This window comes from Nannobrachium achirus (assembly GCF_963921795.1).
Source record: "Nannobrachium achirus genome assembly, chromosome: 15".
Lineage (NCBI taxonomy): Eukaryota > Metazoa > Chordata > Actinopteri > Myctophiformes > Myctophidae > Nannobrachium > Nannobrachium achirus.
In genome coordinates, this window is record NC_137822.1 from 8,346,371 (window position 1) to 8,407,318 (window position 60,948).

The 60,948-nt window shown below is 42.2% G+C and overlaps 2 protein-coding genes across 2 annotated transcripts; both read left to right on the forward strand.

Annotated features, from left to right (window-relative positions):
* The first annotated feature begins 18,085 nt into the window (after positions 1-18,085).
* On the forward strand, positions 18,086-31,685 carry LOC308299523 (uncharacterized protein). Its single transcript, XM_080743313.1, has 13 exons — positions 18,086-18,179; positions 18,274-18,364; positions 19,369-19,505; positions 20,095-20,167; positions 20,524-20,654; positions 25,133-25,196; positions 25,623-25,762; positions 26,865-27,881; positions 28,297-28,539; positions 28,673-28,775; positions 29,893-30,060; positions 30,852-30,956; positions 31,239-31,685. Exons 1-13 carry the CDS (start codon positions 18,101-18,103, stop codon positions 31,366-31,368), a joined length of 2,481 nt encoding a protein of 826 aa, XP_080599439.1. The 5' UTR covers positions 18,086-18,100; the 3' UTR covers positions 31,369-31,685.
* A 1,507-nt stretch (positions 31,686-33,192) lies between these two features.
* LOC308299556 (uncharacterized protein) lies at positions 33,193-60,637 on the forward strand. The gene is made up of 16 exons (XM_080743353.1): positions 33,193-33,290; positions 35,121-36,208; positions 49,826-49,964; positions 50,851-50,998; positions 51,093-51,183; positions 52,188-52,324; positions 52,914-52,986; positions 53,343-53,473; positions 54,087-54,150; positions 54,577-54,716; positions 55,819-56,835; positions 57,251-57,493; positions 57,625-57,727; positions 58,845-59,012; positions 59,804-59,908; positions 60,191-60,637. Exons 2-16 carry the CDS (start codon positions 35,124-35,126, stop codon positions 60,318-60,320), a joined length of 3,774 nt encoding a protein of 1,257 aa, XP_080599479.1. The 5' UTR covers positions 33,193-33,290; positions 35,121-35,123; the 3' UTR covers positions 60,321-60,637.
* The last annotated feature ends 311 nt before the right edge of the window (positions 60,638-60,948 follow it).

The window sequence follows — 60,948 nt, forward strand, 5'->3', positions numbered from 1 at the left end:
TCAATACTGCAACGTAGAAACACTCTGTTACAAGCAGAAGTCCGGAATTAAAAATGTACTTGAGTATTAAAAAGTACTAAAGTATTGGCAGAATGTCTCATTTGAAGTTTTAAAATGTAAAAAACATCTTTTGAAAATAGCAGATCTACAAGCTCACAATGCGTCGCAACCTATGGTCGCAACCCATTTTGAGCCTGTAGATTGGCTATTTGCAAATGTCCAAAATGTATTGAAGTGGTTGATGTATGTTTCGTAATAATAATCAAAAGTAACTTAAGTTCTCAAATAAATATAGTGGAGTAAAAGTACAATATTTGGATCTGAGATGTATTAGAAGTGAAAGTATTGGAAATTGGAAATATTCAAGTAAAGTGCAAGTACCTCAAATGTACTGTACAGAGTACAAAGTACTGTAAAATGTACTTAGCTACTTTACACCACTGGTTTCTGTTCATACCTGGGCTTAGGGTGGCCAAAGGTCACAAACATCTGGAAGAGAGAAGTGCAGAATAATACATGTGGGTTTACCTTTAGACTACTGTATGTGGATTTACCTTTAGACTACTGTATGTGGATTTACCTGTTGCATGAAGACTCTTACCTGTTCTGGTCGTGTGAACCTATAGGAACACTGCACCTGCTGCTGATTTTAATCTTGCCTCATGGGTGGCACGTTTATGTACACATATCTGCACCTGATGCTATTGTTTTAAACACCATGTACGCCAGGGTTCCCCAATAGGCGGCCCTATGGGCTGGCTACTGTCTGGCCCACACCAACCCCAGTAATAATGGTGGTATAAGAGCAGCAACAACACTAGTATATTGTCGTTGTCGGGTGGAAATCTCGTATCTCCAAATTTGTACGTTCTTTCGCATACAAGTCGCACAAAAGTAGTGAAAACAGCAGATCTACAAGCACACAACGCCTCGCGTAGATCGGCTGTTTTCACTAGTTTAAATAATTTTTAAAATGATAAATGCAAAACAAACGGTTTTGGACATACAAGATTTTCACCCGACAACGACGATATCTGAACTGTCGCAGTCGCTGGAGTAGCGGGAACGCCGCCGTTGCCCCATGCAATGCTGTGGCCCTCGGCTTGGTACCCTAGACATAATTCGGCCCTTGGGGAAAACTAATCGGGGAACCCTGATTTACACAGTTCCTGATACTACAAATGCTATGATGGAGTGTGCATGAAAAAAAAATGATTTCACCTGATGATGTGAATCATGATGAAGTTGTAATCCTGTAATGTAACAATAAATTCTGATTCAGAGCAGAATGAATAGATGAGGAAATACCCTTTTGCATGATTTTGAAACGAAAATGTTATACACTATAATTTGTTTTTTCATTCAAATTTGGCCGGGTTATTTAATAACACATTATTGTGACGAACTGAGAATACTTATTATTACGGCAAGTTCACAGGGACTTTAAGTCACGGTTAAAGAAACATAAAAAGGCATACATATATGTGGTGGATATACACACACAGGACAATTATTGATTATTACAGTTATAATTCACAGCAATCTCACCCATGTTTACCTTAGTTTGTTCCATTCCTTTAATGCATACAAGCTACCTTAAAGAAGTAATGAACACCCCCGAGGTGTTGACGTGTGCGACAGGTCTGTTATTGTTTTTTCTGTGAAATAAACGTGTGCCACTTAATGGCTCTTCAAAGAGAAATACATCTCCTTTGTTTCTCCTCCTGCACTCCTAATAATGACTTCATAATATCATTAGTATCATCAGTATGAAGTTGTCTGCGCCACGCTGTCGCCTGGCGGAGAACAAACAAATGGTGGTACATCAAATTCTGCAGGGATTTGATGCACCACCAAAACATTGCAGGTCAAAATATTTCATGGGACTCTGATGTTTTGCAATCGATATATACAGTATATTATGTATCTATCTCATATGTCAATAATAAGAAATATTTATGAAACATATGCTTAGTAACTGCTTATATCATTTAGACATGTTTTACAGTCTAATAGTGGTTGTGAAGAGCACATTCTTTAACTAGAAAAAGTGCAAAGATCCAGCCCATGTGAAGGTTCTGCTTGATCAAGCTGATGGTGCCGGAGATTAGCTGTTCACAGACAGATGGACGGGCGGTCGGACAGGGTGCAAAACATAGTCTCGGCCATGCCTTTCGGCCTGGCGTAGGCAATGAATATTATTTTATGGAGGACTTGTAAGACTTTACAGAAGCAACTCAGCTGATTTATTCTTAGCACTGCTCAAACTATGGTTGGTTGGTCCAACACATACACTATGTCTCAAACATGATATCTTGAAAACTTCTGGCAGAATTGCCATGGAATTTGCTGGGCAATTTCATGCTTCCCAGATGATGACCCAATGGACTTTCTTCTAGCCCCACCAGTTGGCTGAAATTCTGTTTGCTTAAAACCAACCTTTGGTCCAGTTGGGTTTAGCTAGCGAGGGTTTTAGACATTTGTTTTATTTACATATTCAGTATCTCAAATGAAACTATACTTAAACTGCATCAAAGGAAATTAATATGGGTACAGATCTGTTTCTAGTATCAGCCCGTTTCAGAGACAATCTACAATGACTCACCATGTGGCTTCTGCTTCCAAAGGTCAACAAACCACACCACACTTGTACTGTATACAACATTTCATAAACAGGCCTCTCTAAATAAATAAAATATCAGTCAGGATAAACAGCGCGTGCTTATTTTCTGTAGCAGTAGCACAGGGATTAATGATTCCACACCAGTGCGGGCCACAGACATCTGAATACATTTACATGAATTTGATTCATGTGTCAATAACATCAACATACCGGTATGCCTATTCCATGTATATATTTTGGGCTCATGAAAGCTGCACGGTCTCATCACAAAATATCCACCGACTCGAGGAAAGGTATGTATTTATGGTCTCTCCAATCTACTGTGTTGTTTAAAATTATACATGTGATGTGCACATATTAAAAGCATATAGTTCTTTGACTGGGACCATAAGACTGGGCTTATTTATAAATCTCCAATTGTGTTCGTAGGATTTTCTTTGTTATATAAGTGAAAAATTAGAGTTAAAAAATCTAAAGATGTAAATGTGCTTATTGCTCTTTTCTAGCACTTCTTTTCGTCTCATGTTCATCAAATCAACATCCTGAGTTTCGTCATCATCATCATCATCATCATCATTATCATCATCATCCTTTCATCTGGGTTTGCCAATCTTGATCCATCGGCCTCTTATGTCTCCAAATATGACCACAAACTCTACCGTAACAAAATGGTGCACGGGCATGGAAGGCTCCATCACCTGGTCATTTTTCAGCGCAGTCATTTGCCTCTTTGGCTTTCCCGCCTGTGTCGCCGTCATCTGGGAGCAATTTAAGAGACACAGGAACGGAGCCCCCTTTACCCCCGTCGACGTCTTCATGCTGAACATCACTCTCATGGACCTTGTCTACTTTGTGTTTCTTCCACCTGGCATCGTCAATTTTCTCATGGAGTACAACGTGGCATTTGAGGACTTAATGAATTTTCTTTTTGCACTGATGCTCAGCGCGCGTCCTCTGCTCATGGCCTGCATTTGCCTCGACTGCTACGTGGCTGTGGTTCATCCGCTCGTCTACCGGGCCAGGAAGAGTCTGATTCCCCGGGTCGTGGCAGCTTCTGTTGTCTGGGTCACCTCGGTGACTTATGGGGTTGTATACATGCTTTACCTCCATTATGCGTACATCGGTCCTATTTCATCATGGCCATATGTCATTGCTCTCCCCACTATTGCTTTTTGTGACTGCTCCATCCTCTGGGCTCTGAGGAGATCTGACCCAGGTGGAAGAGAGCTAAATCCCCAGAAGAAGAGGGCTCATCAGATCATTGTCAACAGCCTGATCATGACAGTCATAGTCTACCTTCCCCCGATGATAGTACATCTTTTGGAGCTGCTATTCCAACTGTCAGCGCATGTGTTCAGGTGCCAAGTGGTGCTTCCAGTGGCGGTTCTTCCAGCTTTAGGCGGTGCAGTCTTGCCTATTCTCCACCTGGAAAATCTAGGCGAACTGGACAATTTAAAAGTTCAGATGAGGTCATGGCTGGTGAAATGTGCATGTATGAAGGCTTCATCTGCTGTAAATCATTCAGAATGAAACAAATAGTGGTACATCAGACTCTGGAACACATTGTACAATGTCCATGGTCAAGATGTTTCATGGGAGTCAGATGTGTTATAATAAGGATGTATTTATCTGTAGTATATGTTAAAGGACATCTTCACCCATTTTCATCCTATAGTCATATAATTGGTCCTTAATAAGGCTCATTATAATATATATATATACATATATATATATATATACAGTTCAGTTCTGACACTGACATCATCGATGGGAAGCTAATAGAAACGTCAGGCTTTCTATTCCTGAAAATGTCTCACGTTAGTAAAATTTAAAATATATATTTTTTAAAATCATGGAAAAATAAAAAATAAATTTGCCACTGGTAGGCGGGTTGTGTAGACCATACATGGGCAACTGGCGGCCCGGGGGCCACATGCGGCCCCCACCTTCACTTAATGCGGCCCGCAGGTTAATATCGGAATACTGATATTATTGATTTCAGCTGTTACAATTCCAAACATGCAAACATGACCCGCTTTAATTACTTCAGTCTATATTCGTAGTTGAATAACTAATTTAGTATAGTAGTATTAAAATGTATTTTTTATGTCCAATGTATTTGTATTTATGTTCATTAAGTTAACATAAGTATAACTAAATGCATTGGAAAATGCATCGGAAAATGTTACATTTAGGATTCCAATTAAAAAATAACAAAAGATAATTGGCTGACATTCTGTTTGCTTAAAACCAACCTTTGGGCCAGTTGGGTTTAGCTAGCGAGGGTTTTAGACATTTGTTTTATTTACATATTCAGTATCTCAAATGAAACTATACTTAAACTGCATCAAAGGAAATTAATATGGGTACAGATCTGTTTCTAGTATCAGCCCGTTTCAGAGTCAATCTATTTTCAATGACTCACTACGAAACCAGAGGTACAGACATAGGACTGATTGACTGCCTTTTTAAAATAAATAAAAAGGCTAAAAGTGAAAAGTCTCACCGTGTGGCTTCTGCTTCCAAAGGTCAACAAACCACACCACACGTACTGTATACAACATTTCATAAACAGGCCTCTCTAAATAAATAAAATATCAGTCAGGATAAACAGCGCATGCTTATTTTCTGTAGCAGTAGCACAGGGATTAGTGATTCCACACCAGTGCGGGCCACAGACATCTGAATACATTTACATGAATTTGACTCATGTGTCAATAACGTCAACATGCCTATTCCATGTATATATTTTGTGCTCATGAAAGCTGCACGGTCCCATCACAAAATATCCACCGACTAGGAAAGGTATGTATTTATGGTCTCTCTAATCTACTGTGTTGTTTAAAATTATACATGTGCACATATTAAAAGCATATAGTTCTTAGACTGGGACCATAAGACTGGGCTTATTTAAATATCTCCAATGTGTTCATAGGATTTTCTTTGTTATATAAGTGAAAAATTTGAGTTAAATTAAAATACGTAAATGTGCTTATTGCTCTTTTCTAGCAATTCTTTTTGTCTCATGTTCATCAACATCCTGAGTTCGTCATCATCATCATCATCCTCATCATCATCCTCTCATCTGGGTTTGGCAATGTTGTTCCATCGGCATCTTCTGTCTCCAAATATGACCTCAAACTCCACCGTAACAAAATGGTGCACGGGCATCATGGAAGGCTCCATCACCTGGTCATTTTTCAGTGCAGTCATTTGCCTTTTTGGCTTCCCCGCCTGTGTCGCCGTCATTTGGGAGCAATTTAAGAGACACAGGAACGGAGCCCCCTTTACCCCCGTCGACGTCTTCATGCTAAACATCACTCTCATAGACCTCATCTACTTTGTGTTTCTTCCACCTGCCATCGTCAATTTTTTCATGGAGTACAACGTGGAATTTGAGGACTTTATGACTTTTCTTTTTGAACTGATGCTCAGCGTGTGTCCTCTGCTCATGGCCTGCATTTGCCTCGACTGCTACGTAGCTGTGGTTCATCCGCTCGTCTACCGGGCCAGGAAGAGTCTGATTCCCCGGGTTGTGGCAGCTTCTGTTGTCTGGGTCACCTCGGTGACTTATGGGGTTGTATACATGCTTTACCTCCATTATGTGTTCATCGGTCCTTTTTCATCATGGCCATATGTCATTGCTCTCCCCACTATTGCTTTTTGTGACTGCTCCATCCTCTGGGCTCTGAGGAGATCTGGCCCAGGTGGAAGAGAGCTAAATCCCCAGAAGAAGAGGGCTCATCAGATCATTGTCAACAGCCTGATCATGACAGTCATAGTCTACCTTCCCCCGATGGTGGTACAGCTTTTGGGACCGCTATTCCCACTGTCAGCGCATGTGTTCACGTGCCAAGTGGTGCTTCCAGTGGCGGTTCTTCCAGCTTTAGGCGGTGCAGTCTTGCCTATTCTCCACCTGGAGAATCTAGGCAAACTGGACAATTTAAAAGTTCAGATGAGGTCATGGCTGGTGAAATGTGCATGTATGAAGGCTTCATCTGCTGTAAATCATTCAGAATGAAACAAATAGTGGTACATCAGACTCTGGAACACATTGTCCATGGTCAAGATGTTTCATGGGAGTCAGATGTGTTATAATAAGGATGTATTTATCTGTAGTATATGTTAAAGGACATCTTCACCCATTTTCAACTTATAGTCATTTAATTGGTCTGTACTAAGGCTCATTATAATATATAAATAATATATATATTGTCTACTCGTCTGTGTCTCAGAGGAGGGCTGTGGACAGTTCAGTTCAGAAAGCCGCCTGACATCATCGATGGGAAGCTAATAGAAACGTCAGGCTTAACTATTCCTGAAAATGTCTCACGTTAGTAAAATTAAAAATATATATTTTTTTAAATCATGGAAAAATACAAAATAAACATGCCACTGGTAGGCGGGTTGTGTAGACACAGACCGTAGAACACATTGTACCATCTTATCATGAGCATTAGTAAGGACCGATTCGTCGAGTCGTCCTTTAAGGGCCATTCCCACTGGGCCAGATAACAGATAAAAAATCTCTTTCTCCAGATATTTTTTCATTCAAAGTGGATGGTAGATACAGATAAAAAAAATATTTGCCACAGATAAAGGTATCTGTGGCAAATATCTGTGGTAGATATTTTTTTTATCTGTATCTACCATCCACTTTGAATGGAAAAATATCTGGAGAAATTGATTTTTTTATCTGTTATCTGGCCCAGTGGGAATGGGCCTTTAAGCTCATTTTGTATAAATCTATGTTTATGAAATGTTACATTTGTCTTTTTATGGATAGCTTGATAAGCCTGCTTTATATTTTGCACGTGCCCAAACTCTGTCACCCTGCGCTTTCCAGGAAATAGGCACAGTCGAAAGGCACACACTTTAACCCTGGTGTCTCTATTTTGGGCATGTCACTGATTTTGTGTTCATGTGTAATTTGTGTTTTGCTATGTGATTTTGTTGTATTTTATGTTGTAATCCTTGCTTGGGCTCCCCAATAAAAATACAATAAAATCACAAATAGTTTTTTGTATTGTATGAATACTTTATTAGTCAGGAATGTAAACAGCAAGAAGGTAAGACATTTATGGTACCGATAACACTAACAGTCCTGGGGACTTTTTTGTTTGTTTCCGTTGTGTCCTACATGAATTCAATTCACCAAACCAAGGAAAAGATTTAACCTGGTTAAAGGATAAATAAAATATAATACAATTTGTCCAATAGCATTTGATTGTTTAGCATTGATGTAGAACCTCTGTGCTTCTCGAATCCCTCTAGATTTCTGCTATGCATGTCTGTGGTTGTTCTTTGGTGACAATGAAAACAATTGATAGTTTATTGTGATATTGCTATAGGGGTTATAAACCTATATCTGAGTTTATAATTATTTTCAGAATATTTGAATAAAAAGTGTTTTCTGATTGTGCCTGTCACTGAAGCATACAAATGCAGGCAGTGAAGAGGTCTATAAAATTGAAGGTCTCTCTCTCTCTCTCTCACACACACACACACACACACACACACCAGGGGCGCAGGAGGCATTTTAAAAGTGAAGGGGACACATCTGGGAGGTATGTGCGCGCGCGAAATTTTTTGGGGTATCCCCCCCACTTTTGGTGATATCCCCCCCACTTTTGGTGATATCCCCCCCACTTTTGCCCCGAGGAGGGGGGGACATATCCCCTCCACTTGAGCTGTTACTGTATCCCCCCCACAGTAACAAGAGGAAACGTAACTCAAAATGTGTTGACAAACGAAATTGCATTTCCATTATGCATCTGTTCAAAGGTACTTACATTGTTGCTTGATTTAAAGAACGACGTTATCGTTTTTTGGTTTTTTGACTGAGAATGATGTGAGACTAGCCTACACACACCAGCAGCAGGTCCAGCACCTGCAATGACGGTCTCCTTCTGCCACTGCCTGCCTGCTTGTCACTATCGCGTTGCATTAATTAAACTCATTCAGAACAGCTGAGCTGAGCTGACTGCACTGCACTGGTGGGACTGTGCCTCTAGAGGGCAGTAATACGCCTTGAAATGGCCTACTGTACATGTGTGTGTCCGAAAAAAACATATTTAGACTTAAAAGCTGTCAACATGCCATGTATAGCCTATAGCAGGGGTCTTCAACAGGGGGTCCGCGACCCCTAGGGGGTCCGCGGAGGTACTGCAGGGGGTCCGCGAAATTATTGCTTAAAAAAAAAAAAAAAAAAGATTTCAAAAAATGTTTTTTCACATTTATGTTAAAAAATAAATCATGATTCTATCCATTTTGAATAGCTTGAATACATGATTGCTATGCAATTGACAGATTGTTGATATTATTGACATTGGTTCTCAGTTAATAAGTAGTATGTTTAGAAATGGTAGTGGTACGGCCCACCCTGCTCGCTGTAACTTGTACATGTTTAAAATAAAAAATATGTCGTAGCCCCGACCCCCCCACCCTACGAGGTGGTAGGGGGTCCCTGCTCCATCTCCCCATCAGTTTGGGGGTCCCCGGCCTGAAAACGTTGAAGACCCCTGGCCTATAGTGCTTCGAGAGCTTTTTTTCTTTTCTTATTTGGCTAAATTGGCATGACGCATCGCGATCAGCGATCACGCATCTATATGAAGCAAAGCAAAACTGCAGATTGATTCCTCATAGATCGGGCAATTATGAAGCGATTTTAAAAATTTAAAGAGCTCCTGAACACTGGAGGGGATATCCCCCCCACCCAAAATAAGTGGAGGTGTTAATCCCCCCCGTCCCCCCCTACCCCCTGCGCGCATGACACACACACACACACACACACACACACACACACACACACACACACACACACACACACACACACACACACACACACACACACAAAGGACCCTCTTTGCATAATCAGTTCAAACCGTGTAGGCTACTGTGGTAGTTTGTCACTTCCAGCAGCACATATTTAAATCTGCTTGAGCGGTTGCTGCCATGCATTGAATTACATGATATTGTTGTTGTTGTTTAGGTTTCTTTGCTATGGACATTTGCAAGGTTTCTTTGCCATTTACAAAACTGCCAGTGACACGAACTGTGCTTTTCTCTGCAAACTGCTACTAAAGTATTCAAGCAATCAATCTCATCTATAAATATCTCAGATAAAAAATGTTTGTTAATTAAAATGCCAAATATTGTAAACGTTTATGTGCTGAGAAACACAAGATAGTCTACTGTATTTGCATTCTAAACAAAGATAATCTGTATCAAGACAAAGGTGTTCTTCCTTTGGCTCCAGAAACTTTTTGTCTTTGTTTAATTGAACACAATTTTGGGACATCATTGATTTGTTCAATGCTCTTTCTCTGCTTTCTGCATAGCATAATTGTGCTAACATATTGTGTTTTCCATATTCTGCCAGCTAGTGGAAGCATGTAGGCCTATATGTTGAACAGAAGAGTCGCCAGAATGAAGCCACAGCATGTCATTTTGTCCCATCGAAACGGGACAAAATACTAACACTTTATAGGCAAGAAAAAAAGAACGCAAAGAGCTTTCTATAAGACTTTTGAATAAATTGTTTTCTGACATATACAAAGGTGAATTATTGACACAAAGTAGCATGAGATCTGAAGCTATCATAGAACATACCATTCTAATATAGAATGAAAAAAAAAAAAGGGTAATAAAAGAAAAACATTTTCTCCCTTCCGTATTCCCAATTTAGTGTTTAAGCCAATTCCCCAAGCCCTATTACTCTACGTTAGATCTATCCCTGCTAATCCCCATAGTAGTCATTGGGAGGGTGAAGTGAAATGTATAAGTTAATCAAATATCAAATGTGTGGCTCCTCTGTTGTGTACAGATGCTTTCTTGACCGACAGATGATCATCATGGCTTAAAATCCGAGCTGGGTAGTGCCCATTGGGAGCTAGGGGGGGTTGGTTATGGTGGGGGGTTGGGGGCCCCTAAAAAAATGTCGTCCCGGGGCCCTCACAGGGGTTCATCCGTCCCTGTGCATGTCACTATCAGTTTTGCCTATTGCAGAGAAGAAACCATGCAAATGTCCATAGCTAAAACAAACGATGAAAAAACAAAACAATACCATGTAATTCAATACCATGTCATTCAATAGCAGCAACCACTCAGAAGCAGATTAAATACGTGCATCTGGAAGTGACAAACCTATAATGTACAGTACATGGTTTGAACTTTAAACTGATTATGCAGTGCTTTATTTTTAATTGTCCCTTCTTTGACGTTTCAGATCAAAAGTGCTGGTTTATTTTTGGAACATTACACATGCTTGTGAGGATTTCTAGATTTTATAAAAATGCGCACACGTGTGTGTGTGTGTGTGTGTGTGTGTGTGTGTGTGTGTGTGTGTGTGTGTGTGTGTGTGTGTGCGTGTGTGTGTGTCCATGTGGGGTGTGTGTATGACTACAGCTCAAATAATGAGTGAAAATACATACTGTAAGAGTCAGTTCTCAATTATTTAGCAGCCAGCTCCTCGACTCTGCAGTGCAGGCTTGCAGGCTAGCAGCATTTTACACTTAATTTTTATTCATATCTCCAGATTCCACCTTGTTTAGGCTACAGGAACAGAGTTAAGTTCAATCACAACTGAACTATTGGTTTGCTTGCCTCAATTCTCAAACCACTGTGTTCTCCTTATTTAGTAGACCTACAGTAGATCAAATGATCAATGTAGGCCGACTGTAATCATGTAGGCTATCTTTTTGCTGCAGGCTATCTATCTAAATCTAGTCTTCCCTATCATCACTGAAATTTGTATTTGAGAGACCTGTCAGACCAGTCACTGGTGCCAGCTTTACCAGGTAGACTGATTAGTCGATTGATTGATTGATTGGTTGATTGATTGATTGATTGACAGAGAACTTTATTAGAAGTTTGCATATAAGGTACAGTTTCATGACAGTAGCCTACAGTTCACTGGTCCAAGGTCAACTAAAAGGATACATCCAAAAAAGTCTAGGCTTATGACTGGAAAAACAAGAATTGACACAGTCAATATATAAGCTGGTCAGATGAAAAAAAAAATGTTTTTTGAAAAAAAAAAAATGTTTTTTGAAAAAAAAAAAGTTTTGGAAAAAATGTTTTTTGGAAAAAAAAAGTTTTGAAAAAACTCGGGCGTGCTCAAACAACAGTAATAACTGCGTATTACCTTACTGTACTTTACTGTACTGTATACTGTACCTCACTGTACTGTACTGTACATATTCTGTGTTCTATATCTATGAAGTCTGTGTTCTAGATCTATGAATTTTGTCACTCCCCCCCCCCCCCCGTGTATGTGTGTGTGTGTGTGTGTGTGTGTGTGTGTGTGTGTGTGTGTGTGTGTGTGTGTGTGACTTTTACTTATAACTGAGTATCTACAGTGCAGTATTGATACTTTTAAGATACTTTAAAAAAAACAAGTGTAAAACATTTGAGTACTTTTTCCAACAGCTACTTTCCCCCATAGCCTGGAGGACTCCTGCTAAGTTTGCAGTTGCCATATAGCCTATTACTCTATAAATCTATCTGTGATGTCTGATTTTACTAAAACTAGCATGCTTATTAGGCAGTAGTGGGAAAAGTACTCGCATTCTTTACTTAAGTATCATGCAATACTGCAATGTCAGTGGAAGTCTTGTATTCAAAATGTAGGATACTTGAGTACAAGTATAAAAAGTATTTGTATTAAAATGTACCAAAAGCAGAAAGTACGCATTATGCAGAACTTAATGTAACCAAGGTGTTCAAATAAGTGTATTGATTGTAGGCATTTTCCAAAATCTTGTGGTATTTCACTGCTACATATCGTTCTAAATATATGCTTTCTTGTCATTTAGTACAATGAATGTGTTACCGTGTCTCTAGAAATGTGCTCATTATTTGTGAAGATACTAACTGTAATTCTCAAAGACTCGCATTGGTTCATTCAGCACATCGTTTTTGCTCTGTTTCATTTGATATTAAAATGCAACTCGAATTAATCTACTGTGTGGACACTGATCAGATGACAGGAAGAAGCAGCTCATCAATGAATGTACTTTGTGTTGCTTTTGTAAATTGTGTAGGGTACGATATTTTCATGACTTCACACCAAAGCCCATATCATGGTCATAGAGTTAAATCATTGACAACTTGCATACTCGTTCAGTTCATATGTTAATGCAGATGGTATGCAGATGGTGTGACACATCACCTACTACAGCCTACAACGATGCCCAGGGCAACACTGCATATTGTCTATAAATGGCTCGCAGTTTAAATAACGTACGGTTTATTTGGACAATCATCTGTAACAGATGAAGTATAATTAAATACGACGTGATTAACGTTTGTTTGACATCCTCATCACAATTACATTGGATGCATCGCGTTGATTAAAGTGAATGGCTGCTATAGTTTTGCTAGTTTTCATCACCTAATCACCTTCCTTTCATAACCTAATCTCTACGTTTAGAATTGAAAGAAGAAAAATAATGTTAATGTTAGTATGAAGCTAATTATAAAGCTTAAATGGATGATGATGTCAACAATGACTTGTGAAAATCAAAGAATGATAGCCGATCTACAAGCAATCATACAAACATTTTGTACTTTGATGCCAATACTTTTGTACTTTTACTCAAGTATAGACCTCTCTTTTCTTCTGTTTCATTTATCACAAGCAGGCTGGCCACAGGCACCGCCTCAGTGTGAAGGAATGGTGCTCCCTGCTGGACAAAATATTTCATTACAGCAGTACAGGTCTGGAGGGCCTGGCCAATGGATCATGAGCTCGGTGACCATGTGACATGGACAGCCAATCGGCAAATAGGTCCCCTAGGTCCCCTGAATGTCTCAGGACAATGTCATCTGTTTAAAGAGCTGGTCCTGCTGACCAGCTAAAAACACAACCTCATATAACATTGTCTTTATACAATGTGAAAGCGTATATGCTATCACTCCTCCTGCTGCCTGGTTACATTTATTACATCCCATCATTCTCATCAATGGAATTTGAAAAGGTCAGACAGAGACAGATGAACAAACTACTTGAGGGGGGATCTAAACATTGTGGGCAAAAAAAAGAAAGAAAAAAGAAGAAGAAGGGGGGGGAAAGGAAAGGGAAAAAGGGAATTATGCATAGGCCTATGTTTTAAAAAATGGTCGGAAATAATGTAAACAAAGTATTTGAATAGAAGGCGGGATGCCTTGTTTATCGCCCCCCAGGATTGGTTGGAGAAGAGAAGCACTTGTTTTTGTTAGTTCAACAAGGCAGGCGCAAATACCGCGCGGTAGCGGCATAGGTATGTGGCACCTCTAGTCTACACTGCGAAACAAAACGAGCGCTCCCTCCCCATCTCAGCCAATCACAGGTCGAGGCGGGATGGTGTGCGGATAAAAACAGGAAACGTTCGGTTGTTGTTTGGTACCCTATTTATTATAACTCTATGTTTGGTACGGCGGTAGTTCTTCAGAGGAGAAAAATAGTAAATTGTGTCAGCTAGTAGAATTAAACAGCGAAAATGGATTTTGACGAAGACGACACTCCTCGTTATCTGTTAAGAGGAATCTTGGACAATGAGCCTATCAGGTCCCCTGTCAAACGAAGGTAATAGTCTGTTCAGACATTATGCCTTCTTGTTTTCAAATAACTACTACCGTTACCGTGCAGTGTAGCCACTCTGAGTGTAGCCCTGAATACATGACTATCATATACATGTTGAAAGTCCAATATCTTAACCATCACTCCAAAGGGACATCCCTTTGGTCCGGGGGAGATACTAGACTTTTGAGGCTTCAAGGCTGGGGCTGCGACTCTCTCCGTCACACATGTATATAGTCATGTATTCAGGGCTACCGTGCAGTGCAGGGTTTGTGCCATTCAAAAAGGTTCCTCACATTGTTTAAACTGTATAATAAGTTGATGTTGCTTTATTTGCAAATCCCCATTTCTTTAGAACTGTAAAAGTTGTCTAAATGGCATAAATTATGTAGGATTATCTTATTTGACGTTTAGATGGCATTATTTTCATGTGGGTGTTATAAAGTGATTTGTATTATGTAATAACGTGTTGAATAGCTGGATAATATGTAATAATTGCAGTGTTTGTTTGGTTACAACTGGTAAAAGAAAACAAAGCATATCCCCCACCCACCCTATGTTCCCCAGGTTCTATGTTCCCCACAGGTTAAAATGCACCAGGTTAGCAATAGCATTCACCAGCGTTAGTTTTACTGAGGTTATGGTTAGGTTTAGGGTTAGGTTTAGGCATAGTTTTACTGAGGTTAGGGTTAGATTTAAGGTTAGGCTTAGGTGGTAAATGTGGAACATAGAACCTGGGGAACATAGAACCTTTGGAACATAACCTTTGGACCTGACCTTTGGTCAGGTCCCCCTGACCTTTCCAGATGGTCCCCAGCTAAATGATGGAGTTAGTACCCAAATGGACCCTTATTAGATCTTTAACTCTTGAAAGTGGTAAAATGAAACCAAATGGAACCTTACATGTTCATTTGGTTTCATTTTACATTCTCAAGAGTTAAGCATTACTCAATATACAAGAAGTCTACACACAATTAGAGAATATGAAGAATTATCATTTTGATCAACGTTTGCCTGTTATCTCCCCTATGATACCAACATCAATACAGCATGGAATTGTGGGGGAATAATCTTTTCAAAATATTATAAGTCTAGGGTCGTAGAGGCTAAATCAAACAGTGGTCCACTGCTCAAATACCTTGATGTGAAAACTGTTGAACATGGTTTTTACTCTTTAGTAAACCTAAACAGAATACATTTTCAGAGATGGGGATACATTTTATTCAATCAGGAGAGAGAACTCTCAGGATAAAGTTGAAGGAGAAAAGGAAATTGGGTTAAATATTCTGGAAAAGTTTGGGAAATGAATTGGTAAAAATGTGTGGGAACCCTGTATGTAGCCCTGACATATTGTGTTTCTTATGCCACACAGAAGTAGCAAACGGCATCTTGGCTTACTGTTAATTGTTCAAAATATGACCTATTCTTTTCCGTAGCACTTCTGCTGAAGCACAGCGCTCCCGCGTCAGTCCGCGGCAAAGCCCCAGGTTGAGGAGTGACTCCGGTGGTTCCCAGAGTTCCCGCAGCAGTCCACGGCATAGCGGCAGGTAGGGATGGGACCACAAGCCATATTATCATTTAACCCATTTAGGCCTAACATTATTTAACGCTTTAACGCTTTAACTATTGAAAAATAGCAGATATACAAGCTCACAAGCTTGTAGATCTGCTATTTTTGAAAAAGTCGTGAAAATATTTGCAAATCTTTGATTATATGTATTTTTTAAGCGAACATTTGTAACTCAAATTTTGCTTCTGGGGGGTCCCTGGAACTAAAATATTTTGAGATGGGGGTCCGTGGCCAAATACATATAATTTTTGGGGGTCCTTCACATGAAAAGGTTTGAGCACCACTGACATAGTAGTCTCTCAAGAACAGACTAACTGAGCTCCAGTTAAGTGAAAAGGACCTTTTCTTTGACGATGGCTGGCCAGATTGCTGACACAGAAACATAGGTTTTTCAAAAAACCTTAGAAGGATTCAAAAGACACGTATAGAATCTAATTTTCAAAATGTTTCAAAAAAAGCAGATCTACAAGCTCGCAGTGCTGTGAGCTTGTGCTATTTTTCAATAGTTAAAGCATTCAATAATTCTAGGCCTAAATTTTAATTATCATGATAAAAACACTTGCGATATTCGTTCCGTTCGAGTTTTAATTTATCGTGAAATCGTCCTCCGTCATGCACTGGGATCAATTTACCTTTTATTTGTCGAGCTGCATATCCGGTACCATTTAAAACACTCTATTGCAGGGGTCTTCAACGCTTTCAGGCCAAGGACCCCTTAGTTGAGAGAGAGATGAAGCAGGGACCCCCACAACCTGTTCAGAGATTCCATATAGTTTCATTGTTTGACAGCACGATCATCAGTGTATTTTGGATTCATGTCAATTTGTGTTTTCAGATATTTAACCACTTGACCTTTCACTCTGTACTTAGTCTGCTCTTTTTCCCCTCTACACCAAAGCTCTTTCCTGAAAATGGCCCATCTACAAGATTGTGAGCTTGTAGATCTGCTATTTTTGGCTAAAGTTCTCGGAATATGGACACTAGGGTTCAAGTGGTTAATGTAAAAAAGGAGAAAAAACTGTTTCTATCAATCAAAGATTTGGAGGACCCCCTGTAGTAACTCTGAGGATCCCCTAGGGGTCCCGAACTCCCTGTTGTAGACCCCTGCTCTTTTGGTAAAAACGTTCTATAATATTACCTACTTGATACAGTCTTTTTTTTTCACTTTATCAAATGTCTTTGGCAAATGTTCCGCCCCAGGATAATTGATTTTCATTTGATGAAATTTTCGCATCATCCCATTCCTACCTAGCGCCAGGTTGCGGAGTGACACTGGTGGATCCCAGAGCTCCAGCAACAGTCCGCTGCAAAGCGCCAGGTTGAGGAGAGAAGCCGGTGCCCCTACCCCACAGGAGGCCTTGATACGCACCCTGAAACAGAAGCTGCATGAGGTCAGGAAGAAGCATTGTTTAGATTTGGGGGGTTAACGTAAAGGGGTACTGTCACCTAAAGGGGTTGAGGGGCAGATTACACTGTGACTTGATCTCTGAAAATGGTCTGAAACAGTCTGAAGCTCATGTCACAGTGTGATCTGCCCCTCGCCCCCCAACAACAGCTGACCTGTACAGTAAGTAGTCATACAGTCAGGCAGGCTATACAGACAATTAATTGATTCTTTAAGTGACAGTAACCCTTTAGGTGACAGGCCCCCTTTAAGATAGATTAAGCTAAAACTAGCAGATCTACTAGCTCACAAGGTGTCGCGATGCAACGCGTTGTGAGCTTGTAGATTTGCTGGTTGATTAATTTAATCTATTAGTTGATTTATATAAAACTAGTCCTGTGCCCGGGGTTGTGTGATTAGTCTCAGAAGTAATGTTGGATAACCCAGACCGGTGCCCGTTGGGCAGAATAGTCACCGTTGACCACTTGTGCAATACCCGTTGTATCCGTCTGTCTGGCTGACACTCTTTTATACCCATATATGGTGTTCCATGTACAGGCCAGTCTGTGATGTCATCTCCAAATTTGGGCACTAGTGTTGTCAGTCAGTGATGTCAGTTGGGCATTGTTACCATTAGTATCAGTGATGTCAGCATGACAGACAGTCAGACGGCGGACGGACGGACAGACAGACAGACAGACAGACAGACAGACAGACAGACAGACAGACAGACAGACATTCGTTAAATTAATGGTTATAGATTAAATAATTCCTGTTATGTAAAAAAGATAAGGACACGCTTTTCGATTAATTGAAAAATGTATCAATAGGATAATTGCTGTTGCAGCTCTAAACTCAACCTAGATGTTGTTCATCGATCTACGATTTCTCTAGAGCACGGCCAGGATATCGCTGCCTAGGATATCGCTGCCTGTCGGAAACCGAAGGACCACCACACACGTGATGAGGAAGTCGTCCAGAGTTTCTGCTCTGCAAGATGACCTCACTCCAAGGCACATCCTCAGGAACATTTTGCAGACGGGTGAACATGGCGGTTTCTCATTGCTTGCATCAGATTTAGATTGTGTTTGTTTTCTCAGTTCCTCTAACCATGGCCTCTTTGTTATGTCATTCAGAGCCTGAGGTGTCTCTCCTGGTCCAGGAGGAAGCTGTGGGGAAGGAGCCAGAGCCTGCAGCTACTTCCAGCGTGGGCAGAAGCCGTCGCAGGTAAGCTGTGTGTGTCAACTAGGGCATTCACCAAATATTCGAATATTCGAATATCAAAGTCACTATTTGACGTTTTTCACCGAAGTCGAATATTCGCTTATTTTTATTTTTGTATCGTTTTCTCTTTAAAAAAAATATATAGTTTATAAAGCTTGGCTAGATAGGAAGTAATAAGAATGAGTTGTCAATGCCCCTGGTGGATGAATTTGTTAATTTGAACCAGGGGTTCTCAAACCTTTTTTAGGCCGTGACCCCCAAAATAAACATATTTGAACTGGGGACCCCCACCCTGACAAGCACTTGGAATGTAGGTATTACATTTAATGTGACTCGGTTCCGCAGATAAATATTGTGAAAATAGCAGATCTACATGCTCACAACGCCTCGCAGCAGGAGGCGTTGTGAGCATGTAGATCGGCTATTTTCACAATGTTCGCCTCTTGCGTACTTAATATTTGACAGTTTGGCCAGTCCTGTCGAATATTCGACTATTCGAATACTTTGAAGTCGAATAATTCGAATACTAAAAATCACTATTCGTGAATGCCCTAGTGTCAACCATAGCTCCTTTTCCACTACAGGGCTGAACTAGAACCCAGAAGTTTCAAGAACCTATGAAGTTCCGGGACTATGTTCTGCTTACGTTTCCATATAACCAGACCCAACCGGGAAGGTAAAAAAACAAAACAAAAAAAAGTGTTTGTAGTCAACAAAAAACAGCCGAGAGCAGCTTCGCTGCTGGCCCTGTCCATGGGTTCCCAGAACTCAAGTTTAGTACTACCTCAAGAGCAGGACCGAAAAAAAAGGTTCCAGGAACCTTGTCTGAAACCGGGCAGTGCGCTATGGAGACTAAACCACAGCCCAAAAAAATAGGTTCAGGTTCTGGTACCACCTTGTTGTTGAAAAGGGGCTCATGCATATAGTACTGTATTTCTGTCAGCAAATCCCTACCCCTATCTGTGTCTCTTGCTATTCCCATTGGTTCATCAATGCTTGTGTTTCAGTTCTAGGCTGTCGGATTTGGAATTTTCCAGTGTGACTTTGGCCGCCGCAGACCAGTCGGTGAGGGGACTGAGCAGAAAGAGACCAACTCGTGTCTTGGATGTAACCGCGTTTGAGAAACGACTCAATCTAGGTGATGGTAAGGTTTAAAATGTACCAATGAATTATGTGCCTTCATTCCCGCATGGTTGGTTCTTGTCCCATTTAGACCTGAAAAAAACTACAAACTAAATCCTCATCCAAGTTTTCTGAAAAACGTCTAATACAAATTACAACAAAATGAATAGTATTGATACAAATACATATATGTAAACATATTTGTACAATGTACATCTCAAAAGCGTAGAAACAAAAAAGCTTGCGCTTATTTCCATTGTTGTCCATCCATCGCGCCACCGAGAGTATCTGTTCAGAGAACCCCAGACTTCCCTTTCCTGATGCGGTCCTTGCGTGCAAAATGTGTGTGTAAATGGAGTGAGTGCCATGTGTTGGGGCGATCTTAACACATGACATAAGGTCTTACTGTTGACACTAGTTTACTCTTACCTCAACCTGTGTTTCACTCTTGCTGTTGCTGCTATGACCTGAATTTCCAAGGCTATGTGCCTCAGGAACATTTTGCAGACAGGTGAACTTGGTCTTTTCACGTGTTTGTTGAGACTTGATTGATTGACCATTTGTTTTCCAAGTGTTTCCCTAACCCTTGCCACTATGGTCATGTCATTCAGAGCCCGCGGCGTCCCTGGAGGAAGCTGCGAGGAAGGAGCCAGCGATGACTGCAGCTGGCAGCATCAGTCCTAGGTAGGCTGTCGACCATGACATGCTCAAAATCGTTGGGAATTGGATTGGGATTTGGGAATATCAATATTATTGTATATCAATATTGTGATATGAGGCTATATATTGTCTGGAATTTAGTAGGCTGCATTACAGTAATGTCATGTTGTGTTCTTGCTTTTTACCCACATAGTGTCATTATCCAAAATCTCTTTATCTTTGATCAAAAATATCCTGCTTTAGTTTAGATTGCCCAGCTCTAGGAGCGAACATCTAATGATTAGATTAATGTGTGTCTAGTTTTTTTTCCTCCTCTGAATATATTGACACATTTCTTTCTGTAAATCCCTGACGTGTTAATTTATTTGCTTGTGTTTCAGTTCTGGGATGTCGGACCTGGATTTATCCAATTTTACCATGGCCGTCGCAGACCAGTCGGTGAGGGGACTGAGCAGAAAGAGACAACCTCGTATCTTAAACGTGACTGCCTTTGAGAAAAGACTCAATCAAGGTGAGGTTAGAGGTTAACCACTGATCACCACTTTCATTCCCTTATGGTCAATTATGACATTTTGTTATTTAATGCAGTGGTTCTCAACCTTTTCAGGCCGCGACCTCCAAAATAATCACATTTGAACTGGGGACCCCCCCCCCCCACCCACCCCACCCTGACGAGCACTAAGAGATGAGGCATTACATTTTGTATAACACAGTTCTATTGTGAAAATAGCAGATCTACCGCATTGCGAGGCGTTGTGAGCATGTAGATTGGCTATTTTCACAATTTCTGCCTCTAATATATGACAATTTGGCCAATGTTTAACTTGTCATTTTAGAGGTATTAAAAAGTCCTTAAATTGTCACTTTAGAAATGTGCATACTATTTACCCTCTATACACTTAAAACTTCATATTGGTTTGTTCACTCATTTCATCATTAGAAAAACCTTGATTCCCGGGGGGGAATCAGGTGGAATACTTCAGCAGAAGGGATAAGGAATATGAGCTTGAGGTCTTACAATTAGGGCTTGGTGTTCTTACGACACAACCGCAAACATGACTGCTGTAGTGTTAACTCATTCTCTGCCAAGTTCAACTTGCCTGTGCAATAGAACTGCCAAGGATTTCTGACGATTTCACTCATCTTGGAGGGACAATTGCGCATTGATGTTGAGGCATAAAATAACAAAACAAAGGCCTATTGGAAAGGCCTATTCGTGTGCTTTCCAGTGGTCCAAACCATACGTTTCAAACATGTTCGCTTATCTCAGAAAGTGGAAAAGTAAGGGCATGGTATGGGGTCTTCACAGGCTGCTGAGAAGACATTTTGAGTAAAAGCATGTTTTAGTTTTGAAAATGGAATAACTTATGAATAAAATATGATTGCTATTATAAACTATACCTTGCTGGAAAGGCAAATTCGTGCTCTTTCCAACGCTCTAAACCATACGTTTCAAACATGTTTGCTGATCTCGTAAGGTGGAAAAGTATAGGGTATGGTATGGCGAAAAAACGGCTTCTGAGAAGAGTTTTTTTTTGGGGGGAAAATTGAATAAATATGAAGGAGCTATGAATACTATATAAACTATACCTCTCTGGAAAGATGAAGTCGCCTTCTTTCCAGTGCTCCCATCCAGATGTTTCAAACATGTTCTGTTGTTTAGAAAATTGGCCATGTATCACCCAAAACACCTCTAGGAACAAACTGAATACATGTTTTAGTAAAGTAGACTCTCGATCAGAACTCCTTTCTGCCTTTTATTTTTGGCTTCAGTGATGCAGAAGATATTTACAGTGTTTTCAAACAAAAGGGAAAAATAACAATGAATAAAAAATAAAGTGATTTTACAGACTTCAAGTGCATTCACAGTTCTCAATAGTGCTTTTTGAAATTACAAAAACAAGTGTTCTCATTCTCTCAGTAGTGGTTCAAGTAAATGACAATGAATAAAGGAACATTTCAACCCCCCCCCCTCTGTAGTGGTTTTCAAGTAAACTACAAAATATGAACATTCCACACCTTTTCAGTAGTGGTTCAAGTAAATGGCAATGACAAAAGGAACATTTCCCACCCTTTCAGTAGTGCTTCAAGTAAATGACAAAGAATAAAAAGTTCAGTTCTCACGTTCGCTGAGGGTTTCAAATGAAATAAAATAAAAATGTCAGGAACAGAAGAGCTGGGCAGTGAATCCACTGGCTCAGAAGCTGAAAAACACAATATAAAAAATAGGCTAGTTATAGTTTTTGCAAGGTAATATTGTGCACAAAATCAGTAGGCCTACATTGTTTCCATCCCCATCATGTCTCAATGTATGCATTTTGACACTTAGAATGAATGAAGACTTTTACAGTTGCTATGTGGATGTTTGGATTTTTAGATGGATAAAAGCATTGAACACAGATACAATAAATGTAGGCCATCTGTAACAAAAATAACCGTACCTTGACTAAAGCCAACCAATGATTCGCTGTCACCTGCAGATGGACCTGGCTCCTCACACTCAAGTGTCTAGATTGATCACAAAGAAACAAAGCACACAGATTTAGTACAAAACTAAACTGCAACATGCGTGCACACCCACACAGTGGCGCTCTCGCTCAATCTCTCTCTAGAGAAAGATCCACAATACATGTGGGCATACATTGTATATACTGTTTGTTCAGACTTACTGTTTTCTTTTTTGTTTTTCTTTACATATCTACTGCATAGTACTGTGTTCTATTTGTCTGTCATTCAATGTTATATGAGATACTTCAATGGTTTCCAGTGGAAATAAGCTTAGTCTTTTCATGGATAACCTTTTAGTAGACCTTGTACCAGTGAACTGTACCGTCATGAAACTGTACCTTTTCCTATGCAAACTTCTAATAAAGTCTTCAATCAATCAATACATGAGGAAAAACAATGCTGCCATTCGTTCCAAAAGCCATGTAACTATACAAATGCCACAATGTTTGGGCTCATTGCGCGCAGATCAGAGTGGGTATGGCAGGGGTATGCAGCTGCCATACCTTGGCTACAGAGGTAAATAATAAAAATGTAGGCTCTACTTTTCATCGTGCCTGTTGCTAAGGTATGGCAACATGACTGGTGTCTTGCACGCGTGCCCTGCACGCGCGCGTGCAAGACACCAGTCATGTTGCCATACTTTAGCTTGTTCTGAACTGACGCCACTGGGAGAGATGCACTCACTCCGTATGCAGAACACAGCGATCACATACAGTACAGAGAGAGAGAGAGAGACTGAAACACGATACAAATGCTGTTCCCCCCTTCTGATTTACCAAAGTCATGATTTACACAAAATGAACATTTGTATTTTATTCTAGAGCAACGAGCGCGCGCGCACACGCAACCTCAACTAGGCAACACAACGAGGAGCACAGATCCGTTGGGAAAGGCCTGGCGTTGTTTGCCAACGTGTTTGGGCTCATTGCGCGCAGATCAGAGTGGGTATGGCAGGGGTATGCAGCTGCCCGATCACATACAGTACAGAGAGAGAGAGAGACTCAAACACGATACAAATACAAATAAAATGCTTCGTACCACTGGTGTTGGCAGCATCCCTACGGCTCCATGTCGCCGTGGTCCGTCTCTTCCGAGTCGTAGGAACTTTCAGCCAGATCCCTGAACGCAGTGACTCTCAGGCTGCGTCTAAGACCTGGAGTCGCTGCCATCGGTCTCCACTCTCCACTGCAGCAGCCGCGGGTGCCACAGGGCGCTGGCTTCTTCTTGGGCGCTGCGCTTCTGGAGCCGCCTGGACAGCAGGGTCGGCGACGCGTCGATCAGTTGTGTGAACATAATCGGCACCCGATTGTGCATTGAAGATGGAAGGTTTAGGAGGATTGTTCAAGTGAGCTGAATCAAACTCGTTCACGCCATGGCCAGAGCCCTAGAGTTGCGTCACTCCCGTTCACTTCATGGGGCCAGGTCTTCTACGCACACATCTATTGGCGTATAGTGACAAACGGCGAACCGGAAGTTTACAAAATGCATTGAAGTCTATGAGGTGTAAAGTGACAATGAACCACGTGACCAGCGCTGTTTCTGACCCCGCGGTGACACCACTCTCTGATTATACTGCTCTGGCCATGGCCAAGCATGCCTGCAGGGAGAAAAAAAAGAGGAGAAACCGATCGCTAACGGTCTGTTTGAGCGACCGTCATGTTTCAGGGTTTATGGATTATAAACTATCAGGTAAGGCTATGTTTTACAACCATTTATACAGCGATCTGTCTGTGTTGTTGTTGTTGTTGTTACTTTTGGCACTGAATTGAAATGATGTTGTACTGTCTGAAACAGAAAGCGGACTGGTATCTGCTTGCTGGATTGCTATAGTGTGTGTGTGTGTGTGTGTGTGTGGGGACATCACGATAGTTTTTCACTTCGACGTGCTGTGTTAGTTGTGTGAACATATCGGCAATGTTTTACAACCATTTATACAGCGATCTGTCTGTGTGTTGTTGTTACTTTTTTTTTGTCTGAGAAGGGTAGAGAGAGGTTTTGAATGTTGTACTGAAACAGACAGCGGACCACCCAGCTGATTGGCTGGCACACACACACACACACACACACACACACACACACACACACACACACACACACACACACACACACTAGCACGCCCACACACAAGCCACGGCTTTCTGGTTACCCGTCTCGCTCTCATTGTATAATTGGTTTCAGGTTTCTGAGAAGAGGTTTTTCTTTTTGGACAATTTAATGATGTTTAATTTCATGTGAGGCTGTGCACTTTTGTTTAATGTTGTAAAAAACACTGTCAGACTTTGAGGAAGTGTATCATATGTTGTGAGAGGCTGGATAAGGCTGAGATCTTTTGTGTACAGTATGTACAGTAAAAGACGTCCAGAAGACGTCTGGCACCGACATCCCCAGGGGAAAAGACGTTCTGAGGACGTTTAGCAGGGAGTGAGTTAATGAAGATTTTTTCGCATACGTTTTCTTTTTACCTGGTGTTTCTGTTTGCAGACATTGAAGATAGACCAGCAAGAGAGTCTTCACCCTCCTCTTCAGCCTCTACCAGTTTGTCAGGGTAATGGGATATCTAACGTCATCGTAATTTTCCTACGGTTAAAAGCTTCTCTCAGATCCAGGCATCCAACATACTGTATGACTTCATATTCACATACATAGTTCCCCTGAGTGCCCTAATTTCAAACTGGCTATAATATAGTACGATTATTTTGTTCGGTCACAATTATTTTTGGTTAATTGATCCATGTCGAAAGATTTTCATACATTTTCAAAACATGGCAAAAACCATTTTAACATGGGATTAAATATTAGTCAGAAACCCTGTGGAATTATTGTTTACAAAGCCTAAAAACACAATGGATCATTATGTAATTGTTGTTTGTATTAAACAAATAAATACAAATACAGTTAAATTAAACAATTAATCGTCAAGTACAATTTCATGATCGTGATAGCCTTACATATTGTCTAATATCTTTTGCAGTGAAACATTAAGCTTGAAAACACCATACATGGATGCTCGCACTGAGAAAAAGTCACTTCAGAGAAAGGCACCTCAGCACCGCCAGTTCAGCGTGGAGGCGTTTGAAGAAGGTGTTAAAAGGCAGAGGGTTGGTGACGCTGGTAAGTGTCTGGTGTTGTTGTATTAGAACCTGGGCCAGCTGCTGGAAGGAATATAGCCTGTTATGTGGTATGCATTCGAGCCACGAGCATCTCTTTTCATGGTATGTCTCTGTAGGCCCAGAGGCCTTCTAGTGTGTTGTCTGGGGCTAATCTCACAAACCTCACTGGCAAATGTCTTGTACTTGCCATTAGAACAAGAACCTACCTCAACCCGTTAATCATGTATAAAAGAATTTAAATATTTATAGCCATTGGATCGGGCTGAAACCCTGCCCAAATACGCAGTTGTATGTACTAAACATATTCTATTGTAACAAAGTTAAATAGTTTTAAGTGGGTTCCAGACGGTATGTGGTCACCGCCTCCAAGTAATTCATTTTCAATGAGAGGCGGGCGGCTATTTCGGCCGCGCAGCGAAGTTTAGAGACGGCGAGGCAAGCAGGCGCAGTCCCGTCAAAATCCCCGCGAGCGTGCTCGTTCGTGCATGCACACGCGGGCGGTGAGAGATGGATTGTGTTCATCTTTGTGATACCGCGCTGCATTTACTCGCTGAGCGAGTGTGTTTGTCTCGCGGTCCCCGCGGATCCAAGCGGGAGCCCCTGTGGCAACCGCTGCCCGTCTGTAGAGCGCCTATTACAGTATAACATAGCTTAATAGTATATTACTATAGTATAACATAGTTTAATAGTATATTTCAGTATAACATATTTTAATGGTATATTACAGGGATTACATGTTATTATAGGGATCTATGCAGAGCCCTATGACAACATGCTTTGTTTTGGTATGTTTTTGTCTTGTTTTGATTACTTTTCAAACATATTATTGTAACTAAGGACACGTACAGTATATACTGTAGGATAGGCAGTAATTATTAGCTCTATAGCTTCAGCCTATTCCCTTTGATCACTTCAGACAGTGTTTCTTTTTTTTCTTTTGTGGTTGTATGATTTGTAAAATGCATGACACTGTGAAAGATGATCAACTAAACTGAACTAAATATACGTCATCGACTGGCCACATGAAGCCATGTCATTCTTAGACCCCATGAAGTTTGATATCACCACTAAACCTGCTTTCCTGTTAATGTTCACCCTCTCAGATGTGGCAACTGGCGGAGTGAGTCGGTTCCTCAATAAAACCGAATGCGCTGATGGCCTTACCCTGAATCTGAGTGATGCTGGACCTGAATGCACCAGTAACCTCTATGTCGACCATCCCACCGCCCTTTACGCCCAGCCATCTGTCATGGGCTCATGGTCAGCCATCACTGCCGCACAGGACAAAGCCACGGCCCTGGCATCGCAGACGCAGAGAGACACCGGGTGTGAGGCGGAGGGAGAGATGAGCCAAGACGAGCAAATGGAAGAGGAGTGCAGCGAGTCGATAAGAAAACGACCCGCCTCTTATCCTCCAGCCGAGGGGGAAGAGCAGGTCTCTGCGGAATCTCGACCCGAAGAAGAAGAGGATGCTGCCGCAGCTCCGTCTCAGCCAGACGAAGCGGAGTCTCAGACCAAAGACGAAGCAGTGCAGACAAACCAAGAAGACAAACCGGTCAAGACCGAAGACGAAGCAGTGGAAGTGCAGCCTGAAGAAGACAAACCGGTCGAGTCCCAATCAGAAGAAGAGGCAGAGTCCCAACCAGAAGAAGGAGTCGTATCCAAAATGGATGAAGAGGCAGCAGAGTCCCAACCAGAAGAGGAAGTTGGATCCCAAACGGATGAAGAGGCAAATGAGGTGGCCCCTGATTCCCAATTGGAAGAAGAGGCCCCTGAGTCCCAAATGGACGAGGAGGAGCCAGAGGCCCCTGAGTCCCAAACGGACGAGGAGGAGCCAGAGGCCCCTGAGTCCCAAACAGACGAGGACGAGGAGTCCCGACCAGAAGAAGTGGTCCCCGCACACCAAACGGAAGAAGAGGCAGTTCCTGAATCTCAGTCAGAAGAGGAGAACGGGAAGCCAGAAGCTGCGATGGAGGGAACGCCGGGGCAGCTGTCACATGTTGCAGAGAAGGTCGGTCACAGGGCCTTTCGCTCTGAAGGTGGTGGACATGTGCCCGTTGCAGTGGATGGCGGAAGGGACTACAGGAGCTTGGGGGCAGTACCCAAGGCCACAGAGGCTGGTGAGTGAGCATGTAAAATAAATGTTTCTGTGCTCTCACACTATGGATGTGTGATGCCACTGTATGTCATTTGTTAGTATTGTATTAATTTGTATAGTAAACTACTGACACTACCTACCTGTGTAAAATGATAACAAATCACACACAGTCTCTGACGGCCGGGCTACACCAAGCCGTTTTGTGCGCGTTCTATTTTTTAAGGACGCGTATGCATTTTGTGCACAGACTATCTGGTCTTCCTCACATATACTCCCTTCTTGGTGTAGCCTGGAGCGTTTACGCATACGCGAGCGGCTTCACGGACAGTACGCGCGTATGTGCGCATTTTTTGTTGTAGTCCGGCCGTAAGGCATGCAAGGCAACTTGAGCTTTGATAATATATCAAGTAAAAGGATTTGCGTTTCTTCACCTGTAGACTGGACGGGAGACGCGTCTGCAGGAGACGGTCCGAGTGAGAGGCACAGTGGTCCCCCTCCTGTTGGGCCAGGTACTTCTGCACAGTCTGCTGAGGACCCAGAAGACCAAGAGGACCCTGCTGCAGACCAAGAAGATCCTGCAGACCAAGAAGATCCTGCAGACCAAGAAGATCCTGCAGACCAAGAAGATCCTGCTGCAGACCAAGAAGAGTGGGAGGATGAAGAAAATGATGAGAATGAAGGTTGTGTGTGTGTGTGTGTGTGTGTGTGTGTGTGTGTGTGTGTGTGTGTGTGTGTGTGTGTGTGTGTGTGTGTGTGTGAATTATTTGAATATAATGGAATTATTTTATTGACTTGTTTTCTAATGTCCTTTAGAACTCTCCATGAAGACTCCTACATTCGTTCGAGCCATAAGGAAGGGTGTGGTCAATAAACCACGGCCCTCACCTACTATGGGGCTTAAAAATGTTCAACCCAGGCAAGTTAAACTCACTAACCTGACTCCGCCAGATGGTGGCAGCAGTGCGTACCGCACTACTTTACCATCTGAGACCGCTCGGGGAGAGTTGATATCACTCCCAGTCCGGACGAATCAGCGGCAGCTACGAGGTGGATTCTGGGTGTAACGTCATGCAGACAGGCCAATATGAGTGGTTGGAGTTGGCACTCCCAGACTGATAGACAGACGGCCCCATCCAATCACCTGCAAAAGAACTTGAAAAAAATGGCCCGCCCCTTACATCGGGTCTGCTCGAGCAATCCCAGATGGTAAAAGTAGGGTGGAATATGCAGTATACGCACTACTGCCACCATTCAGAGTCAGGTTATAAATAGGGATGTCCCGATACCACTTTTTTGCTGACCGAGTACAAGTACGAGTACTTCATTTTGAGTACTCGCCGATACCGAGTACCGATACGAGTACAATTAATGATACAAAATGTCTTTAAATTTCTTTTTTTTTCTTTTTTTTTATCAGATGTTCCTCACTTTCTGGCTGTATATAACACATTACATTGCATTGCTTTCCCAGAACATGCCACAACTGCCACACATTTCACTTTTTTTTCAGGTTTAGCCCATGGAAATTCCTGTACTGTGCATGATCTTCTAGATCTGCTATGCTCAAACATTTTGTATTTTTACTTTTGATACTTTGAGAGAGAGAAAGGCGAAGTGGCAGAACACACAGGGTACTCGGGCGCTTTGTGAGCAGTATCGGACGAGTACCGATACCGGAAAATAGGCCGGTATCGGGGCGAGTACCGATACCACGAGTACCGATACCGCATCCCTAGTTATAAACTCACTGTTGCAGCAGAAGATGCATGTCATTGTCATTAATCACATGAGTTATAAAGCTTGCATGGTGTGAGTGTTTTGAAAGTATGGTGTATGACAAGAACATGTAACCCATGCTTTCTACTGCTGCATGGTGGAAGATTTTCTAGTGCAAGACAACTTCTAACTTGAAATGAATGGCAGTTCTAATGATCTGGATTTTTTTTTAAACATCCAGTTTCTTCATTGACATGATGGTGCCGCTTTAACATGAAGTGACATATTGATTATTTAAATGTACTTTGTTCCTTCAGTATTGAAGATGTGGTTCCAGTTAAACCAAAGAAGCGCACTGCGAAGACGGCTGGACAGAAAAAGCAGGAGCCCCCCTCCATTTTCACCAAGAACTACTGCATGGGCAACTTCAAACACTTTGCTAAGACCAAGGTTTCCTCGGACGTGTACCCTGTCGTTAAACAAACGTAAGTAACTATACTTATACAAGTCTAAAGGCCAGTCCACACCAATGCAACTCCTTGCAAAGAAAACTTTTGAGGCCATTTTAGCTATGTTATTTAATATAATGTGGTAAGACTAGAAATTAATACAGCCAGTCCTTAATGTGTTCGAATACAAACTCTTGAAATGAATGAATGTGACCTGCAGCATCATTTCTGTAGTTCTCTGAGTAGATTAACAGGATACGAAGGAGGATTAAGAGGATGCAGATTTAAGGGAGAAGTGGTGAAATAATTGTACTATATTCAGCAGCTAGTTTGTCACATTTTTCTTACGGTTGTCAAGGTAAGGTGACAATAAAAGTATGCCTTGTCAGCTGTTTACACCATACATATTTTTGTAGATCTGCTATTTTCAGAGTGCAACACCCAAGCACAACCAAACATAAAATTACTTGTTTTTTAGTTCTACTGGATCTCTTCTCCTCTAGTCCCTCCATAACATTTTAGTCTACTTTTGTTGACGAAAGTATATCTCAGTATTACTCTCTCATCATAGCTTAGTTTTTATTTAGGTTTTATTTAGTTTTCGTCAGTGAAAAAAGGTAGTCAAGAAACAATCAACACTGGTCTACCGTCACTTTCAGTTAGCGCTTGATGTATTAATTCTACTGGAACTGATAAATGGGAGGATAACTTGGAAGCTTCCTGGGTTAATTCCATCTGCTCCTCCCAGCCCATGGCGCAGTGTAGGAGGCTTCCAAACAGGAAATTGCAGGTGTTAAAATGTTCTGTTTTCCCTGTTTGTTTAATAGAATGGAGAAGTTCTTTGACCGGATGGTGGAAGACTTGGAGACGTATGCCAAACATGCCAAGAGGAAAACCATTGAAGTGGAAGATGTTATCCTTCTGCTGAAAAGGTGTGTATTGAGTATTGTACCATATTAAGGGCAGGACCAACACGTGGCCTGAATATTTGCTGTTCAATTAGACGAATCTCTACAGACCAATATGTGCCAACCCAGTGTTTTCTTCCCCTATTTAAATTATTTTGTTTAAGACATAGGGCTGCCCTCTCCAAGCCCATGCCAAGCAGATTTGTTGAACCACATTGGCACCTTCTCCCTCTTTAAAATTCCCACCATCACGTTTCTTTTATTCATCTATGTCTATGCATGTGTTGGTGTCTTTGCTCTCTCCAGACAGGGGCATGTGACTGACAAGGTGCCAGTGGAAGTCCTCATAGAAAAATATCTGGACATGGGTGCTCGGAAACAACTGATCCCTTGTGCCTCAAGTGGGAATGTCGTCTTCCCCAAGAGTCTTCCCTAAGCTGGGAACGCTGTTCGTAATTGTCGTGGGTTTTTTCCCCTCTTTGGTTTTTAAAGCTTTAATAGTTAAAGCTCAATTTTGTGATGGCTAATATTGCTATATAGCTGTGGTTCTCAAACTTTTTTATTTCATTTTATTTTTTTCAAGGACCCCCAACTCAGAGTTGCAGAACTGTAATGGTCCATTTAGAACCCCATTTAGCAGCACCATAATGGATAAAAAAAAGAATGGTATTGTTTTGTATCTGCCTTTGTTTCAGAGACATGTTCAGCTTGGCAAACATTTGTGCCTTTTTTCTTCTTTTTTTTTTCCTCCAATGGTTGTGGCCCATTGAAAATAAAGGTTTATTTTCATTGTCAAACCTAACCTCAGTGCCTGGACCTGGATGTTTTTAATACCCTTTGGTCATTTAAACTTTCTCCTGAATATTACTCATCGGTAGCATCGGTGGATTGAGGGATACCAGTAGTGCTCCTTTCTTCATGAGGTTATTATCTCTGCTAAATTCACGATTCTTTGTATTATGAAACCTAACAGACTATATTAATATTAATGCTAATCTTTATTGTCCCCGAAAGATTATTTGTCTTCTTCAGCCTGTTCAATAATGACAACAAAAAACACAACCATATTGCACAAAACAACATATCACACAGAAAACTAAATTGGGGGTGTTCAGTGTTTTTATATTATTAAAAAACACATTTGAAGGATCCGATGAAATGTACTAAGTAAACATGACTTGTACCAAATGGCATTAACTCCTGGTTTTAACCTTCTGACTGCAGCTGCATCTTTAGTATAATATCTACCCTAGCTTTAACTGCCTGACCCGTGCAACATCTTGCAGACATACTGTAGCGCAGAGCTATTTTCACTACTTTTTCATTAATATTTTTAAATTTATGGAATTTCTTAGATTTGTTTTTAGTTTTTAATCTTCTGAAATATATGTATATTTTTAATGTAGTAAAAAAAAGTTTTTGTTTGTTTGGGAAACAGTGCTGTAGTGTAGAGTGCAACAATATGAACGAATGGCCCTCTGTTTAGACTGAGGGAAACTTGTCTGCGAATATTTTGTGTGAGATCTAATCAGAAAATGGTAAAGGACACTAGACGTTTAACAAGTGAGGTGGCCTTGAAGGTTGAATTCATTGAGTCTAAGTCTACTCTTCAAACGTCACGTCCCCTGCCCTCCCTCTGGTCTGGTGACGCCAACATCCTTGAGGTCCCCAGGACAAAGTACTGTACCTGGGGCGATGGAGCTTTTGCTGCCCCAGCCCTGTGGAATGCACAATAGAGATTCTGCTCTGGTATCCAGGGAGAGTTTGTGCACAGCTTTTCACAGACCGATGGATGGATGGATGGACGGACGGACGGACGGACGGACGGACGGACGGATAATAATATAGAGATAATAATGTAGCATGCACTGAATGACCAAGCTCCATTTACCTCTTGTGACATGTAACAAAATATACACTGCCATCAAGTGGCTACTGGGTGTATGTGGGTTTAGAGTGGCTTGTGCTGTTTATGAATGTGGAGTGTACTACTCCATAAACAGAACCTATAGAAAAACAGTATAAACTCATGTCAACAATTCAACAGCCAGGAACTGTGTAGGTCAAGAAAGCAAAACCTAGACATGTATTTGTGTTGGCTTTCCTGCTGCTCTGTAGCACTCCCCCAAGTCACCGAGGATGTCCTGTTAGATCTTGTGTGTGTGTGTATGTGAGTGAGAGTGTCCGAATGTGTGCTAATGCGCAATAGGAGGGGAGAATCTCAGGCTGACTGCTCAGATTGTCCAGGACAGTAGAGTTGGTGGAATTGTGTAACTGTGACACAAAACCCGAGCTGCTCATTCTGAGACGAGCCCTCCCTCTTCATCGTTGATCCTCTCCACACACCAACTTATCAAGGTAATAATATGACCAATGCACTGCTTCAAATTCATACTTCGATACCTTTCTGAATGATACATTTGTTTGTGTAGACTTATATTGATTGTGTAAAGTGGGGACATTTCAGTCCTGTCACTGTGTTTTGCAACTGCTTTCATCCTCATGTAGAATGAATGATAAGAGATCACAAAGGAAATATACTCAACCCAGTAAAGCGAGCAATTCAAATTAGAATTATGATTACTATTTGAAGCATGCACTGACTAGGGCTGTCACGATATGACATTTTACATGACGATTAATTGTCACTCAAATAATTGGCGATTATCGATTTAATTGTGTTTTTGTCGTTGATGATTACATTTCTGTTTAGCTTTTAGGCGTTGAAGTTGTACATGGTAGATATGACACATAACCTAAATATACAAATAGATTACTGACATATTTGACAACCTACTACTTAAAACTTTGATAGTGGAAATAGCCGATCTACAAGCTCACAACGTGAGCTTGTAGATCTGCTATTTCCACTATTTCGGAAATTTTTCAACATTCACGATTATGACAAAATAATTGCGATAATGTCAAATAATCACGATTAGACGATTATGTAATAATTGTGACAGCCCTAGCACTTGACTCCACTGAGTTCCAAACAAGTCCACAGTAGATTCACACAATCTGCAAAACCACCCCTGGCGAAACAGGGCTCCATCTGCCTTTTTTAACTGCACTACTAGTATAAGCCACTATCCTGGAAACACTTTCAAATAGACTTAGATTTTAGAAAACAGAGAGTTAAGGAGTGCATCTGTTTGGCTGTAGAGTAAAACATCTCCCAGGAAAGGTGCTCTTTGGTAGTCCGGTGACAAAATTGATGCGAAAAAAGTTAGACCAAGGCACTCTTGAGGGACAGTTAAAAATCCTTTATTTTAGGGCTAATTCATGGAAAGAATAAAACATTCACACATAATGCCTTCTTCGGGGTGACCGAGTCACCCTTTAAAGGACAACTTTAGTTTTTTACAACAAGGGTTCATATTTTAGATTGTAATTAGAGAAAAGAAAAAGTGAGGGTTAAAATGTTTTCATTTGCTTCGTTCTATTGTTTTATCGCGTTTACCGTGTTAAAATGTGGGGCATGCGTACGCATTGGGGCATGTGTACAAGTGGCTAAATATGTCTTTTTAGAGACAATAAGCCAGCAGTTTCTCTATTGCCATTTACAGTAACACTTCTAGCCCCCATAAGTCACATCCAACCATGAAAGGTTGCGTTGTATCTTGGGAATGGACTTATTCTGTGTACAATGACATATTTAGCCACTTGTACGCATGCCCCCAACCACTGAAATAAGAATCTCTAAAACAATAGAAAGAAGTAAATGAAATAATTTGAACACTCATCTTTTATATTCTTTAATTACAATCTAAAATATGAACCCTTGTTGTAAAAAACTAAAGTTGTCCTTTAACTGTCCCTCAAGAGTGCCTTGGTCTAACTTTTTTTGCAGACTTAGATTTTATTTTATCTTCTACACTACAGGATTTAGCAGGTCACACAATGGACCATTGATATGCATCCAGGGTCATTCCTGTGTTAATTCATTCTTTTGACACCGGGCAGTGGGCAGCTTTTTTTTAGGTGTTTTAGGTTGTTTTTGATCGATGCACATGCGCGCATTGTGCTCCTGCTCAAAAGACTGCCCGTACCGCCGTGGCACCGTGTGCAATGAGCACTGCACCACTAGTCCTTGACCCTCCTATTGTGCTGTGCTTTTATTATGTAATGTTTGAAAACATAATCAACCACTTTGAGTCTGAAACAAAGTTTTGCTTTTAATTCCAGACCATGTCGCTTGAAGACCACAGCAACCACTCCATCCACAATGACACTCCGTGGTACACAGAGTGCACTCTCCACCTCAACACAGATGACCGGCGCATTGCACTCTTCCTCCTCTACCTGTTCATCTTCACGGTGGGCCTGTTGGCGAACACTGTGGTCGTCTGGGTCAACTGGCGCCGCCGCCACTCGGCCAACGGGGTCCTCTTCTGCATCATCAACATGAGCCTGTCGGACCTCATGGTGATCGTGGTTTTGCCCTTCTTCATGATGGAGGTGACCATGGACCATGTGTGGTTGTGGGGTCACTTCCTCTGCAAGGTCACCAACCTCATCTACCTGGTCAGTTCCTACAGCAGCTGTATCTTCCTGGCCTTCATGACCCTGGAGCGTTACTTGTCCCTGACCAGGCCTTCATCTGCCACCTGCTTCCCTGTGGTGGGCCGGCGCCGCTGGTTGCTCTGCGGAGGCCTGTGGCTGCTATCCTTCCTCCTGGCACTGTTGGAGAATGTTCATGTGGACCTCCTGGAATGGGACGAGCCAGGCTGTTACGTGATCCCGCAGCAAAATTACACAGCGTGGTACGCAGTGATTGATTTTTCCTTGTTGGTGTTCCAGTTCCTGGGCCCTGCGGCCGTCATCATCACCTTCAACATCCTCATAGCTCGTGCGGTTCGCACGGCTCCGGATGTGCAGGGCCGGCGAGAAGTGTGGCTGGTGCACGTTTACTCACTGGTGTTTTTGTTGTGTTGGCTGCCATTCCACCTGGTAAATATGATGATACTCATGGAATTCCTAAGTCTCTACGGAGACGACAATAACCCCTTTAGTCTTTTTAGCTGTAATACGTTTGAGGTGCTCCAATACTCACACACAGTGTTGCAGGGTTTGAACCTCTTCCACTGCATCGCCAACCCCATTCTCTACAACTTCCTTAGTAAGAGCTTCCGCTACAACCTGATCAATACAGTGATGAACTTCATACCCAGAGAGGAGGCTGGGGTTCCTAACATGGCTGACACAGGGGGGAAAGAGGCCGGGAAGCAGCAGAGGATAAGCGACGTGAGCACCAGTCACTCAGATGTTGAATCGTAAGAAGTCCAGTGATGTAATTGGTAGAATGGGACATCTGTCATATCTATGCAAAAATACAGTTCAAAGACTTTCTCTAAATGATAAAAACCTGTGGAAATGAAAGTAACATTCTGTGGTAATCTGAAGCCACGTTGTCTTTGATGCCTCGGAAATGCAGAGGCTGTAGATTATACACTGTATTATGACGTAGTAGTGTCTCCTTTCCAAGACTCATTGTACCGTTTGTTGTGTAAGAATGATGGGCTTACCATCAGCTTCCCCTTATAATACACATCATGTTTTGCTTTTCAAGACATCAGAATGTAGGAGGAAAGAAAACAATTATTTTCCCCCACTCCCACAGGAACTCACAACACCAGTGGGCCAGTGCAAGATAAGACCTTTTTACTATTTAGCCATTTGCAAATGTGGAAATGTTGTAATTAGTGGCCAAGGCCACGAAGTGGCAATGCCTTGGCCACTCATTGTTATTGGACTTCATCACTATTATTATTATTATTATTATTATTCCGCCACTTTTGCTCTAGCGGCTAGACCGTGCAGTCGCTTTTTACGAAACTCGGCAGTATGGCAGAGGCCTATGCCAAACGGCTAAAACGCGAAGCTCGCAACAATCGGCCAAAGGGTGGCGCTGTAGGAAGCCTTCGAAAGTGCAAACTTTGAACTGGTGTAGCTCATGCCCTGTTTCAGGTACAGCAATGAAACCTGTATACACTTATGCGTCTCCTCATGCCGAACAACTTTTACGCTCTGACTTTTGACCTCTGACCTTTACCTCTCTCACAATTTTGAATTATATGCAAAACAGTCAAAATCTATCTCCTCCTGGGATTTTCGCGTAATGTGCGCGAAACTTTTTTTACATGAACTTTGGACCAACACGGTCATCGCACAGCGGCCGGATTTTCTTTAAAGCGAAACATTATTTTTTAATAATTAACCGTATAATGCAGTTTCATGCAAATTATTCTTCTGCCTCTAAATCATACATGCAAAGTGACACGTTCATGGCAGTATGGCAGAGGACTATGCCAAACGGCTAAAACGCGAAGCTCGCAACAATCGGCCAAAGGGTGGCGCTGTAGGAAGCCTTCAAAAGTGCAAACTTTGAACTGGTGTAGCTCATGCCCTGTTTCAGGTACAGCAATGAAACCTGTATACACTTATGCGTCTCCTCATGCCGAACAACTTTTACGCTCTGACTTTTGACCTCTGACCTTTACCTCTCCCACAATTTTGAATTATATGAAAAACAGTCAAAATCTATGTCCTCCTGGGATTTTCGCATAACGTGCGCAAAACTTTTTTTACATGAACTTTGGACCAACACGGTCATCGCACAGCGGCCGGATTTTCTTTAAAGCGAAACATTATTTTTTAATAATTCACTGTATAATGCAGTTTCATGCAAATTATTCTTCTGCCTCTAAATCATACATGCAAAGTGACACATTCATGGCATTTGGAAAATATGTAGATGGTTAGTCCAAATATCACTGAAAGCAATCTTACTCCAATTGGCCAAAGGGGGGCGCTATACAAAGCGTTTGAAAACTCAAACTTTAAAGGGGCATAAGTCATGCCTCGTTTCGTTTGAAGACATGCAACTTGCTTACACGCGTGCCTTGACTCAAGCTGAAGACATCTGTGTCTTTGTTAAGTAAGCTCCGCCCTTCGATTTTCCGCCTTTTGGAGCAGTTCGTAAAACACTTAAACCATCTTTTATTCCGGAACTTTCGCGTCACGTGCACAGAACTTTTTTTACATGAACTTTGGACCAATATCTAAAGATCTGTCAGATCGGATTTTTTAAAAATTGAAACATGCTTTTTTAATAATTCTATCAACATTGCAAGTTTTATGCAAATTATTCTTCTGCTTCTAAAACAAACATTTAAAGTAATATTTTCTCACTGTGCAGAGCTGTGCATAGCTCACATGGTAAGGCCTTTGTCTATCATTCCAGAAGTCCCCTGTTCAAGCCTTACCTCATGCATTTAAAATACATTTTACAACATTTTGCCGTGAAAACCCTGGTACTGCAACTGAACATGGCAACCCGACCAAACATGGCAACCTTCTTAAGCAAGGGTATAAATAGTGGTTGAGTTGAGGCCACTCCCCCCCTCTCAGATTGTTTGAAGCCGCATGGTGCTGGTGGTTGCTGCTACTCACTGCTACATTATGCAGCAGCTGCAGGTCTGTACACTGTTCATTATTCCAACAACTATTCCAATTTCTAACAGTTTCATTCATTATACTTACCCATACTATAATTTGTCTTTTAGATTTACCTCACCTGAACATACCTACCTGATCCACTCGATACACTGGCTGTGTATGATGGAGGAACAATGTGTCACTTGGTAAGCTGACCATGTGCTCTGAAATGTTATGTTGTTTTTGGTTTTGGTATCTAAATGTTAAACGATTTCTTTTGGAATGTAATGCTTGTATGTTAGCTGCAACGTTGATTATTGAATTGATGTATTTTGAGTTTAATGCCAATGCCTAGTTGGGGAGATTAATGGAATTATTTTGTTTCAAGCCTGTAGTGCAGCAGATTATTTGAATTTGTTGTTTTTCTATTCATTTGGCCTTTTTCTTTGATCCAGGCCAGGTTTATTGCCTAGAACTGAATCTGAAAGATGGCGAGCCTGCAGAAAGACTGACACAATCCTGTCTGACCTATGGTTATGGGTAGGAAAAAGCAGCCGCAGTGACACTCATTCCTAGTTTGATTTGATTTTGAAGTAATGACTTTGAGTTTCTTTATAAAGTAATGATGTTTGAGTGCATTCATTTATTCGTTTATTGTTTCAAACCATGCAGGGGAAGCTCAGCCTCACACCTGAAGCCCATCTGACAATCAGCTGACAATCAGTACCAGCTCCCAGATTGCTTCATTGAAGCCAAAGAACGGCAGTGTAAGTGGGTTCATTATTCTGAATTGTGTGGAACGGGCAGATTGAACACCTCTTCTCTAACTTGTGGCTCAACTGTAATTATTCTGAAGCTCACCTCATTTCTCTCTCCCTCCCCCACCTAGGCTGGCTGGGTTCCAACACCCCCCAATTGGAATCCATAGTCTGCTCTGCCCACAGGACGGCAGCCCCATGTGAGCGTCTAAAGTTCCAAGTTTTGACCCCCAGCCGCCTTCCCCTCAACGTTTTTCAATAAAAACAATTTAAGTTTAGTTAAGTCTGACTCTGCTAGCCACTTACAGAAAATAATGCTGCCAAATATTTTGCAATTGCAAATCCTTTGTGTAAATAAACTGAAATTCATACTATTGCATGACTATTTCTTTATCATGTTTCACAAGCATCTGGGTCTACAATGCCAGGGGTGTAAAAGTGAGTACATTTACTCAAATACTATCCTTAGTATAATTTTGAGGTATTTTATACTTCACTTGTATAGTCTTACTTCTAGGCTACTCCAGTAAATGCTCATGCGTTGCATTGCATTGTGAGCTTGTAGATCTGCTATTTTCAAAAAAATTCAAGTTGATGCCAATACCTTCGTACTTTTATTCAGTATTACTATTTATCTCTATATATTCATGTTATTCCTGGCACCGCCCCTGTTATCCTGTTCATATCCTGAAAAAGGCGGGGGCTGAAAAAGCTGTCCTGAAAAACATCATTTGATTTCCTGTTGTCCTTGCATTAAAGTGTCAGTAGTTGGGTTCTGGGTTGCCATGTCTGCTTATAATAAGCAATTTGTGTCTCGTTAAGATTTTTATTTATCCAGCCCCCACCATGCAGTTGTACAGTGAAACCCAAAATTCAAAAATGGCAAAAATAAACTTTGCCAAAAATCTAAAAATGAAGAACTCGGGAACGGGAACAAAAGGCAAAACTCAAGAAAAAGGCAAAAATAACAAACACTGCACTAGGCTATGGGGCCCTTGCAACTCTCACTGAGATTTGTTCATCTCGCTCTGCAGCTATAGACAGAAAATCACACAAATCAGTACACAGTATCTCTACAGTGATGTGATCATGACGGATTTGTCCGATATCATATTCTATCTAATTGGCTAAAATTGAATTCCAAGGTTTGCAGGATTGCTCCTTTTTGAACAAATTGTCTCAAACGCAGCCTGCTATGTGTGTGAGATTTTGCACACACATTCCCACTAGGCCAAGGAACAGATGCCACCCTTCTCACATTGGCCTGTTATAGAGTCACCAGTGGGCCAAAAAAAACACCTGACCTGTTCGGAAGAACACTGCTTCTAGTTTCTCTTTGATGTCTTCTTTGCTTTCCCTTGATGCTTTTGCCTTGGCCACTTTATCGCTGCTTGCAGCTATATTTAATATTACTATTAGTATTTTAGACTACTTAACGTAAATCATTACGGGTGTGAATGCTGCTGTATAACACACAAGCTTGCCTGTATCATTCAATGAAATAACCTCAATGTGATCCAGTTTAACTGGGAAATGTAAGTAACTGTTGTAATTTGCTGTAGTTGCAGTACACTATCTCGCTTTGTGTTGCTTTGTGAGGAAGTCCAAGCTGATCCTGTGACTTCCATTTCAGCTGCCAGGGTGAGTTTCTTTCCACCTCTAATGACAATGTGGACTTGTTGATAAGAAGAGGGAGAACGAGGACGCAAGCTCATGTATCTGTCCACACCTGGGCTTAGAGAGGTCACAAACCTCTGGAAATGATGAGTGTAGAATACTTCAAATGCAAGGCATAAAGGGGACCAGAACTGATAGATACAGAGATCTCCATGGGCATAAAAGGGACAAACACTGACAGATACAGAGATCTCCATATATGGGCACATCAGTCAGATTGGTGGTGCGGACTGAGGACCGCCCTCACCTCTAGTAAAATAACACGGTGCAAGTTGGCACCTCGACAGATGTTTCCGGGCAACAGTACGCAGGGCCAATGAGGGAGCAGCGTACCTTACGGTTAAACATCTGCATGACTTAATTCACAAGAATCTACACAATTAGAGAAAGGAGAAATAATGTTACTTTGGTCAACGTTGGTCAACGTTTGCCTTTTATTTCTCCTATGTCTGTGGCTCAATTTTGTGTTGAAAATGAAATGTAGCCCAAGGAATGTTTTTTGTGCAAAACAAATGCTTGCAATGTATTCAGAATCATGAAGAACCCCTCGTTTGACCCCTCACATGCTGCTTAAAGCAGATTTCTTTCTTTTTTTAAATCTTTTTATTTTCCTGTAATAGTGGAGTCAATAGGACAGTGAATATACAAATGGCCATAACTTTTTTTCGCGATGTTTCCGGCAGAGCAGGCCTCTCATTCTGTGGACCTTAATGACCAAACTAATAGAAACAGAAACAGAAATAAAAAGTGCGGCATGGCATCACAGGTTCAACCCTATTCCTTGAGCTTTTGGGCCTGTCTGGCGGTAAACAGTCCATTCGTTTTGGAGAGCAGGACAGACAGACAAGCTGTGAACTGTCCTGGGCCAAAAATGTACGTACAGTAAATGGAATGCTTCTATCACTTTGAAATGTATATCTGTGCCATTCTGTCATACACAGAAGGAAACATTTTAAATGGTGCATTTATAGCCTATATACCGCCTTTATCCAAGGCACTTTACAGAGATTTTGCTGTGCATTAAACTCTGGGCAGGAATTTCAGGGAGGCCATGAAGGCCATGGCCGTCGTTGCCCCTCAGTTTGGCCTTGTGCCCCTCCAAAAAATGGCATGGCCTGTGGCCACAGTGGCCTTAATGCCCCAGCTGACTCTACCACTTTTTACTCTGTGTCTGTCTTGCCAACATGTAGACCAGTGTCTTTTGTTGAGTCCCCATTCTCAAACCAATCCAGTATCTTTGATTGGTGCAGGGCTGAGCATGGATCAGATTGTAAATACCAATTTATTTATTTCACAGCAGGTAGTCTTTCAAAGGACCAAAATCTTGTTTTATGTGATGGCCTTCCATCCCTGGCATTTGGCCTTTGTGCCCTCAAACAATGAACAACACCAAAGGCCAAGTGGCCTTGCCCCTAAAATGACGAAATTCCAGGCCTGCCACCCATTCACTTCACACACACATTCATACACCGATGGCAGAGGAAACCATGCAAGGTAACCTGCTCATCGGGTTCCAAGTCCCAAGGACACTTCAACAGTAACTCTGGGGGAGCCCGGGATTGAACTGGGAACCTTCCGTTGCCAAACGGCCACTCTGTATGACATTGTGACAAACTAACTATCTGAAGGTAGCAAAAAGGAACTAGAAAATATTGTTCCTTCGAAACAATTGTGGGCTCGCTTCAAGCCAGAAAACAATGTCTATAAAAGTACAAAATGTCAAGATCGCAGGCAGTGCTCTCTTTGACGTTACTGAAATTAGCTGCATGCATGATTTGAGGCATTTTGTTCCAAAAATGTGTTATGCAAAAGTTGACCCACTGGTGGCGCTATAACAGGCCAATGTGAGAAGGGAGGCATCTGTTCCTTGACCTAGTGGGAATGTGCTTGCAAGATTTCACGCATATCGCAGGCTGTATTCATGAATTAATTAAAAAATAAAGTGTGCGTGCGTGCGTGCGTGCGTGCGTGCGTGCGTGCGTGCGTGCGTGAATGAATGAATAAATAATAAAGTGTGCGTGCGTGCACGTGCGTTCGTTCGTTCGCTCGTTCGTTTGCACTTTATTTATTTATTCATTCATTCATTCATTGAATGAATGCGTTCGTGGAACGAATGCTCACTACGGTCGTCTGTATTTTTTAAGCCCTGGGAAACCCACCTTAACGCCCTCATTAGCATAATGTATGCGAGCATAATCTATGCAAACCACGCCCACACGCATTTCCAAACCATGCCCCTCCCCCAATTTGCATATGTCGACTAAGCTCCTCCCCTTCATTTACATACGGTCGTCTGCATTTTTTACGCGCTGGGGAACCTACCTTAACACCCTCATTAGCATAATGTATGCGAGCATAATGTATGCGAACCACACCCAAACGCATTTCCAAACCATGCCCGCCCCCAATTTGCATACTTCGACTAAGCTCCTCCCCTTCATTTACATACGGCCGTCTGCATTTTTTACGCGCTGGGAAACCTACCTTAACACCCTCATTAGCATAATGTATGCGAGCATAATGTATGCAAACCACGCCCACACGCATTTCCAAACCATGCCCCGCCCCCAATTTGCATACTTCGACTAAGCTCCTCCCCTTCATTTACATACGGGCGTCTGCATTTTTTACGCGCTGGGAAACGCCACTTAACAGCCTCATTAGCATAATTTATGCGAACCACACCCACACACATTTCCAAACCATGCACCGCCCCCAATTTTCATACGTCGACTAAGCTCCTCCCCTTCATTTACATACGGTCGTCTGAATTTTTTACGCGCTGGGAAACCTACCTTAACACCCTCATTAGCATAATGTATGCGAGCATAATGTATGCAAACCACGCCCACACGCATTTCCAAACCATGCCCCGCCCCCAATTTGCATACTTCGACTAAGCTCCTCCCCTTCATTTACATACGGCCGTCTGCATTTTTTACGCGCTGGGAAACGCCACTTAACAGCCTCATTAGCATAATTTATGCGAACCACACCCACACACATTTCCAAACCATGCACCGCCCCCAATTTTCATACGTCGACTAAGCTCCTCCCCTTCATTTACATACGGTTGTCTGAATTTTTTACGCGCTGGGGAACCTACCTTAACACCCTCATTAGCATAATGTATGCGAGCATAATGTATGCGAACCACACCCAAACGCATTTCCAAACCATGCCCGCCCCCAATTTGCATACTTCGACTAAGCTCCTCCCCTTCATTTACATACGGCCGTCTGCATTTTTTACGCGCTGGGAAACCTACCTTAACACCCTCATTAGCATAATGTATGCGAGCATAATGTATGCAAACCACGCCCACACGCATTTCCAAACCATGCCCCGCCCCCAATTTGCATACTTCGACTAAGCTCCTCCCCTTCATTTACATACGGCCGTCTGCATTTTTTACGCGCTGGGAAACGCCACTTAACAGCCTCATTAGCATAATTTATGCGAACCACACCCACACACATTTCCAAACCATGCACCGCCCCCAATTTTCATACGTCGACTAAGCTCCTCCCCTTCATTTACATACGGTCGTCTGAATTTTTTACGCGCTGGGGAACCTACCTTAACACCCTCATTAGCATAATGTATGCGAGCATAATGTATGCGAACCACACCCAAACGCATTTCCAAACCATGCCCCGCCCCCAATTTGCATACTTCGACTAAGCTCCTCCCCTTCATTTACATACGGTCGTCTGAATTTTTTACGCGCTGGGAAACCTACCTTAACACCCTCATTAGCATAATGTATGCGAGCATAATGTATGCAAACCACGCCCACACGCATTTCCAAACCATGCCCCGCCCCCAATTTGCATACTTCGACTAAGCTCCTCCCCTTCATTTACATACGGCCGTCTGCATTTTTTACGCGCTGGGAAACGCCACTTAACAGCCTCATTAGCATAATTTATGCGAACCACACCCACACACATTTCCAAACCATGCCCGCCCCCAATTTGCATACTTCGACTAAGCTCCTCCCCTTCATTTACATACGGCCGTCTGCATTTTTTACGCGCTGGGAAACCTACCTCAACACCCTCATTAGCATAATGTATGCGAGCATAATGTATGCGAACCACACCCAAACGCATTTCCAAACCATGCCCGCCCCCAATTTGCATACTTCGACTAAGCTCCTCCCCTTCATTTACATACGGCCGTCTGCATTTTTTACGCGCTGGGAAACCTACCTCAACACCCTCATTAGCATAATGTATGCGAGCATAATGTATGCGAACCACACCCAAACGCATTTCCAAACCATGCCCGCCCCCAATTTGCATACTTCGACTAAGCTCCCCTTCATTTACATACGGCCGTCTGCATTTTTTACGCGCTGGGAAACGCCACTTAACAGCCTCATTTACATAATTAATGCAGCCTCATTTACATAATTAATGCAGACCACGCCCCAACCTCATTTGCATAATTAATGCAGACCACGCCCCCCAATTTAAATAATTACGCTAATTAGCTCCGCCCCCTGCATTCGCGTGTAATTAGCAACAAGACGCGCGCGTCAAATGCATGTTGTGCAGTCTCATTTACATAATTAATGCAGACCACGCCCCAACCCCATTTGCATAATTAATGCGGACCACGCCCCCAATTTCAATAATTACGCTAATTAGCTCCGCCCCCTGCATTCGCGTGTAATTAGCAACAAGACGCGCACGTCAAATGCATGTTGTGCAGTCTCATTTACATAATTAATGCAGACCACGCCCCAACCTCATTTGCATAATTAATGCAGACCACGCCCCCCACTTTGAATAATTAGGCTAATTAGCTCCGCCCCCTGCATTCGTGTGTAATTAGCAACAAGACGCGCTCGTCAAATGCATGTTGTGCAGTCTCATTAACATAATTAACGCAGACCACTACTTTTCCTTTTTTTTGCTCATTAACATAATTAACGCAGACCACGCCCCCAACCTCATTAACATAATTATTTATTGAAGGAAGGAAGGAAGGAAGGAAGGAAGGAAGGAAGGAAGGAAGGAAGGAAGGAAGGAAGGAAGGAAGGAAGGAAGAAAGAAAGAAAGAAAGAAAGAAAGAAAGAAAGAAAGAAAGAAAGAAAGAAAGAAAGAAAGAAAGAAAGAAAGAAAGAAAGAAAGAAAGAAAGAAAGAAAGAAAGAAAGAAAGAAAGAAAGAAAGAAAGAAAGAAAGAAAGAAAGAAAGAAAGAAAGAAAGAAAGAAAGAAAGAAAGAAAGAATTTGCCTAAATTTACGGGGTTCTTAACGAGGAGGCAATTAATGAATGAATGAATGAATTAATTAATTAATTGAGGCACGCACGCACGCACGCACGCACGCACCACGCCCACACGCATTTCCAAACCATGCCCTGCCCCCCCCATTTGCATAAGTCGGCTTAATTTACATAATTAATGCGTGCGACACCCACAAAACTCATTACGTTAGGCCCACTCGTTAAGTCAGACTCCTCCCTCTTGTTGAAACCACGCCCACTCGTTAATAGCAGATCTACAAGCTCACAACGCGTCTTGATGCGACGCGTTGTGAGCTTGTAGTTGAAACCACGCCCACTCGTTAAGTTCGACTCCACCCCTTGTATTTGCGTGTAATTAGCACGTCAGCGCGGTGACGAGAACGCTTGTCATGCGGCCTCATTTACAGGAAGGAAGGAAGGAAGGAAGGAAGGAAGGAAGGAAGGAAGGAAAGAAAGAATTTGCCTAAATGTGTGGGGTTCTTAACGAGGAGGCAGTAATTACGCACGCATGCATGCATGCATGCATGCACACACACTTTCTTTCTTTATTTATTTCTTTATTTATTCATGTGTTCGTTCATTCATTATATATTTATTTATTTATTTATTTATTTATGTATTTATTTAAATAAATACTCTGTTGTTAGTATCCACAACTTTCCAACATCCCATAATGCATTGCGCAGAAGTTGGATGGAGCTTCCGTGAGCTTGTATGTGTTATTTAATACCAGTAACACGAGAAGCCAGACAGCGAGTTTGGAGACGGTAGCACGCTGCAAAGCGGAGTTATGGCTCTTTAAAGCCCAGCCGATCGATAGGCAGACGCCTGGGGGGGGGCGGGGGGGGCGGGCGGAGTCCAGGGGCGGAAATAAATAAATAATTAATTACATAAATAATCAGTCTCGGAAACAGTCAGTCGGGAAATAAATAAATAAATAAATAATCAGTCTCGGAAACATAGTCGGGAAGTAAATAAATAAATAGATAAATAAATAATTAAACCAGTAAGACTCCCTAATATATACTGACTGCGTAGCGATTTGCGTGATTTTAGGGCAAAATCTGGAGTAGTGTCCAAAAATGGGTTTTAAAAAATCGGCCTGAAGGTGGCGCTAAATGGGACAGATCCATGTTGATGACATGAGTGTAGAGCAAGTGTGTACCGATTTGTGTGATTTTAGGCCAAGATTTGTAGGAGCAGTGTCCAGAAAGAGTTTCGGCCTCATGGTGGCGCTAGAAGAGGAGGGCCATGTGAGAATCGATGGGTGGAGGGCAAGGACTGTCTGTGCAAAATTTGGCACGGATCGGGTCAGCGTTTCGATAGTAACTGCGACCTGACGGTCGCAATTTATCAGTCAGTGGTGGTGCAGTTGGGCCTGGTGTGGAGACAGGGAAATAATTCATTCAATAAATGAATAAAGCTCCTTTTAGTTGAGCTTGTACCAGTGAACTGTACTGTCATGAAACTTGTCATAAAGTCTTCAATCAATCACTCGATAAAGGGATCAATACTGCATTAGATAAATAACCCACATTTACCCAAAACAGCTGATCCACAAGCCCACATGCAGCCTTGTAGATCGGCTGTTTTTATTGTTTTAGTTTTTAAATTGTTTCCCCCTTTTTTCCCCCTGACTTAGTCTTTTCTAGGATCACCTTTTAGTTGAGCTTGTACCAGTGAACTGTACTGTCAATGACACTGTATACCTATGACAGTCCTATATCAATAATTAGTTCATTCGTGAATGACTTCCCTGTGGAAATAAGCCAAAAACATTACTAGGATCTCCTTTTAGTTGAGCTTGTACCAAATCATGTTTATTACGTATCTATCTATCTTCCTAAGTCACATGCATTCACATTGCACTGAACGAACGCACGCACGCTGCGCAGGTCAGCTCAGCTCAGCAGCTGGCTTTTTTTTTTTTTTTTTTTTTTTTGTAAAGCTCCAGCCAGAGTCAGGCGCCGAGGTGGGGGGACGGCACCAAGCCGGACTTGCGAGCCCAGGCAGCGGCCGAAGGCCGCTGCCCCCCCCAACCCCCTGGAAGTGCGGTAGACTGCATGCCTCTAGAACCTATCAGTAGGTCCCCATCCATAGACGGCGCTGTAGCCAAGGAATTCTCCCCCAGTCACTCACCTGACACACCAGGAAGTGCAGTGCACCAGTCTGTGTTGGAGAAGCAACATGCATGTTGCACTGCTGCTGCTGCCTCGAGGTAGGAATCACTCATACAGTATGTGTGTTCACTAACAGGGTTAAACTGCTCCACGTTGTCACAGTAATCATTGCTATAGAGTGTTTGTTCAGTAACAGTGTTAAACGGCTCTATATTGTGACAGGAATCGTTCCCACCGAGTCTTTGTTCACTAACAGTGTTACAGTGTGATATGAAAGAATCCACATGAGGGCAGTGTTTCCATTCTCAACTCACTGCAGTTGAACAGAGGGCGGAACCCAATGCAATAACAAGTCCTATTATTTAGAAAGGAGTCACGTCAATGTCAGCATTTCTTTTCCCTCTCTTTTTGCCAACATTTTTTAAATCATTTTTTTTTAATCATTTCACAATGTAAAAACAAAAATCCTTTTGAGAAAAATGTAATGACCTATACACAGTATCTATAGGCTGTGTCTGTGTATCTGAGTGTATTATGTATTTTCAAAGCGAACGTTTGTAACTCAAATTTTGCTTCTGGGGGGTCCCTGGAACTAAATATTTTGAGATGGGGGTCCGTGGCCAAATAAATATCATTTTGGGGGTCCTTCACATGAAAAGGTTTGAGAGCCACTGACATAGTAGTCTCTCAAGAACAGACTAACTGAGCTCCAGTTAAGTGAAAAGGACCTTTTCTTTGACGATGGCTGGCCAGATTGCTGACACAGAAACATAGGTTTTTCAAAAAACCTTAGAAGGATTCAAAAGACACGTATAGAATCTAATTTTCAAAATGTTTCAAAAATAGCAGATCTACAAGCTCGCAGCGCTGTGAGCTTGTGCTATTTTTCAATAGTTAAAGCATTCAATAATTCTAGGCCTAAATTTTAATTATCATGATAAAAACACTTGCGATATTCGTTCCGTTCGAGTTTTAATTTATCGTGAAATCGTCCTCCGTCATGCACTGGGATCAATTTACCTTTTATTTGTCGAGCTGCATATCCGGTACCATTTAAAACACTCTATTGCAGGGGTCTTCAACGCTTTCAGGCCAAGGACCCCTTAGTTGAGAGAGAGATGAAGCAGGGACCCCCACAACCTGTTCAGAGATTCCATATAGTTTCATTGTTTGACAGCACGATCATCAGTGTATTTTGGATTCATGTCAATTTGTGTTTTCAGATATTTAACCACTTGACCTTTCACTCTGTACTTAGTCTGCTCTTTTTCCCCTCTACACCAAAGCTCTTTCCTGAAAATGGCCCATCTACAAGATTGTGAGCTTGTAGATCTGCTATTTTTGGCTAAAGTTCTCGGAATATGGACACTAGGGTTCAAGTGGTTAATGTAAAAAAGGAGAAAAAACTGTTTCTATCAATCAAAGATTTGGAGGACCCCCTGTAGTAACTCTGAGGATCCCCTAGGGGTCCCGAACTCCCTGTTGTAGACCCCTGCTCTTTTGGTAAAAACGTTCTATAATATTACCTACTTGATACAGTCTTTTTTTTTTTCACTTTATCAAATGTCTTTGGCAAATGTTCCGCCCCAGGATAATTGATTTTCATTTGATGAAATTTTCGCATCATCCCATTCCTACCTAGCGCCAGGTTGCGGAGTGACACTGGTGGATCCCAGAGCTCCAGCAACAGTCCACAGCAAAGCGTCAGGTTGAGGAGAGAAGCCGGTGCCCCTACCCCGCAGGAGGCCTTGAAACGCACCCTGAAACAGAAGCTGCATGAGGTCAGGAAGAAGCATTGTTTAGATTTGGGGGGTTAACGTAAAGGGGTACTGTCACCTAAAGGGGTTGAGGGGCAGATTACACTGTGACTTGATCTCTGAAAATGGTCTGAAACAGTCTGAAGCTCATGTCACAGTGTGATCTGCCCCTCGCCCCCCAACAACAGCTGACCTGTACAGTAAGTAAGTAGTCATACAGTCAGGCTATACAGACAATTAATTTGATTGGCTTATATTAACTTGTTTTTTAAGATGATGCTTTAAGTGACAGTAACCCTTTAGGTGACAGGCCCCCTTTAAGATAGATTAAGCTAAAACTAGCAGATCTACTAGCTCACAAGGTGTCGCGACTCGCGATGCAACGCGTTGTGAGCTTGTAGATTTGCTGGTTGATTAATTTAATCTATTAGTTGATTTATATAAAACTAGTCCTGTGCCCGGGGTTGTGTGATTAGTCTCAGAAGTAATGTTGGATAACCCAGACTGGTGCCCGTTGGGCAGAATGGTCACCGTTGACCACTTGTGCAATACCCGTTGTATCCGTCTGTCTGGCTGACACTCTTTTATACCCATATATGGTGTTCCATGTACAGGCCAGTCTGTGATGTCATCTCCAAATTTGGGCACTAGTGTTTTCAGTCAGTGATGTCAGTTGGGCATTGTTACCATTAGTATCAGTGATGTCAGCATGACAGACAGTCAGACGGCGGACGGACGGACAGACAGACAGACATTCGTTAAATTAATGGTTATAGATTAAATAATTCCTGTTATGTAAAAAAGATAAGGACACGCTTTTCGATTAATTGAAAAATGTATCAATAGGATAATTGCTGTTGCAGCTCTAAACTCAACCTAGATGTTGTTCATCGATCTACGATTTCTCTAGAGAACGGCCAGGATATCGCTGCCTAGGATATCGCTGCCTGTCGGAAACCGAAGGACCACCACACACGTGATGAGGAAGTCGTCCAGAGTTTCTGCTCTGCAAGATGACCTCACTCCAAGGCACATCCTCAGGAACATTTTGCAGACGGGTGAACATGGCGGTTTCTCATTGCTTGCATCAGATTTAGATTGTGTTTGTTCTCTCCGTTCCTCTAACCCTGGCCTCTTTGTTATGTCATTCAGAGCCTGAGGTGTCTCTCCTGGTCCAGGAGGAAGCTGTGGGGAAGGAGCCAGAGCCTGCAGCTACTTCCAGCGTGGGCAGAAGCCGTCGCAGGTAAGCTGTGTGTGTCAACTAGGGCATTCACCAAATATTCGAATATTCGAATATCAAAGTCACTATTTGACGTTTTTCACCGAAGTCGAATATTCGCTTATTTTTATTTTTGTATCGTTTTCTCTTTAAAAAAAATATATAGTTTATAAAGCTTGGCTAGATAGGAAGTAATAAGAATGAGTTGTCAATGCCCCTGGTGGATGAATTTGTTAATTTGAACCAGGGGTTCTCAAACCTTTTTTAGGCCGTGACCCCCAAAATAAACATATTTGAACTGGGGACCCCCACCCTGACAAGCACTTGGAATGTAGGTATTACATTTAATGTGACTCGGTTCCGCAGATAAATATTGTGAAAATAGCAGATCTACATGCTCACAACGCCTCGCAGCATGAGGCGTTGTGAGCATGTAGATCGGCTATTTTCACAATGTTCGCCTCTTGCGTACTTAATATTTGACAGTTTGGCCAGTCCTGTCGAATATTCGACTATTCGAATACTTTGAAGTCGAATAATTCGAATACTAAAAATCACTATTCGTGAATGCCCTAGTGTCAACCATAGCTCCTTTTCCACTACAGGGCTGAACTAGAACCCAGAAGTTTCAAGAACCTATGAAGTTCCGGGACTATGTTCTGCTTACGTTTCCATATAACCAGACCCAACCGGGAAGGTAAAAAAACAAAACAAAAAAAAGTGTTTGTAGTCAACAAAAAACAGCCGAGAGCAGCTTCGCTGCTGGCCCTGTCCATGGGTTCCCAGAACTCAAGTTTAGTACTACCTCAAGAGCAGGACCGAAAAAAAAGGTTCCAGGAACCTTGTCTGAAACCGGGCAGTGCGCTATGGAGACTAAACCACAGCCCAAAAAAATAGGTTCAGGTTCTGGTACCACCTTGTTGTTGAAAAGGGGCTCATGCATATAGTACTGTATTTCTGTCAGCAAATCCCTACCCCTATCTGTGTCTCTTGCTATTCCCATTGGTTCATCAATGCTTGTGTTTCAGTTCTAGGCTGTCGGATTTGGAATTTTCCAGTGTGACTTTGGCCGCCGCAGACCAGTCGGTGAGGGGACTGAGCAGAAAGAGACCAACTCGTGTCTTGGATGTAACCGCGTTTGAGAAACGACTCAATCTAGGTGATGGTAAGGTTTAAAATGTACCAATGAATTATGTGCCTTCATTCCCGCATGGTTGGTTCTTGTCCCATTTAGACCTGAAAAAAACTACAAACTAAATCCTCATCCAAGTTTTCTGAAAAACGTCTAATACAAATTACAACAAAATGAATAGTATTGATACAAATACATATATGTAAACATATTTGTACAATGTACATCTCAAAAGCGTAGAAACAAAAAAGCTTGCGCTTATTTCCATTGTTGTCCATCCATCGCGCCACCGAGAGTATCTGTTCAGAGAACCCCAGACTTCCCTTTCCTGATGCGGTCCTTGCGTGCAAAATGTGTGTGTAAATGGAGTGAGTGCCATGTGTTGGGGCGATCTTAACACATGACATAAGGTCTTACTGTTGACACTAGTTTACTCTTACCTCAACCTGTGTTTCACTCTTGCTGTTGCTGCTATGACCTGAATTTCCAAGGCTATGTGCCTCAGGAACATTTTGCAGACAGGTGAACTTGGTCTTTTCACGTGTTTGTTGAGACTTGATTGATTGACCATTTGTTTTCCAAGTGTTTCCCTAACCCTTGCCACTATGGTCATGTCATTCAGAGCCCGCGGCGTCCCTGGAGGAAGCTGCGAGGAAGGAGCCAGCGATGACTGCAGCTGGCAGCATCAGTCCTAGGTAGGCTGTCGACCATGACATGCTCAAAATCGTTGGGAATTGGATTGGGATTTGGGAATATCAATATTATTGTATATCAATATTGTGATATGAGGCTATATATTGTCTGGAATTTAGTAGGCTGCATTACAGTAATGTCATGTTGTGTTCTTGCTTTTTACCCACATAGTGTCATTATCCAAAATCTCTTTATCTTTGATCAAAAATATCCTGCTTTAGTTTAGATTGCCCAGCTCTAGGAGCGAACATCTAATGATTAGATTAATGTGTGTCTAGTTTTTTTTCCTCCTCTGAATATATTGACACATTTCTTTCTGTAAATCCCTGACGTGTTAATTTATTTGCTTGTGTTTCAGTTCTGGGATGTCGGACCTGGATTTATCCAATTTTACCATGGCCGTCGCAGACCAGTCGGTGAGGGGACTGAGCAGAAAGAGACAACCTCGTATCTTAAACGTGACTGCCTTTGAGAAAAGACTCAATCAAGGTGAGGTTAGAGGTTAACCACTGATCACCACTTTCATTCCCTTATGGTCAATTATGACATTTTGTTATTTAATGCAGTGGTTCTCAACCTTTTCAGGCCGCGACCTCCAAAATAATCACATTTGAACTGGGGACCCCCCCCCCCACCCACCCCACCCTGACGAGCACTAAGAGATGAGGCATTACATTTTGTATAACACAGTTCTATTGTGAAAATAGCAGATCTACCGCATTGCGAGGCGTTGTGAGCATGTAGATTGGCTATTTTCACAATTTCTGCCTCTAATATATGACAATTTGGCCAATGTTTAACTTGTCATTTTAGAGGTATTAAAAAGTCCTTAAATTGTCACTTTAGAAATGTGCATACTATTTACCCTCTATACACTTAAAACTTCATATTGGTTTGTTCACTCATTTCATCATTAGAAAAACCTTGATTCCCGGGGGGGAATCAGGTGGAATACTTCAGCAGAAGGGATAAGGAATATGAGCTTGAGGTCTTACAATTAGGGCTTGGTGTTCTTACGACACAACCGCAAACATGACTGCTGTAGTGTTAATGAAGATTTTTTCGCATACGTTTTCTTTTTACCTGGTGTTTCTGTTTGCAGACATTGAAGATAGACCAGCAAGAGAGTCTTCACCCTCCTCTTCAGCCTCTACCAGTTTGTCAGGGTAATGGGATATCTAACGTCATCGTAATTTTCCTACGGTTAAAAGCTTCTCTCAGATCCAGGCATCCAACATACTGTATGACTTCATATTCACATACATAGTTCCCCTGAGTGCCCTAATTTCAAACTGGCTATAATATAGTACGATTATTTTGTTCGGTCACAATTATTTTTGGTTAATTGATCCATGTCGAAAGATTTTCATACATTTTCAAAACATGGCAAAAACCATTTTAACATGGGATTAAATATTAGTCAGAAACCCTGTGGAATTATTGTTTACAAAGCCTAAAAACACAATGGATCATTATGTAATTGTTGTTTGTATTAAACAAATAAATACAAATACAGTTAAATTAAACAATTAATCGTCAAGTACAATTTCATGATCGTGATAGCCTTACATATTGTCTAATATCTTTTGCAGTGAAACATTAAGCTTGAAAACACCATACATGGATGCTCGCACTGAGAAAAAGTCACTTCAGAGAAAGGCACCTCAGCACCGCCAGTTCAGCGTGGAGGCGTTTGAAGAAGGTGTTAAAAGGCAGAGGGTTGGTGACGCTGGTAAGTGTCTGGTGTTGTTGTATTAGAACCTGGGCCAGCTGCTGGAAGGAATATAGCCTGTTATGTGGTATGCATTCGAGCCACGAGCATCTCTTTTCATGGTATGTCTCTGTAGGCCCAGAGGCCTTCTAGTGTGTTGTCTGGGGCTAATCTCACAAACCTCACTGGCAAATGTCTTGTACTTGCCATTAGAACAAGAACCTACCTCAACCCGTTAATCATGTATAAAAGAATTTAAATATTTATAGCCATTGGATCGGGCTGAAACCCTGCCCAAATACGCAGTTGTATGTACTAAACATATTCTATTGTAACAAAGTTAAATAGTTTTAAGTGGGTTCCAGACGGTATGTGGTCACCGCCTCCAAGTAATTCATTTTCAATGAGAGGCGGGCGGCTATTTCGGCCGCGCAGCGAAGTTTAGAGACGGCGAGGCAAGCAGGCGCAGTCCCGTCAAAATCCCCGCGAGCGTGCTCGTTCGTGCATGCACACGCGGGCGGTGAGAGATGGATTGTGTTCATCTTTGTGATACCGCGCTGCATTTACTCGCTGAGCGAGTGTGTTTGTCTCGCGGTCCCCGCGGATCCAAGCGGGAGCCCCTGTGGCAACCGCTGCCCGTCTGTAGAGCGCCTATTACAGTATAACATAGCTTAATAGTATATTACTATAGTATAACATAGTTTAATAGTATATTTCAGTATAACATATTTTAATGGTATATTACAGGGATTACATGTTATTATAGGGATCTATGCAGAGCCCTATGACAACATGCTTTGTTTTGGTATGTTTTTGTCTTGTTTTGATTACTTTTCAAACATATTATTGTAACTAAGGACACGTACAGTATATACTGTAGGATAGGCAGTAATTATTAGCTCTATAGCTTCAGCCTATTCCCTTTGATCACTTCAGACAGTGTTTCTTTTTTTTCTTTTGTGGTTGTATGATTTGTAAAATGCATGACACTGTGAAAGATGATCAACTAAACTGAACTAAATATACGTCATCGACTGGCCACATGAAGCCATGTCATTCTTAGACCCCATGAAGTTTGATATCACCACTAAACCTGCTTTCCTGTTAATGTTCACCCTCTCAGATGTGGCAACTGGCGGAGTGAGTCGGTTCCTCAATAAAACCGAATGCGCTGATGGCCTTACCCTGAATCTGAGTGATGCTGGACCTGAATGCACCAGTAACCTCTATGTCGACCATCCCACCGCCCTTTACGCCCAGCCATCTGTCATGGGCTCATGGTCAGCCATCACTGCCGCACAGGACAAAGCCACGGCCCTGGCATCGCAGACGCAGAGAGACACCGGGTGTGAGGCGGAGGGAGAGATGAGCCAAGACGAGCAAATGGAAGAGGAGTGCAGCGAGTCGATAAGAAAACGACCCGCCTCTTATCCTCCAGCCGAGGGGGAAGAGCAGGTCTCTGCGGAATCTCGACCCGAAGAAGAAGAGGATGCTGCCGCAGCTCCGTCTCAGCCAGACGAAGCGGAGTCTCAGACCAAAGACGAAGCAGTGCAGACAAACCAAGAAGACAAACCGGTCAAGACCGAAGACGAAGCAGTGGAAGTGCAGCCTGAAGAAGACAAACCGGTCGAGTCCCAATCAGAAGAAGAGGCAGAGTCCCAACCAGAAGAAGGAGTCGTATCCAAAATGGATGAAGAGGCAGCAGAGTCCCAACCAGAAGAGGAAGTTGGATCCCAAACGGATGAAGAGGCAAATGAGGTGGCCCCTGATTCCCAATTGGAAGAAGAGGCCCCTGAGTCCCAAATGGACGAGGAGGAGCCAGAGGCCCCTGAGTCCCAAACGGACGAGGAGGAGCCAGAGGCCCCTGAGTCCCAAACAGACGAGGACGAGGAGTCCCGACCAGAAGAAGTGGTCCCCGCACACCAAACGGAAGAAGAGGCAGTTCCTGAATCTCAGTCAGAAGAGGAGAACGGGAAGCCAGAAGCTGCGATGGAGGGAACGCCGGGGCAGCTGTCACATGTTGCAGAGAAGGTCGGTCACAGGGCCTTTCGCTCTGAAGGTGGTGGACATGTGCCCGTTGCAGTGGATGGCGGAAGGGACTACAGGAGCTTGGGGGCAGTACCCAAGGCCACAGAGGCTGGTGAGTGAGCATGTAAAATAAATGTTTCTGTGCTCTCACACTATGGATGTGTGATGCCACTGTATGTCATTTGTTAGTATTGTATTAATTTGTATAGTAAACTACTGACACTACCTACCTGTGTAAAATGATAACAAATCACACACAGTCTCTGACGGCCGGGCTACACCAAGCCGTTTTGTGCGCGTTCTATTTTTTAAGGACGCGTATGCATTTTGTGCACAGACTATCTGGTCTTCCTCACATATACTCCCTTCTTGGTGTAGCCTGGAGCGTTTACGCATACGCGAGCGGCTTCACGGACAGTACGCGCGTATGTGCGCATTTTTTGTTGTAGTCCGGCCGTAAGGCATGCAAGGCAACTTGAGCTTTGATAATATATCAAGTAAAAGGATTTGCGTTTCTTCACCTGTAGACTGGACGGGAGACGCGTCTGCAGGAGACGGTCCGAGTGAGAGGCACAGTGGTCCCCCTCCTGTTGGGCCAGGTACTTCTGCACAGTCTGCTGAGGACCCAGAAGACCAAGAGGACCCTGCTGCAGACCAAGAAGATCCTGCAGACCAAGAAGATCCTGCAGACCAAGAAGATCCTGCAGACCAAGAAGATCCTGCTGCAGACCAAGAAGAGTGGGAGGATGAAGAAAATGATGAGAATGAAGGTTGTGTGTGTGTGTGTGTGTGTGTGTGTGTGTGTGTGTGTGTGTGTGTGTGTGTGTGTGTGTGTGTGTGTGTGTGAATTATTTGAATATAATGGAATTATTTTATTGACTTGTTTTCTAATGTCCTTTAGAACTCTCCATGAAGACTCCTACATTCGTTCGAGCCATAAGGAAGGGTGTGGTCAATAAACCACGGCCCTCACCTACTATGGGGCTTAAAAATGTTCAACCCAGGCAAGTTAAACTCACTAACCTGACTCCGCCAGATGGTGGCAGCAGTGCGTACCGCACTACTTTACCATCTGAGACCGCTCGGGGAGAGTTGATATCACTCCCAGTCCGGACGAATCAGCGGCAGCTACGAGGTGGATTCTGGGTGTAACGTCATGCAGACAGGCCAATATGAGTGGTTGGAGTTGGCACTCCCAGACTGATAGACAGACGGCCCCATCCAATCACCTGCAAAAGAACTTGAAAAAAATGGCCCGCCCCTTACATCGGGTCTGCTCGAGCAATCCCAGATGGTAAAAGTAGGGTGGAATATGCAGTATACGCACTACTGCCACCATTCAGAGTCAGGTTATAAATAGGGATGTCCCGATACCACTTTTTTGCTGACCGAGTACAAGTACGAGTACTTCATTTTGAGTACTCGCCGATACCGAGTACCGATACGAGTACAATTAATGATACAAAATGTCTTTAAATTTCTTTTTTTTTCTTTTTTTTTATCAGATGTTCCTCACTTTCTGGCTGTATATAACACATTACATTGCATTGCTTTCCCAGAACATGCCACAACTGCCACACATTTCACTTTTTTTTCAGGTTTAGCCCATGGAAATTCCTGTACTGTGCATGATCTTCTAGATCTGCTATGCTCAAACATTTTGTATTTTTACTTTTGATACTTTGAGAGAGAGAAAGGCGAAGTGGCAGAACACACAGGGTACTCGGGCGCTTTGTGAGCAGTATCGGACGAGTACCGATACCGGAAAATAGGCCGGTATCGGGGCGAGTACCGATACCACGAGTACCGATACCGCATCCCTAGTTATAAACTCACTGTTGCAGCAGAAGATGCATGTCATTGTCATTAATCACATGAGTTATAAAGCTTGCATGGTGTGAGTGTTTTGAAAGTATGGTGTATGACAAGAACATGTAACCCATGCTTTCTACTGCTGCATGGTGGAAGATTTTCTAGTGCAAGACAACTTCTAACTTGAAATGAATGGCAGTTCTAATGATCTGGATTTTTTTTTAAACATCCAGTTTCTTCATTGACATGATGGTGCCGCTTTAACATGAAGTGACATATTGATTATTTAAATGTACTTTGTTCCTTCAGTATTGAAGATGTGGTTCCAGTTAAACCAAAGAAGCGCACTGCGAAGACGGCTGGACAGAAAAAGCAGGAGCCCCCCTCCATTTTCACCAAGAACTACTGCATGGGCAACTTCAAACACTTTGCTAAGACCAAGGTTTCCTCGGACGTGTACCCTGTCGTTAAACAAACGTAAGTAACTATACTTATACAAGTCTAAAGGCCAGTCCACACCAATGCAACTCCTTGCAAAGAAAACTTTTGAGGCCATTTTAGCTATGTTATTTAATATAATGTGGTAAGACTAGAAATTAATACAGCCAGTCCTTAATGTGTTCGAATACAAACTCTTGAAATGAATGAATGTGACCTGCAGCATCATTTCTGTAGTTCTCTGAGTAGATTAACAGGATACGAAGGAGGATTAAGAGGATGCAGATTTAAGGGAGAAGTGGTGAAATAATTGTACTATATTCAGCAGCTAGTTTGTCACATTTTTCTTACGGTTGTCAAGGTAAGGTGACAATAAAAGTATGCCTTGTCAGCTGTTTACACCATACATATTTTTGTAGATCTGCTATTTTCAGAGTGCAACACCCAAGCACAACCAAACATAAAATTACTTGTTTTTTAGTTCTACTGGATCTCTTCTCCTCTAGTCCCTCCATAACATTTTAGTCTACTTTTGTTGACGAAAGTATATCTCAGTATTACTCTCTCATCATAGCTTAGTTTTTATTTAGGTTTTATTTAGTTTTCGTCAGTGAAAAAAGGTAGTCAAGAAACAATCAACACTGGTCTACCGTCACTTTCAGTTAGCGCTTGATGTATTAATTCTACTGGAACTGATAAATGGGAGGATAACTTGGAAGCTTCCTGGGTTAATTCCATCTGCTCCTCCCAGCCCATGGCGCAGTGTAGGAGGCTTCCAAACAGGAAATTGCAGGTGTTAAAATGTTCTGTTTTCCCTGTTTGTTTAATAGAATGGAGAAGTTCTTTGACCGGATGGTGGAAGACTTGGAGACGTATGCCAAACATGCCAAGAGGAAAACCATTGAAGTGGAAGATGTTATCCTTCTGCTGAAAAGGTGTGTATTGAGTATTGTACCATATTAAGGGCAGGACCAACACGTGGCCTGAATATTTGCTGTTCAATTAGACGAATCTCTACAGACCAATATGTGCCAACCCAGTGTTTTCTTCCCCTATTTAAATTATTTTGTTTAAGACATAGGGCTGCCCTCTCCAAGCCCATGCCAAGCAGATTTGTTGAACCACATTGGCACCTTCTCCCTCTTTAAAATTCCCACCATCACGTTTCTTTTATTCATCTATGTCTATGCATGTGTTGGTGTCTTTGCTCTCTCCAGACAGGGGCATGTGACTGACAAGGTGCCAGTGGAAGTCCTCATAGAAAAATATCTGGACATGGGTGCTCGGAAACAACTGATCCCTTGTGCCTCAAGTGGGAATGTCGTCTTCCCCAAGAGTCTTCCCTAAGCTGGGAACGCTGTTCGTAATTGTCGTGGGTTTTTTCCCCTCTTTGGTTTTTAAAGCTTTAATAGTTAAAGCTCAATTTTGTGATGGCTAATATTGCTATATAGCTGTGGTTCTCAAACTTTTTTATTTCATTTTATTTTTTTCAAGGACCCCCAACTCAGAGTTGCAGAACTGTAATGGTCCATTTAGAACCCCATTTAGCAGCACCATAATGGATAAAAAAAAGAATGGTATTGTTTTGTATCTGCCTTTGTTTCAGAGACATGTTCAGCTTGGCAAACATTTGTGCCTTTTTTCTTCTTTTTTTTTTCCTCCAATGGTTGTGGCCCATTGAAAATAAAGGTTTATTTTCATTGTCAAACCTAACCTCAGTGCCTGGACCTGGATGTTTTTAATACCCTTTGGTCATTTAAACTTTCTCCTGAATATTACTCATCGGTAGCATCGGTGGATTGAGGGATACCAGTAGTGCTCCTTTCTTCATGAGGTTATTATCTCTGCTAAATTCACGATTCTTTGTATTATGAAACCTAACAGACTATATTAATATTAATGCTAATCTTTATTGTCCCCGAAAGATTATTTGTCTTCTTCAGCCTGTTCAATAATGACAACAAAAAACACAACC

Bases quoted from the DNA above. Each gene is read 5' to 3' on its own strand.
- LOC308299556 (XM_080743353.1), top strand. From the start codon at position 35,124: ATGTCGCTTGAAGACCACAGCAACCACTCCATCCACAATGACACTCCG. The intron at 36,209-49,825 runs GTAAGAAGTCCA...ATTCCTACCTAG, and splicing joins AGTCACTCAGATGTTGAATC to CGCCAGGTTGCGGAGTGACA. The intron at 59,013-59,803 runs GTAAGTAACTAT...TTTGTTTAATAG, and splicing joins TACCCTGTCGTTAAACAAAC to AATGGAGAAGTTCTTTGACC.
- LOC308299523 (XM_080743313.1), top strand. From the start codon at position 18,101: ATGAGGAAGTCGTCCAGAGTTTCTGCTCTGCAAGATGACCTCACTCCA. The intron at 25,763-26,864 runs GTAAGTGTCTGG...TCACCCTCTCAG, and splicing joins GCAGAGGGTTGGTGACGCTG to ATGTGGCAACTGGCGGAGTG. The intron at 27,882-28,296 runs GTGAGTGAGCAT...CTTCACCTGTAG, and splicing joins ACCCAAGGCCACAGAGGCTG to ACTGGACGGGAGACGCGTCT.